General features: G+C 49.9%; 1 protein-coding gene across 1 annotated transcript; it reads left to right on the top strand.

Moving 5' to 3' along the window:
- The first annotated feature begins 26671 nt into the window (after positions 1-26671).
- Positions 26672-53708, top strand: otud7a (OTU deubiquitinase 7A). The gene is made up of 11 exons (XM_056282171.1): positions 26672-26759; positions 34030-34215; positions 34319-34537; positions 37000-37101; positions 38100-38227; positions 38726-38838; positions 41619-41746; positions 41854-42003; positions 50827-50941; positions 51707-51791; positions 52152-53708. The coding sequence occupies exons 1-11, from the start codon at positions 26675-26677 to the stop codon at positions 53685-53687; spliced, it is 2847 nt and encodes a 948-aa protein (XP_056138146.1). The 5' UTR covers positions 26672-26674; the 3' UTR covers positions 53688-53708.
- Positions 53709-53992: the final 284 nt, after the last annotated feature.

Below are 53992 nucleotides of genomic sequence, written 5' to 3'. Positions count from 1 at the left end.
ATTTGGACAGAATTTATCATTCAAGGAATGATTAGGGTGATTTATAGAGGGAAATACCGAGTAAGTTGTCCAAGAGTAGTCATGGAAAAAAAAAAAAGCAGACCTTGCTTGATTTTGTTTTCTAGTGGAGCGTGGAGAGTTTCAGCCCGACACGACTGACGGACCCAGTTTGTCCTCCCTATGCATCGCATCCTCTGCAAGGTGGCCACTGCGCCGTGTTTATATCGCAGATATCGATTATATCGTTCGTAATGGTAGCTACGCCTTGATTGGGTTAAGGAGAAAAGAGAAAAACACTTCCCACGTCACGCCTCGGGTACGACCCGACGCTATGTCTAACCGACCAACAAAAGCAAATCGACTTTATAGACCGGAAAAGGCACCTGTAAAAAGCAGGGGAGGGGGGACCCCCCCCCCCAGTACCGGTGCTTTTTCAAAAGAACTCCATTCCGCCGTGCTTGATTTCCCCCAAAGTTTAGTCCTTGAAAGGAGATGAAATGAGTCAAGTGCCCCATGGCAATCATGACTCAATCGCTGCACAGCTTTGAAGTGGGCCCCGCACTTCAGACAGCTCCGCAGGTGGGGGGAGGCAATGTCAAGGGTTCCCCCCTTCAGGGGAGGGGAGGGGAGGGGGGGAGGTCAGCCAGAGGCCGGGGGAGGCCGGGGAGAGGGCCTCCGTTCACGCGTGTCACCAAAGGGGAAGGTCAAATGACGTACACGCCACTTCCCTTTCTTAATCCCGTTCCACCTTTGGCCCTCTTGAAGTGTGCGGGAGACCGTGGCAGACGGATGGACACAGGGAGCTTTTTTGTCGCATCACAAGTCGGTTGTGTGTCGGCGCTAAACGTGATGTTGTCGAACCGAAAGAATCAAACGGCCCTTAAAGGGGAAATCTGCCCATTTTCAACCTTGTCTCTGTCTATCTACCGACAGGGGTTAGCACATGGAAAGCACCTGCAGTTGTTCTCCCCCCCCCTTTTCTCTTCAATTGTATTTGGCCAATTGGGCCACTCCGGGTCTCCGGGGAGGGCCGGAGACCACCACACGTCTCCCCCGAGACATGGGGAGTCGCCAGCCGCTTCTTTTCACCCGACGGTGAGGAGTTTCACCAGGGGGGACGTCGCGCGTGGGAGGATCACGTTATCCCCCCCCCCCGAACAGGCGCCCTGACCGACCAGAGGAGGCGCTAGTGCAGCGACCGGGACACATACCCACACCCGGCTTCCCACCCGCAGACACGGCCAGTTGTGTCTGCGGGGACGTCCGACCAAGCCGGAGGCAACACGGGGATTCGAACCGGCGAGCCCCGTGTTGGCAGGCAACGGAACAGACCGCTACGCTACCTGAGCATTCTGGTTGTTTCTGGTTGTTTCTGCTTCTCTGGGGGGAAGCGATGAAACCAACCCCCCCCCCCCCCCGGGGGGGTGTTCTGGTGATTTTATGCTGCTTTGTTGAAAAATGCTACTGGTAGCGCGGCTCGATAGCAGAGTCTAACCCTGAGCTTTTGACGGAAATACAAACCCGTGTTCAGACATGACGCTAGATATGAAGGAGGAGGAGCTCTTCGTAGCTTCATATCTAGACCTCGTTTTAGCGTCTTGGGTTTGTCGCTTTGTGTCGATGCCTAATATGATAAGCAGGTGACGTCTCGCACAGGGCTTGTGGCAAGCGAGGCCCGAACCGCCAATATCACAAATAAGATCATGATCTGACACTTGGGAGGCAAGCTTGTTAATTAAGATGCTGCAACCCAAAACTGCGTCTGGCACAAGGCCTTACTAGGCTGCAGCAGAGTAGATTGGTTTTGCCCGTCTGCCACGAACAAGAGATTTACATTTCGGCGATATGCAAAGGAATAGCCAAAACGATGACGGATAGCATGGCTGTCAGTTTGGCAGGAAACCGGTTCGGTGTGATCGGGTGTATTCACGAAAGCGTATTGTTCACCATTTTTGTGCGTTACAGTCCGCTTAAGAGGTGAAAACTCAATTTTAAGTTGCATTTTTTTGGTAACGATGCGTGGACCCGTGTTGCCAAACTCAAGAGACGCACCGGGGTGGTTGAGTGGGTCAGCAAGGGATACAAACACCAGTGACGGACGCTGCCGTGACCAGCGGTCCGGCTAGCCTTATAGTTTCTAGATGCTGTTTTCTTTGTAGAAACCCCGGGTTTGTAATGATAAACCACGGCCCGCTTGTTTGTCTCCGTGCGGCTTTGTAATTCTCGGACTGGGGAGTGCGGTGGGTCTTAGGTTTCATTTTGAATTTTTGTCGGTGTAAAAGAAAAAAAAAGAGAAGAAGCGGCGAACAAGAACGCTTTTTCGTTGGGTGTACTACGCCGCCTCGATGCTGTCACACGATGTCCCCGGATGAACTGTGAGGTTGAAAGAAACTTCATGCTCAAAGTGTGTGTGTGTGTGTGTGCGTGCACGTGTGTGCACGTGTGAGCGAGAGAGAGAAAGAGAAAGGGAAAGTGAGAGAGAGAGACGGAGAATGTACTTATATTGAGTGTATAATGCATTAACGTTGTCTCGGTTGTCTGGAGTCTGGCAGGCCTTCTTCTGGAGACATCTTCTATCATTGCATTCCTTCCACAGAACCCACCGGGCAGAACCATTCCCTTTTGTGTCGTGAAGAACACAGCTCCTCAATCAAGTGGAGCGCTAGCACACAGGACACTCCCAGTGACTCACTTCGGATTCATGCCGGCCCACAGAATGGGTCATTCTCATTCAATTAAAAAGAGGTCAGACTCTCCTCTCGAAACAATGTTGGTACAGAAATGGTACTTTCCAGTGGCGTGGCTGTGGGAAACCGCTTCATTTTCATACGAGGCCCGCTCTTAATTCGCGTCGGAGGGGATGTAGTAAGAGGGCGGCGTAAGGGTGGACTCCGTTCCGAGGAGGACGGTTGCCCGCGTTTCTGCAAGGCTCTTGCGCTTCGCTTGTTTTGTCAAACGGTGAAAAATGCTCTGCCGTGTCGGCGGCCTTTGTCTCGGCTCGGCTCCATCAGCGCAGCGCCTCAAGTGTTGAATTAAACCCATTCACCGGGGCCGGCGGGGAGATCATTCAGAGTCCCTAGCAGCACGGGTCACGTCGAGGCCCGTCTTCTCAAGGTCTGGTGACTTTTTACAGATAAAGGTGAGCTGCCCCCGAGAGGCCGTGATTACATCTCTGCCCAGGAGAGGACGAAGGTGAAGGGCCCCTTCTGGGGACAGTAGTTATTGATCATTCACTTTTTTTGTCGCCCGGATATTTTAATTGAGCCCAGGCCTAAACCGTCAACTTTCCAATCATTAGCTAAACACAATAGAGGTGGACCACGCTCCACCGAGAGAAGACGGCTCACCGCAGGCCACAGCTTTCCTGTCACGCAGCCAGGGAACCTTGGCTTCTTTTATGAAAACCCAAAGAATTTTGTGAATGCCGCCGATACCAAATGAAAAATTAGGTCATTATCCATTCGCCCACCTACTTGGATGTGCAGCCGTGCAATACACAGTTTGTGCAGAAGCAGTGTGCCGCTCTGCACAATTGTTCATGTATAATCTGAGCCATGATGTCACCCCAATAGGTAGTCTGTTGCTTTTTTGACCTTTTCCAATGATTTTTCTTAGGTCAGCACTGCACGAATGATTAAGAATGTCACTATGAGTGAGACAAACAGCATTTTTAGTCATTCATAACCACTAAATATTATGTTTCTGTCCATCCTGTGCTGTACTTCCCCGTTAAACAAAGGGGGATTTGCTCAGTCGTGAACGCTACACACCCCCTGCACCGACGAGTCCTCTTGTGCGCTGTGTTGCATTGCATGCTCGTCTTTCCATCCTATATAATAGCACCAAAATGAAATAATCAGGTTGACAAGGGAACATGAATAAATGCATAGCTATATAAAGCTGTGTAGTTGCGCGCATTGTAGGGTCGTCTACCCGTGGTACTCCCTCTTGTAATTGAGGTTTGTTGTAGACGTCGTATTGTGCATTACCGGTAGATAAGCAGCATAATCTGTTTAATGCTCCGACATGGAAACACCCCCCTACCCATACAGGAGCTAGCCATATTGCAACCCACTCTATATACGTCCTCTAGTCTCGAATGTGAAGAGCAATAATGTGTACCTTGTTATTGCTCTGTAGGAGTAAAAGCCGGTAAATCCTCGGGCATTTACTTGTGGAGTCCTTCCGGGGTCAGGCTACATGGGGGGGGGGGGGATTTTAGGCGGTGAGGAAAGTGTGAGTAAGACTAAGGATTGGTATCTCGGATGACCTGATGCATTCAGGAGTGAATCTCAGCTGAGCCTCTGGTAGTTGAACCCTGGACAGGACGCCCTCCCTCAGCACAAACAGGAAGAGGCCGTGCCAGCTGGCTTCAGTTGGAGTCTCTGATTGCCACTCATGGGATCTGTTTCCCCTGCGATTAGGAAAAGATCAAAAACATTCAAATAAGGGGTGCCCCAGTGGTTCGCCTGGTGGAGCGCGTGCCGCATAAGGCTGAGTCCTTACAGCAGCGGCCTGGGTTCGAATCCGGCCCGGGCCCTTTGCTGCATGTCGTCATCTCTTTCGACTATCTCTATCTAATAAAGGCAGGAAACAAACCATTCAAATGGCACATATTTGTCTACATCCCCTCTGCGTGTTAAAGCTGCTATGAGGCGTTTGGGATTTCTGTTGACTTTGCGCACCCTTGTGGACAGAAGCGGTAGTGTTGCATGGAAAAATGACTTAATTTTGCAAAAGCGTTGCCTCCCGTCGCAGAGATTGACCCTCTCTCAGCTTGGGGCGTTTATTCTGAAGAGACGAGTGAGAGATGTAGTGGTGCTTTGGAAAAACGGGTGTTTTCAAGCTATACAGCGGATGGTAATATATCTCTACCTTCGGCTATGTATCCCGTCTGCGCGCCATAAATTGTTTCGGGGGGGGGGGGGGGGAATCCAAGGTAGAGACGAGCATTTGGATGCGTTTCAAAGCAATATCTAATCTTCTCCCCGATGGTCTCATCTGCTTATTTCTGTCATAGCGAGGCATTAAAATAACTGATAAATAATCTCGTGGCAGCTTTAACGTCTTTGCGTACACCCTTGAAACACACCTTTCACCGTGCAGTTAAACGTAACACAGGTTGATAAATGTGTAATTCATATTCACCGCATACTTTTTGTTGGGGGACGGTTTGTCTTTTTTTTTAAAGCTTCTCATTTCTTTATCTCATAACCAGCACCAACCAACCGACCGTCTGGCTTGGAATGGCTGTGGCCTGAAGTCACAGCTGGGTGCTTGTGGCGCTCTTTTGGAAATAGCTCGGACAGGAAGAGAGTCCTTGGCTGCCACGGAGGAACTGACATTTTAAGGGGTTAGGCTGTTCCTTTGTGCCCCACAGCTACCCCGTTTAGGATGGGTGCATTCACAGCTGAGCCGCATTTGGAGAGGCTGACCTGGCCATAAGTCAATCTAAGCATTTGGCATTTGCTTGATCAGCTCATTGTTTATTTATTGTGTAAATCTTGATGATTCCTATATATATATATATATATATATATATATATATATATATTGAAGAGAGAGAGAGAGAGAGAGAGAGAGAGAGAGAGAGAGATATGGAGAGTATACTATATATATATATATATATATATATATTAAAGAGAGAGAGAGAGCGTTTTATGAACACTAAAAATGTCCACAAAACGCCAACAGCAACTCTCTCCATCCCACCCGTGTTTTCCTAGCTGAATGCAATATAGTACTACTACTTGCGGCTGCTCCCCATTAGGGAGTAATGAGAATTAAAGTGACGTTATTGCTTCCACCGGCATATTTCTCCCATTATCTAAAGGAGCAACATATGGCGGGCCTGTCTTCGGAGAAAGTAGAAGGAAAAAGTTAGGGAGGAGAGGTAGAAACCGTTAATCAGTCCCGACCCACCAACGCATTAAAAGCCGTGCAGCACTGGATGGTTATTTGTTTAGCGTGCCGCAGAAGGCCCGCCTTTGTCTGCCCGTCTGTCTTCTTTACCGACTCCTCATCCATCCCGAGCTCATAAAAAAGGTGTCGCCCAAACGTCAGTGTCGGCAGTGACTGATAGGCGGTTTGGCGGGCTTGGCTGCGCTTGGCAGCTGTTCGGGGAGCGGGATGGGGGAACGATGTGCCCCGGCATTGCTCGGTAGTGACAAAAGATGGAGAGAAATGGAAACGAGAGTGGCTTAACTTGATGAGCTGCTGGCCGGTCAAGGGCCCTCTTTTGGAAAATGTTGCTTTCGGTGGCCGATTTAGACAAGAGTCCCACATTCTTCAAAAAGAACTGGCTGTGTTGAGGATACCCCCTTAGATCATGCACGCACACACAAACTTGGATGCAGCTGCACAAATTGCACACAGTTATTCCTACTGTCTTGCTTTGTCTCTTCCTCACTTTCCCTCTCTGGGGCTTGCACTCCCTCGCTCTCCTTCTTGCACTCCCCTCGCTCTCCTTCTTGCACTCCCTCGCTCTCCTTCTTGCACTCCCTCGCTCTCCTTCTTGCACTCCCCTCGCTCTCCTTCTTGCACTCCCCTCGCTCTCCTTCTTGCACTCCCCTCGCTCTCCTTCTTGCACTCCCCTCGCTCTCCTTCTTGCACTCCCCTCGCTCTCCTTCTTGCACTCCCCTCGCTCTCCTTCTTGCACTCCCTCGCTCTCCTTCTTGCACTCCCTCGCTCTCCTTCTTGCACTCCCCTCGCTCTCCTTCTTGCACTCCCCTCGCTCTCCTTCTTGCACTCCCTCGCTCTCCTTCTTGCACTCCCTCGCTCTCCTTCTTGCACTCCCCTCGCTCTCCTTCTTGCACTCCCTCGCTCTCCTTCTTGCACTCCCCTCGCTCTCCTTCTTGCACTCCCCTCGCTCTCCTTCTTGCACTCCCCTCGCTCTCCTTCTTGCACTCCCCTCGCTCTCCTTCTTGCACTCCCTCGCTCTCCTTCTTGCACTCCCCTCGCTCTCCTTCTTGCACTCCCCTCGCTCTCCTTCTTGCACTCCCTCGCTCTCCTTCTTGCACTCCCCTCGCTCTCCTTCTTGCACTCCCCTCGCTCTCCTTCTTGCACTCCCCTCGCTCTCCTTCTTGCACTCCCTCGCTCTCCTTCTTGCACTCCCCTCGCTCTCCTTCTTGCACTCCCTCGCTCTCCTTCTTGCACTCCCCTCGCTCTCCTTCTTGCACTCCCCTCGCTCTCCTTCTTGCACTCCCCTCGCTCTCCTTCTTGCACTCCCTCACTCTCCTTCTTGCACTCCCCTCGCTCTCCTTCTTGCACTCCCCTCGCTCTCCTTCTTGCACTCCCCTCGCTCTCCTTCTTGCACTCCCTCGCTCTCCTTCTTGCACTCCCTCGCTCTCCTTCTTGCACTCCCCTCGCTCTCCTTCTTGCACTCCCTCGCTCTCCTTCTTGCACTCCCCTCGCTCTCCTTCTTGCACTCCCCTCGCTCTCCTTCTTGCACTCCCCTCGCTCTCCTTCTTGCACTCCCCTCGCTCTCCTTCTTGCACTCCCTCGCTCTCCTTCTTGCACTCCCCTCGCTCTCCTTCTTGCACTCCCCTCGCTCTCCTTCTTGCACTCCCTCGCTCTCCTTCTTGCACTCCCCTCGCTCTCCTTCTTGCACTCCCCTCGCTCTCCTTCTTGCACTCCCCTCGCTCTCCTTCTTGCACTCCCTCACTCTCCTTCTTGCACTCCCCTCGCTCTCCTTCTTGCACTCCCTCGCTCTCCTTCTTGCACTCCCCTCGCTCTCCTTCTTGCACTCCCCTCGCTCTCCTTCTTGCACTCCCTCGCTCTCCTTCTTGCACTCCCCTCGCTCTCCTTCTTGCACTCCCCTCGCTCTCCTTCTCTCTCTCACTCACTAACTCACTCGCACACAGACACACATGTACAAGCATGTCGTTGTGCCGGCGGCGAGAAAGAGATCGGAACGGACTGATTGATATTAAGCCCGAATGGCGCTGGGGTCTTTTCACTTTGCATAGAAATTCTCTCTCATAACATCTTGTGCTCTTAAGCGCAGACCTTGAAATAGTGGGAGTGCTTCGTTTGTGGTTGGCTGAGACATTATTGTGTCATATTACATTTCTCGTGCCACTTGAGCACGCCGGGGTATGCACATCATTCATCGCCGATGCGGAATGGAAACCGTGTGTTTCCTTTTGTATTCGATTAATTTCCTCTCTCCGTTTTTGAATGGAAAGGGCCGCTATTACTCATTTCCCTGTAGCCGCGTTTGCCTTTGTTTTGATTAACCTTTCTCCTCATCTCAATTTAATTCCACCGACCACAGCAAATACAGCGAGCGGCCGAGGAGCCCCGCTGTCCGTGCTATGGGGTTTTCTATTATTCAGTAAGAGTTTTAAAAGCCACATCCACGTCGTCGTTTGGAGAAAAAAAAAACCAAACAAACCAGTAGGCCAAACTGAAAAGCCTCCCTCACGTTGCCTACTTCGCCCACCCGACACCTACAGTCTCAGAAGAGGAGTCCCTCCTTTAATGCTCCTCCTGGGGGGGGGGCTTCTCCCATTTTTTTTTTTCCTGAACAAATTTTTTAAAATCTTTTTCCTTATCTGAATCACGGGTCCAAGGATAGTGGACGCCATAGCTTACCGTTTAGTCCATGCAATGTTGTAATAATGAAAACGTAATGTGGCTGTAAACCCCTCTGGGATGTAACTGTGATTTAGGGCTCTGGACATAAATGTGACTTGCACTGACTTGGATCATGTCCTCTAACTGTTGCTAAGCACACTTGAACTATAGCAGAGAGAGCGAGAGGGAGAGGGAGTGGACTGGCCAACATGCGAATCAGTGTTTATTGAAAATGTCGTCTTCCGCTCAGTGTTTTTATGCCGCTCTCTGTCGGCTCTAAGACGAGCAGACCTGCTGAAAGCTAGCCCTGAAACACGTGCTGAGTGGTGTGCGAGGGAGTCTAGCTGTGATTATGGCCTACACGGCCTCTCATATGTATGGGTGCACACTTGCGTATTTGCACACTTGCACTCCACCGAGACCCTCCAGAGGCAAGGCTCGCGGCCCGGCTCATCCCGAGTTTAGGAGACCTCTTAGCTGGATGGAGCCGCTTGCTTCAGCCAGAATAGGATTCAATTATCTATGCGAGGGGCTTGAACAATCCAAAACGTCCTATCCGGCGGTGGGGAGATAAGACCTCGACCTTTGCTATAACTTGTGCGCTCGTTGCGTATATTCCACATTGTTTCGCTACAATTTATTTATTCATTTAGCGCCTCGCTGAGTGGGTTTTTTTAAAAAAAAAATCAGTTACTGCTTATCTGCTCCGCCCGTTTCACATGTATTGCATGCCTTTCCATCCCGGGGCTCGCTCTGCGCTTTCTCCCATTTTTTTTTTCCCCCTGTGGAGGTTTTCCTCATCCACAGTGAAGGTCTGAAGATACGGGGGGTGGGGGTGGGGGGGTGTCGTACATTTTCTCCTATTCTAGTTTTATCTGCCGGGGAATGTGTTGTGAATTTCAAGTCCCCTGGAACTGAATTGTGAGTTTAGGCGTGCACGTGTGAAACTTGACTTGACTTTTTGTTTCCCTGATTTGGTCTTTGCCCATTAAGAGTGCGCCCTCCGAGAGAGCCTCGCCACACAGATATCTGTTGTCATTGTTTTGCAGGTTGGTTTTGTTTTTCCTTTCTGTTTGTTTGGTGGCTTCGGGGGGGGGGGTAGGCGGCTTTCCATAAGCAAATAGTCAGGACCGGTGGAATCAGGCGCCGAGGCCGGAGGTGGAGAATGTGAATTTTGGAGATCAGCTGACCTCTTCACGAGCTTTGTTCAATATTGTATTTGCTCATTCGCCACATAGGGCATTGCTCTGGGGGAAAAAAAAGAAAATCCAGACCGCTCCCTTGCTTGATGAACAGACACACTGCACGTTCATTTGCCGCTTAAAGGTACAGAAAAGCAATTAGCCACAGGTGAAACCCGCTTCGACCTGGCCCGCGGTGCACGTTTCTATGACAGGCACGCCGGTATAACACCGGGGAACGGCGTTGGCGACTTTGCCAAGAGCATGACGACATACACCACGGTGGAATAATCAAATGAAGCACTGGTTTGTACTCCCATCTCCTCTGTTTTCTTCACCTCCCCCCCCCCCCCTCCCCAACTCCTCTGTACCATCCCAGTCTGTGTTGCCCAGAGGTGTGAAGGGGCCTGACAGCAGATGGTCTGCCACTGGCAACAGCTCCTGGTGATGCGAGATCCGGCCTTAAGAAAAAAAGAAGCAACGATCCAACCTCCACTTCTTGGAGCTGTTCGACAGTTTCGTCCTCGGTCAGATATAAATAGGGATTGATTTGTCAGTGACATTGACGTTCGGGACGGACGGCTCTGCCTCCATTTGTGTTATTTCCTCTTCCCCGAGGTTCCTCTCCTGAACAGTCAGCCTGGCGTAGTGTACAAAGCATAGGCTGAATAAAAACAGGGAAAGTCTCTCTTTTTTTTGGCTTGGTTTTTGGAGCCACAAGTTTGCCTTTATAGACGCGTTCGTCTCGTCAGATGGTTGGAGCTGGAGCGTCTACATTTGGGCGACAAGGTGGAGCCTGTGTGGAGCAAAGGGTGAGCAACCTGTCAGTAACTCCAGATAGAGAGGCCTGTCAATCAGGGCAGCCAATGTTTTAGCTTTTGCGTCAACTGCGTGGAACAATAATTTCCAAAATTCCCACCAAAGCACGCTTTAGACGAAGTTAAATTGGCTGTTGAGACTCTTAACTTCCTGTGGGAGAAAATGTATTGACCCGTTGACTTCCATACGACCAGAGTCTTCTCTTTGTGGTGTCAAAATCCAGCAGCCGTTAGAAGAACTGCAAATGAGGACACTTCCGCGTTGGCTTTAAAAACCAGCCGTGGTCACTAGGACCCCGTTTACACCTGGTATTAAAATGTGATCCGTATCCGGACACGTTGTCCGGATAAGGAAAAAAATGCACGTTAATGCAAGGTGTAAATGCGCCGTGATCGGATCTGGCTGACCACATCTGGAGGTAGTCTGGCTCGCATTTAGTTCAGATCTCAGGGAGGTGTCAACGCAATCTGTACAATGTGCTGGCATCCATACCCACGCAACGTCACCATTCCCGCTCTGACCACGAATACCACTGAGCATCTTCGCATCAGAAGTTGGCTAACCTGATGGCAATTTAAAGAAAGTGGGCTATACAGTGGCTGGTAGAAATGGAGGAGTCCCTGGAGCCAGCAGGAAACGAGATGCTTATTAGCTTTATGGGGTGACAGCGCTGTCCAAGCAAGACTGGACGGTTCCTACAGAAATAGGTCTGCCATGTTGAGTAGCCTATAGCTGATGTGCCACCACCTCATATTGCTCACATGCGGGTTTTTATTCTGGAGGACACGGATCCGACCTCAATGAGGATAACGAGAACGCATCAGAAATACCAGATGTAAACTCAAAGGCAAGATTGGATCATTTGTTGTGCGGATACAGATCGCATACCAGGTGTACATTTTGTTACATAGTGTTTTTGTGTTAAAGGAGTAAGACCGTTGATTTCTCATATTTTGCTTGAACATTTTTCTTGTTAGTTATCCTCTAAGGAATTCAGTGATTTCATTCAGTTAATTATTCCTCACATTAGTCATTCAGGCTCACAGGTATTGACCCTTGGCTACGTCGTATTGGTTACACTTAACACGCAAGTGTTATTCATAATCGGTCTATTCATAGCCAACGTTCCACAGCTGTCATATTGAGGTTATTTCTGAGTATTATTACGTCTTCAATATTCCATGTCACAGTGCGCATAGCAATATTATCATAGTGCACATCACCATGTGACTGGACTTATCAGTGATACCGTGATTCCTTTGTAGTGTGTGTATGGGCCTGGTGGAAAGTGCTTAAAGGAGTGTTTCTGCAGGAAGGACTCATTCTTTCGGCAGTGATTTGTACAAAATAGACTGCCCTTGGGAGGTAAAGCTCAGTAGTGAAACTCACTAAATCTGTGTGCACCGTTTCACTCAAAGGAAGCGACTCTGCTCAAATTCTATGTAGCACCGATGCTTCATTGAGAATTTATGGCGGATCGGTGCTGTGCGAGAAATCATCGAGTGGGAGAGATTTGTGACGACCAGCTTTGTTTTTTCCTCGTTGCCCCCCAAAATGCGTCTTTTGCAGAAAGTCATCCTTGAAGCATGTTGTTACCATCAGTCTGCCTTCTCACACGTGCAGAAGCTCACGCCGCTTCCCTCAGACACCTACACAGCAGCACAGATGCACCGACCCGCAGGAGTCCGTACTGGCAGTTGCTGGACACAGTACTCATCCCAATTCCTCACCTAGGAGCACAACCCGTTATGATTTCTGTGATGCCCGGGCTAGCCCGGGTTAGCGCTGGAGTCTGAACTATGAACGTCGGCATCGGTCATTAGCTGAACACTCAATTTTCTGCTGTGAATTTGATTTTAGATGAAAACAACAACAACATAATGACTTTATTCATTGCTGTGAGCGTGCTGATTTTGTTGTTTGCTGCACAGCCAGTTTGTGAGTATGTCACGGTGGCAGTAAAAGCGTACATTTCCAGTGGTTCATATAGTTGGGTATACATTTTTGGAGGATATCTGTGCGGCTGCAGTTTGCTGTATCGTATCTGGCCTACGAGCCCTTCTTATCACTGTGCCGACTGTATGAACTGCAGGACGGTTAGCCTACTATCACAGTTTTTCACACATCAGTGAAAAATAGCAATTAACAATAACGCTCAGTTTACTCACATGAAAATCATTATATGTGATTTACAGGGGTGGTCATCAAGAGACGTAGGGATGATAACTGTTCAAGTTTTATCTATCTCTAAACACTTCTTATCACATTGTTTTTTTCTGTGACTCTGAGTGGATGTTTGAGTTGTATGTGGCATTGACATCCGTTTATTCTCGGTACATTACATTAGGCTGGTTTTCTTTTTTTCTCTTTCTCTCATGTGTTTTTAGTGTTTTTAGTGCGTTTACAGTGAGCCTCTCAGAGCCCCACAGCACTCTCGTTAGTCCGGCTGGCACCTGCAGGAGTTTCTGAAGGATGCTGTAACCTGCTTTACTGCCATAGAGGAAATAAATCCATGACGGGTGTAAACGAGCTCTACTGCAGCATTGAACCAGGGTGAAAATCTGTCCAACGGTCAAGAATTGCGCCTGTCGCGGACGATGAAGCTCAAGAAAGACGGTATGAAAAATTGTGAACTGTCAGAGAGAATAATTATGCGGGAGCAACGGGGGCGAGAGAGGACTCGGCTCGCTTGCGGTGGCTCTTATCGGCTGATTAGTGGGGCTGCCGGGGAAGTGAGCTGTCCGCAGACGTCCAGCCGAACAGAGACGCTGGTAGGCAGCCAAATGCCGAGCGACGTCAAATGGCCATGGGAGGAGGAGAAAGTTGCTGTTCAGACCCATCCACCACGAGTCTCGTTTCACCAGTGTTGTGTGGTGCGGCGCACAGCGCAGTGCGATCACTCGCAAAAAATGTGAAGGATTACTTATGGCGCTTAGCTTGGTCAGCGGGCACATTGGTTTCGCGTTTCCTCTCGCCAGTGTCTGGGTGTGCTGCGGAAATCAGCCACGTGTGTTGTGCTTTTGTAAATATTGTGATGACAGTGGTCCAAAATGATGCGAAGATGCATATTTTCACAATGCACAGGGCCCTAACGCCCCCCCACCCCCCCCAAAAAAAGCCACCACAGTGCCTAAGCCCTCCAGAAGCTGGGGCTCTTTCTTTTTTTTTTTTTTGTCTTTTGCTGTGAAGTGTTAAGAGGCTCATTTAAAGCAAAAACACTCCTTTTTTTGGTGTTATAAGATAAATTGAAAACATACGCACTGAATATGATGTGGCGACAGGCACGGGCGCAAGTCCGTGAATACTGGGGTGGCATCCAGCGCTGTACCCGTGCCCCCGTCCGTAGGGGTTAGTGGTTGTGTCAGGGAGGGCATCCGACGTAAAATTTTGCCAGATCATTATGCGGCTTGACAAGACCGCCATCGGTGCTGTGCCCTCACAGGGTACCGATGGAAACTGTCGAATCTGCTGCGGCGACCCCTGGGAAACGGGGAACAAGCCGAAAGAAGAAGAAGATGCACTGAATATGATGTCCTGAATCCATGCTGATCAGGATGGCTGATAGAAACCATAGTAAGGGACCAATATGGGATCTTTGTTTTAATTATATAAAATTGACGATCCTGAAATATGATTCCCGTCTTTGTTTGCCTGGGTGGCTTCCTTTTCTTTGGGTTATGACTAGTGTCGTGGCCTCTTTATTTCTATTAGTGTAACGTCTCATTTGATATGTTAACTCGTCATGTACCAGCCTTTTCAAAATCAATATAAAAAAAAATTTTCAACTACAAAAAAAAAGAATCAGTCAGATTTTTTGTTGTTGCTTTAATCCCTGAATAATGTCAAACAAAAAACAACAAAGGAAGTACCTATTTAAAACTTCAGTGGAGCTTAAGGTTTTTTTAGTTTTGGTTTGGATGAATGAATGAATGAATGAATGAATGAACGAATGAGTGAATGAATGAGTGAATGAATGTTTTGACCGTCCAGTTTATCTAGTGCTGCGAATTTCAACACAAAGACACTGAGGTGGGTTAACGTCTTGGTGGTAACGTTAGGTTTATTTTATTTTATTTAGGAGTTGTACTAAGCCAACTAGTAAGGCGGCGGTGTGATATTATGTAGGCTATATTTTATAGGCCATAAACACACCTGAGCTTTTCACCAGATAATGATGATAAAATCTTGTGAAATAAGTTTGACTCATATGACAAAATTCAGTATAATCTGATGGCTAAAAAGGGCTAAAATGTCAACAGTTTTCATTGACTAAAACTGTAGTTATGCTTTTCTTTGACAAAGATAAGACTAAAATGCCCTGACTTTTAGTCGACTAAAACCTGACTTAACAAAAATGGGATGAAGTTGACTAAATATTATTAAAAACTAGCAAGGACATTTGACACAGGACTAAGACTAAATTAAAAAAAAAAAGTTGCACTAAAAAAATAAGACTTGTTCAAACAAAGGGCATGTTAGACATTTCTTTACTTCTACCACCCAGTTCAATAAAACACATTTATAACCGTCACCAGCCTTCATTTTGGCTGCATCGAATCGCAGGTGGCGGCATGGTGGCGCAGTGGTTAGCGCGGTCACCTCACAGCTAGAAAGCTCTGGGTTCGAGCCCCGGGGTAGTCCAAACTTGGGGGGTCGTCCTCTGTGTGGAGTTTGCATGTTCTCCCCGTGTCTGCGTGGGTTTCCTCCGGGGGCTCCGGTTTCCTCCCACAGTCCAAAGACATGTAGGTCAGGTGAATCAGCTGTACTAAATTGTCCCTAGGTGTGAATGTGTGTGTGTGTGGGCCCTGTGTGATGGCCTGGCGGCCTGTCCAGGGTGTCTCCTTCCCCGCCTGCCGCCCAATGACTGCTGGGATAGGCTCCAGCATCCCCGCGACCCTGAGAGCAGGATAAGCGGTTCAGGTAATGAATGGATGAGTGACTTGCAGGTCACTCTGTTAGCTAGCGGTTAGCTTGTGGTTAGCTAGCAGTTAGCTTACGCTTGCTAGCTAGCCACAGTAACATCAACCAGTGTTTGAATCCGAGTCAGTGAGAGAAGCTGGCCTGGCAGCGTAGTGTCCCTCAGCTGGCAGGGTGACAGAGTGTTCGTAAGCTGAGTTACAGCGCTACTTTGGGTGTCCCCCCTCAGGAATTGCTCTTGAGCAAATTTCACGTAATTGTCGCCTCCAAAGTTGATATCAGATTTTCTCCCCTGCTTGGAACCTCTAAGTGTTGTTGTTTTCAGAAAACCAGAAATGGTTGCAATCGCAATAAAAAGATCTTGATTTTATTTTGCACTTTACAAATCGCAGTTAAAAATGCCCTACGGGGATTGAATGGAGAGAAAAATTGGAAAGCGGTGAAGAATGAGACATGCTCGTCACTTTAAAATGTCTAAAGAAAAAGAATAAACTTGTTCATTGGCATCCAAAAACAACAACAACAACAATGGTCTTTGCCTGCAGTAAATCTCTGAAGTGAGCTGTGGCGAGGAGCAAGACCAGCTTAACCTCAGCAGCCACAGATATAAATGACTAATGAAAAGACAACATGGCGCTAGACAAAGTGTACTAGACCTTTACTCAGGTGGGGAGTCACAGATGATGGCAAGTTTACTTTACAGAAGGAGGTCCTTTATTGTCACTGTACGTACAAAGAGGTTCATTCTCGGCATCTAACCCATCCTCTATACTCACGCTAGAAACAGGCCAGCCGCAACACGGCGCCCGAGGAAGGAAGGACCTGGGACGGCCTGGGGTTCGAACCCTTCTTGCTGTGAGGCAACGGGTGCTAACCGGCCGGGCCACCGTGCCGCCCAAGTTGCATGGCGAGGTTCATTCTCGGCATCTAACCCATCCTCTATACTCACGCTAGAAACAGGCCAGCCGCAACACGGCGCCCGAGGAAGGAAGGACCTGGGACGGCCTGGGGTTCGAACCCTTCTTGCTGCGAGGCAGCGGGTGCTAACCGGCTGGGCCACCGTGCCGCCCAAGTTGCATTGCGAGGTTCATTCTCGGCATCTAACCCATCCTCTATACTCACGCTAGAAACAGGCCAGCCGCAACACGGCGCCCGAGGAAGGAAGGACCCGGGACGGGCTGGGGTTCGAACCCTTCTTGCTGTGAGGCAACGGGTGCTAACCGGCTGGGCCACCGTGCCGCCCAAGTTGCATGGCGATGCCTTTGGAAAAGCTTCTGTGACCACATTGTACACTCGGCCTCGGTCCACTTTTGCAAGGAGCCAATTGCATGTATTACGAGGCCAACGGGTGGGTTTTACGTCGTGGGGTTTTTAATGTTATTTTGTGGAAAAGGAATGTAGTGACTGGAGACCGGGGTTAGGGGAGCTGCTTCCTTGATACCAGACCTTCTGACAGCATTTGACAGCGCTGTTGTTGCTCACACCTCTTAGTCACAAGTGATATTTGCAGGATTTGTTGAAGCCCCGCAGCAAGCATTCACGGAGGCATCGCTGCGTCTCTGCGCATTCTTCACCGTGACCTCCCTTTTCTGCACGCGCGTCATACAAAGCTGACGTCACGAGTTGCAGGACTCAGCTCGCTGTCCTCGTCCCTCATTGTGCGTCGAGACCGAGACTGACGTTACTCTCACACGCGTTCCACATGCGGTCCCATGGTAAACGGCTCCCCCGGAGCGGTCCCCCCCCCCTAAAATGTGTGTGGCCCTATAAGTGATATGCTGCACTCAGCTTTGAGGGCGAAGCCGCTCCGCTGAGGACTTGAACGTTTTTCGAGCGTGCCGCAGATGTCGCGCGTGCGTCCAAAAGCTGGGGCTCGAGCTTGCGATTTATGACCGAGGAGATAAATCTCGACGCCCCCGAACCCCGGGGTTTATGTCAACAAAACCGCCATGTACATTTGCGGTGCCGGGAGGACAATGGGGGTTTGTGTGGTGCGACGCTGGAGGAGAGGCCGGCGGAGCTCGGCTCTTTGTTTGTGCAGTCGGGTGATTGAGAGGCAGGGGGCCTCCGTCCGAAAACACGCAGAGGGGCTGCAGGCGCAGAGCCCGGAGGGCTGCGGTGCACGGGCCGCACGCAGGGTGTGTTCACGTGTGTGTGTGTGTGTGTGTGTGTGTGTGTGTGTGTGTGTGTGTGTGTGTGTGTGTGTGTGTGTGTGTGTGTGTGTGTGTGTGTGCATGAATACAACCACAACAATACGCCACTATACCGTGTTGTGTTATAAATGCTAGGTAGAGGTGGCCTCCTCTTCCAGCAGTCCTGCACAAAAGGAAAAAAAGAAGCAGCATAAGAGAGAGAAAGGGGGGATGGTGCAAAAGCGGCGCCCTTTTGCTATGATGCGCTATTACATTTTCATGTGCGTCTTGAGAAGCATGGGGACAGAGAGTACTTTTTTGTGTGTTATGAAGGGTTGTCCCCCCCCCCCTACGCGGAGAGGGGATCTCATTTACCCGTCTCTGATTCAGTGAAATACACGTTGCCCCAAGGAGATCTGCAGTCGTCGGCCGAGCTATTCGTACCAACTGGAAGGTGTCCGTTGAGCAAGGAAATGTGAGAAACTCAATATATATATATATATATATATATACACACACACACACATATATATATACACACACACACATATATATATACACACACAAACACATATATATATGTATATAACCGATTATTTTCTTGCCCGGTGCGGGATTCGATACGAGGTGTACTGCACCACAACGCGACGTCACTAACCGCTCGGCTAAAGGGTCAGACCCGTTAGCTAGGGGCTAACGTGCCTTCTTAGTAGTTTACATATGTTTATTTTTTATTATTCATTGTATGGGAATGATAAAACGGAGCAGTTGTCTATACACATCTACAGCCGCTCTTTTCAAACCCGGAAGTTTATCGAAGCAAACGAAAACAACCTTCCGTTGGGGTCACCAGTTGTAGAGGAGCTCAAGCAGGAGTCGTGACAGCTTTCTCTTTCGGCTACACAACGTGCACCATTTATTCCTTCCACCATTACAACGACAAAAAAAAACCCCGCGCAGCGGAAGTGTGTCGCTGTAAACCCGAACCGAGGAAACGGCAGCTTTAAACTAACGTCCCTACTAGCTCAATAAGGGGAATTATGTAGCCCCATAACCACTACACTTCCTCATTATCGCTCAAAGTGGTTCAGCCACAGGAGAGTCCCATCCTCTGTTCAGGGGAGAATCAACCCACTGTCTGTCTGTATATACACACACACACACACACACACACACACACACACACACACACACACACACACACACACACACACACACACATATATATATATATATATATATATATATATATATATATATTAGTAACGTGCATGGATAAGAAGACACGCTGACCGCGACCCTTTAGTCGAGCGGTTAGCGACGTGTCCTGCGGCACGGGCGATGCGGGTTCGCTTCCCGGCCGCGGCAGTTCCTGTGGTTGCGTTGTCCCTCGGGGGGCAGTCCGAGATACCGTCGCCACAACCGGGACGCGAACCCGTATCTCCTGCACCGCAAGCGACAACGTTAACCAGTCGACTAAAGGGTCCGACCCGTTAGTCAAGGACCAACGTGTCTACTTATCCATGCACACAATATATATATATATACAGTGTTGTGTTGAAAACACTTGAACCCGACAGTAAATAGAGTCCACTCATGTCAAGTGATTATCAAGTGATTTATCTGCTTACCAACAAGGGCAACAGTAAACAAGAGTTTACCACCTGAACCCAGTGACCTGGCCCGTGGCTGAGGGTTGTTGTATTATACGGATAAAAAGAGGAAATGTATGTGGACCTTTCGGGCGTTCGTGTCAATTATGCATGAAACGGCGAGTTATTTCGGTCTTCGCTTCCAGTTGGAGGCCGTTGACACAAACTCCACAGCGTTGTGCTTGAAGGACGGGGAAAGGGGCTCGGCCCGCTGGGAGGGACGGCCGCGTCATTTCCGGTTCCCGCTTTGCCTGCTTATTTACTGTTTCCGCGTATACGTGACACGCGGAAAGAGTTGAGATTTTCCGACCTCCCACCAGAAAAAGCAGAGCGGAACGCCGGGGCTCCTACTTGTAAACTCGGGGCAAATCCGCCTTCACGGAGAAGCAGCTGTCTGACGTCACACAACAATGGCGGCGCCCATGCAGGCACATGGTGTACTTAGTAAACCATCAGCTAAAAGGCAATGTAAAATACAATACATATTATTGTAAACTACTACTAAGACACGTCAGCCCCTAGCCAACGGGTCTGACCCTTTAGCCCAGCGGTTAGTGATGTCGCCTTGTGTGCAGTATACTCCGTATCGAATCCCGCACCGGGCAAGAAACCAACCGGTTACATTATCATATAGTAAAACCTCTTCTGCATGTCAATTGATGTCAGAATATGTTACCGACGTTATTAGGTAGCTGGTTATGGTGAACAGTATCTGAAGGTTATCCTCTCTGCACAAAAGTTATTCCTCTGGTTCATATATGCAGGGAGGCTGCACTGCTGACGGGTCAGTTGTCTATGCATTTTCCAAAAAAAACGCCACAAATTTGTCCCAGTCGGCCATGTTTTTGTGTTTACGTTTGGCGTCGTGTAACTGGAACGCTTGGAGGTCAAGAAATGGGGAAATTTCAACTTGGGAAATTCCGACCTCGGACTTTGAATGGGAAGCGGCACAATTTACCGCGAGACGGTGACGGACATTTACTTAGCTCGCAAGCAGTGATTGGTCCACTAGAGGGTAAAAGGCGGAACTTCCTCTCTGGTGGACCAACAAGATGGAAGCATCAGAGACGGTCAGGTAGGAAAAGATCGAGTCTATCGGACAGGGAAGATCTTCGAGTTTGCCACTTTTTATTGTCTTTCCCGTTGAATGCCGAGTCAGTGACTATTTGAATTGTTTAAAGGGGTTTAAAAAAATGCAAGTAAATCTGTGTTGCGACGTCGGCTGTTATTGTCCAGCGTATTACTGTAAACTGCTAATAAGACACATTAGCCCCTAGCTAACGGGTCTGACCCTTCAGCCGAGCGGTTAGCGATGTCGCCTTGTGGCGCAGTACACCACGTTCGAATCCCGCACCGAGCAAGAAAGTAACCGGCTACATTACTTTGGTTTTTAGGACTGGGAGTTTGATTTTTTATTATATTTTTATGCAGTGAAGTATGTGTTTGTCTGTGTTTCAGGGTTCTCTGCATCCGAAGTGTTTTCCTTCCCTCTGCTGTCTCCGGGGCATGGATTAGGGTGGCGTCTGGTCCAGACAGTCCCATGGCCATCCGATGGCTGCTCGACAACCTGCACTAAAACTACAGAAAGTATGTGTCTCTCCAAAAAAGAAGTTTTTTGTTATTATACAATGTTAATTATCATATAATTATATCATTATATTGTATATTATTATTATATCATTATATTCCATCCAGCCATTATCCAAACTGCTTATCCCAGCCGGGGTCGCGGGGATGCTGGAGCCGATTATATTATTATTCTTTTTCTTATTACAGTGGAAACCCCTCAGTATACAGTGAAATTGGTCCCCCATTTAATTTGGGGACCTTTTGAATGAATTTGCCCCTGAGAGCCAAATTGCTCCCTCACGTGCTGCACAAATGAGCACAAGCTTTGTACATAGGGTGATTTGGGCTCGTCTTTCTTTATAAGAGCTTTCTTATTATGTTATTTCATGCTTGGAAAAAAAAACCAAACAAGAATGCAGGAAAGAGAGTCTCAGAATTTTTTTTCTTTTTTTTTTCGTGGGGGAAGGCAACTAAACCCCCGCTCCCCTTTTGGTGATAAATGTCCTCGTTTCTGGTTTGTCATGACTCACGCTGATAATATCACAATCTTACATGAGCTTTTTTTTTTTTAACCGTCAAGCCACATTTATTTGTACAGCCCTAAATTATATCTGTTTCCCTGTGAAGTCAACAAAAGGTCTAGGCATGAGGTAGGAGGGGGTAGCCACCCCAAAAAAAAGGGTGAAAAACACTGGTCTGACACACGAGATGATTCAAACAGAAACCTTCCTCAACCTCAAGCCTCCTTATAAGTCTTCTTTGGTCGGTCTTCTATTACGGTGCAACACTATTTGCTTGTGTCTTAACAATGATAAGTTTGGGGGAAAAAAAACGGACTTTTTTGCGATGAACCAATTGCAAGCATCAGGAGAGCCCCCCATGGTGTTTTGCATCAGAGGGAGGACGAGTCTGAGTCATAACATCCTCCCACAGGAAAACCTCTCAATATGGTGGTTCTCAAGGGGAAAGATAAGGCTGTGACTTGTGATATTTTGCAACTTTCATGTCCAGACATGTTACTTTTGACTCTGCGAAGTGATTGTATCTTTTTCCCCTTAATTCGGCTCGTCGAAATCCCCTGTTCTCCTGGCGTCTCACCACTGCATGACCCCAGCTGTGGTTAGGGAGGGCGTAGACTTCCACGTGTGCCCTCCGATGCACTTGGAGCCGGCTGGCTGCTCCTTTTCATCTGCCAGCTGCAGATTTCCCCCGGTGAACTGTGAACATGAAGGGCGAGGGGGCTCGAACCGTTTCCCTCAGATCCACGCGCAGCTGTACAGGTGGGCGCTCCCACCCACCACCTGTAGTCGTGGGGGGTCGCTAGTTGCGATGGCGTGATGTACGGGTCACCCCTATCGGCTGCCAACACAGAGCAGCCCCCTGCAGCGCCTGGCCACCGGAGGCGACGCTGGAGCTCGAACCTTTAGTTTCATTCAGGGCTGGGGCTCGGCCCTTACAGAGAACATGATGAGGCACAAGTACATCGTCTCTCTGGTCATTCTGCAACTGTGGCCGGCTTGCTGTACTGATTTATTTATTTCTCCCTTTATACTCTCCATTTAACTCCTAACATCCCATTTTTATTTTTCTATTGCATTATTTTTTAACCTGGGCAACTAGAATTAAAAAAAGAAAGAATCATAATTTATAGAGCGTTTATTTGGTTTACACAGTGTGCAAGATGAAAGCAAGACTAAGAAAAGACAAGATGGCAAAATTGAGAATAAAATTGAACTTCAAGTACAGAGAAATGATAATGAGATAATGGAAAGAAAATGCCTGATAGGAATGTAGGGGGGGGATTCCCAAAGTTTAAACCTACAAGATAATCCTGCCCTCAGATAAGTTATATAATATAATATATATATATATATAATTATGATATGTAATATATATAATAGTGCCACCCTTGATCTGATATTAAGATATGTACCCCTGTAGTCCTGCGGTCACATGCAAAAGGCCCTGGGTCATTTGGTGCACTTTACTCAGGTAAAGTGTGCTGCTCATTGTTTTCTCCAGCGAGGACACGCTGAGGCTCCCCGCTCCTTAATGCCCGTGCAACACAATGCAAATGGCTGACGGTAAACTAGGTCAGCTAAACTATAGCTTAAGTGCAGCTTTAACTAATAAATAATGCAAATGATAAAGACAAAAATAAGTTCTTTTTAAGACGGCAAATCTAACAATGCCCTACATTCATTGCTCTGCTACATTGATCTACTAAATGGCTTAATGTGATTTTTTATTTTTTTTATTTTAGCCAACGGGGACTTGGCACACGGCAGACATGGTGTGCTGGCTGAGTAGCTATTTCAGACGAGACAATGACGCAGATTCTGCTGTTTTAGTGTATTAAAATGTATCCCGTCCTCTTTTGTCTCCGATATCAGTGGGGCCGTTTGAAAAACCCGTAAAACACGACGGAGGGACCCGCTGACATCGTGCGGCCTCGGAAGTGAGAACACGTGTTTTCACGTCGAGACTACTTCCAGAGCGGGGCAGGTGTCCATTTGCCCCGGTGAGCCAGAACCTGATGGCCGCTCATTTTCTGTGGCACGTCCACAGCAGTGGAAGTCCGTCGGCCGCTTGGAGCTGTGCTGTGGGCACTGGGCAGGGCATCTGGCCCACCTCCGGCATTGCTCTCATTCCTCGGTGGAAACGAGGGAAGAGGACGGCGGTCAGTCCTCCCAGTCCGCACGCGCGGGCTCTGGCGTCGACGCGGCGGGCCCGTGGGTGTCTGTTTCGTCACAGAGGTCTGAGCGCCGCTCCTCCGACACCCACGCAGTCTGAAGCGGAATGTGAGCTATGCGTACGCTGTCGAGCTCCCTCGGCTCGGGGAGGTGAAGTACGCGGTGCAAGGAGGGTTATTCATGACCTTGTGGCAAGGCAGTGCACGCTGATCATCAGGGCCCGGCTGCCGCGGAGCCGTGGGGCAAGGCAAGCACGCTCTCGGTCTAGGACGTCGTAGCGGCGAGAGAAGGTCTCGGCCTCCTGACCGGCGCTTCACACAGCAGTGAGTCATCCTCCCTCGCGTACACCTGGGTCGGCTCGCGGTGCTGACGAGGGAGCTGGATCACTCCCAAAGGCCCCAGGTTGACCTTTGGTGGAAGGAAGAGATGAGTGTTGTTATAAGTGTGGGCGGGGCGCCAGAGGCTGTCGGCTTTAACAGGTGTTTGCCTAGATAAGACGCGAGGCCGCGTTGTTGATGTTGGACCAGTGTGGCTGGGTGTGAAGTCACGGCCGCTGCTGAGAGCCGGGCTGAGAGCCGAACTGAGAGCCGAGCTGAGAACCGGGCTGAGAGCCGGGCTGAGAGCCGAACTGAGAGCCGGGCTGAGAACCGGGCTGAGAGCCGAACTGAGAGCCGAACTGAGAGCAGGGCTGAGAGCCGAACTGAGAGCCGGGCTGAGAGCCGAACTGAGAGCCGAGCTGAGAGCCGAACTGAGAGCAGGGCTGAGAGCCGAACTGAGAGCCGAGCTGAGAGCCGAACTGAGAGCCGAACTGAGAGCCGAACTGAGAGCCGGGCTGAGAGCCGAACTGAGAGCCGGGCTGAGAGCCGAACTGAGAGCCGGGCTGAGAGCCGAACTGAGAGCCGGGCTGAGAGCCGAACTGAGAGCCGGGCTGAGAGCCGAACTGAGAGCCGAACTGAGAGCCGGGCTGAGAGCCAGGCTGAGAGCCGAACTGAGAGCCGGGCTGAGAGCCGAACTGAGAGCCGAACTGAGAGCCGGGCTGAGAGCCGAACTGAGAGCCGAGCTGAGAACCGGGCTGAGAGCCGAACTGAGAGCCGGGCTGAGAGCCGAACTGAGAGCCGAACTGAGAGCCGAGCTGAGAGCCGGGCTGAGAACCGAACTGAGAGCCGAACTGAGAGCCGGGCTGAGAGCCGAACTGAGAGCCGAGCTGAGAGCCGAACTGAGAGCCGGGCTGAGAGCCGGGCTGAGAGCCGGGCTGAGAGCCGAACTGAGAGCCGGGCTGAGAGCCGGGCTGAGAGCAGGGCTGAGAGCCGAGCTGAGAGCCGGGCTGAGAGCCGAACTGAGAGCAGGGCTGAGAGCCGAACTGAGAGCCGGGCTGAGAGCCGAACTGAGAGCCGAACTGAGAGCCGAACTGAGAGCCGGGCTGAGAGCCGGGCTGAGAGCCGAACTGAGAGCCGGGCTGAGAGCCGAACTGAGAGCCGGGCTGAGAGCCGGGCTGAGAGCCGGGCTGAGAGCCGGGCTGAGAGCCGAACTGAGAGCCGGGCTGAGAGCAGGGCTGAGAGCCGAACTGAGAGCCGGGCTGAGAACCGGGCTGAGAACCGGGCTGAGAGCTGGGTGAAGCGGGTGGAGCGGACAGTGAGTCCATAGACACTGCACTGTCACATGGAAGCTGCATATTAGGCAGAGGAGGACCGAGTTTACCGGTAATCCTTGAAAAGTAAGTGAGATGTCATCCGCTTATTTTCTCACAGGACTGTGCCGTGCGTTGTTTACTGTATTTAAGTCAAGTCGGTTTTATTTGTGTAGCCCAATGTCACAGATTACACCTTCGCCTCAAGGGGCTGTGCAGCAACACAGCATCCTGTCCCTAGACCCTCGCATCGGATTCTGCACATTGTGTCTTATAGTTATCATGTGTTTTTTCACATTTTTAGTTTCATTTTTATATTTTCTGTTTCATGCTGCTCGGGCGCTGTTTGTTTTATGTTGTACTGTTGCACAGCATTGCGGTGATTTGTTCCCCGTGACCCTGAGAGCAGGATAAACAGTTTGGATAATGGATGGATGGATGGGTGGATGGATGGATGGATGGATGTGGTGATTTGTGCCAGGCTGCTTTTGATGATGCAAAAGAAAAAGGGAATGAAATGGTTCCTCCTCTGGGGGGGGGGGGGCAATGCAGTTTCCCTGCCATGGATATTAAAGTCCCTACCTACTAGGGTTGTAGTACTCAAGCGTGGACTCAGTCTCAAGTCCACATTTTGAAGGTCTCATTCTCGTCCCGGACTTCGGACTTCACAGCATAATGACTCGGACTTGTCTCGGCCGCATACTTGCATTTTTCAGGTGTCAGTCTTTTTTTGGGGGGGGTCCCCCCCCCCATTTTCTCCCCGGTTGTACTTGGCCAATTACCCCACTCTTCCAAGTCATCCTGGTCGCTGCTCCACCCCCTCTGCCAACCCGGGGAGGGCTGCAGACTACCACATGCCTCCTCCGATACATGTGGAGTCACCAGCCACTTCTTTTCACCTGGCAGTGAGGAGTTTCACCAGGGGGGATGTAGCACGTGGGAGGATCACGCTATCCCCCCCCCCGAACAGGTGCCCTGACCGACCAGAGGAGGCGCTAGGGCAGCAACCAGAACACATACCCACATCCGGCTTCCCACCCGCAGACACGGCCAATGGTGTCTATAGGGATGCCCGACCAAGCCGGAGGTTAAACGGGGATTCGAACCGGCGATCCCAGTGTTTGTAGGCAACGGAATAGACCACTACGCCACCCGGAAGCCCTATGGTGTCAGTCTTTACACAAGACTAACAGACCCAGCTGACTAACGGGGGGGCTTTGTAGTCAAGACCATCCAAGGTGGTCTTGACTACAAAGCCACTACCTTCCTACGTCCCTGTTTCTGCAGACTGGGTCATGAATGTAAATGTGCAGCCCTGTGAGAGCGTAACTGTGATTTAGGGCTGTACAAATAAACTTGGCTTGGTAAGCGGCGGGGACTCCTGACACTGCACGGGAAATGTAGATGGTTAAGAGTTTCTGTTTTTGTCTGTGTCCAGATGAGAACGTGAAGGCTGGCGTCCACCAAGGCCACCGCTGCACCCTGGGCAGCGCACCCACATGATCACATGACTCTGGACATGGATGCGGTCCTGTCAGACTTTGTTCGGTCCACGGGGGCAGAACCGGGTCTGGCTAGAGACCTGCTGGAAGGTAAGACATTTTTACTACCCGTGCATCTTGGACCAGAGATTACACATGGAAAGACTCCTACGGGAGTATTTGGGCATTAATTTATGTTTTTGACTCGTTCCATGGTGTGTTTGGGCTTGCGCTGCAGCCGACGGAAGAGGGAGGAAAAGAAGGTATAGAGGATTGGGGAGGTGAAGAGGCGTGGGGCCAGAAGTGCAGAACCGGGCAGCTGATTTAGAGGCCATTGCGACGGTTTAATGAGTGTGCTCCCGGGGAAGGCTTTGTGTCCATTCACTGGAACCCATTGAGAAGCGAAGTGCTGCTGGCGCTGGTACAGCTTACACACAGAAGCCTATTTGCTCAGGAAAAGACAGGAGAGCAAAATTACATACTGCAAAAAACAAAAAACAAAACAAACGACCGCATGGTCTGTGGAAATGGCTTCAATATCAGCTATCAAAAGGTTGGGTTTTTTTAAGCGGTTACGGGGAGTTTTGGACTTCTGTTGACTTTGCACACCCCTGTGAGGAAACATGACAGTATTTTGCATGAACAAGCTCGTGCTTTTGTTTTAGAGAAAAGGGAGAGAGGGAGAGGTGCAATGGTGGTTTGGAAAAACAGCTGTTTGCAAGCTATGCAATGATGAGGTAATCGATTGCTAATTGTGGCTATGCCGTGAACCGTTTCGTCAGATTTCGTGATGAATCCGACCCTTACACAAGCATGTGGACTCCATCCATCGGTCCATAAACTGTACTGCTTATCCTGCTGTCGGGGTCGCGGGGATGCTGGAGCCTAGTCCAGCAGACATTGGGCGGCAGGCGGGGAGACACCCTGGACAGGCCGCCAGGCCTTCACAGGGCCCACACACACACACACACATTCATACCTAGGGACAATTTAGTACGGCAGATTCACCTGACCTACATGTCTCTGGACCGTGGGGGGAAACCGGATCACCCGGAGGAAACCCACACAGACACGGGGAGAACATGCAAACTCCACACAGAGGACGACCCGGGACGACCCACGAAGGGGCTCGAACCCTGGACCTCCTTGCTGTGAGGCGACCGCACTACCCACTGCGCCACCGTGCCGCCGCATGTGGAATCATTATAGAGCAATATTTAATGTCACGGATGGTCTCATACGCTTATAATCGCTCACACAGAGGCATCAAAATTAAATTGCGCCTTATTAATAATTTTGTGAAAGGGCCGTCGTTGGTTTATCTTTTACCTGTGTCGAGATCATGAATTTAGCCGCATTTGTTCACCGAGCAAATCCCTCGCTGACCAAAAGCAAATGGTTCCCTCTGAATTTCCTTCATTTGTTGCTGTTGCAAATGAAGTGAAAATATTTCGGGCTCTCTTCGTGTTATTTGAATGTGAAATGTTTCCTTCGACAGCTTGACTCCTCGCTCAAATGAAAAAGGGCGCACCTCCGAAGTCTCTCCGAATGAATCAGCTTTTCACAAGTGTGTTGTTACATCAAAGTTCAGGCGTGGGTGGGGGTGGTGTTGAACCATGTGTGTGTTAGTCCTGCTACCTCCTCTGTGTCTTTGTGCAGTAGACGCCCTGCGTCTGACCCGGTGGATCTGTTTGTTCAGTGTTGCCTCTTTCCGGTGCTGGTCTGCCAGGCCAGTGTCAGCCAGTCGCCCCGTGTCTGCTGCGGGTGGCGGTGTGGAAAGACGAGCCTTGAAGGGAAAAATCACCTATTTTCAACCTCGTCTCGTGTCTATCTGCTGAATATGGAGCTGCCAGGGGGGAGGAAAAGAGGAAGGCCAAAGAGGAGGTTTATGGATGTCGGCGAGGGAGGACGTGCAGGTGGCTGGTGTGACAGAGGAAGATGCAGAAGACGGGGAAGAAATGGAAACGGATGACCCGCTGTGGCGCCCCCTAACGGGAGCAGCTGAAAGTGGTGGTAGTAGTAGTAGTCCCTGCCTATCTGCTATAGGGATAGCACATGAAAAGCAGCTTTTTTGTTTAACAGGTTTTTTTTAAACAGTTTTTTTTCCGGCCGCCAAGTCACATATCATGATGTCATTTGGCGGCTGGAAAAACTACAGCCTAGCAGGGTTTCTAGTACTCTAGTCTACTCTAAAGACGCTGTTAAAAAAACCCCAAAAAACTCGTTCTCTCGACTAAGCTACATTTGCGACGGTGGAAATAACGCCCCATAACACTAGCACAGAGGATTAAATGGACGACGATACAGAAGCCAGTGTGCAGCAGTGCATGCTGGGAGGTAGGTGCTATGGGAAAGACTGTAGGAGTCAAGTCAAGTCAATTTTATTTGTGTAGCCCAATATCACAGATTTGCCTCACGGGGCTTTACAGCAACACAACATCCCGTCCTTAGACCCTCTCATCGGATAAGGAACAACTCCCTAAAAAAAAAAACTCCTCTAACAGAGAGAAAGAAGAACAGGAGGAATCAGTTCATCCCGAGACGACGTTTAGTGACACACGTTGCGTCACTCAACTACGTGATAGCGTCTTCAGTCTAAACTGACTGCAGGTGTCCCCACCCTCATGAACAATACAGTTTGCATAACAACCGAAATCAACGACCAGTTTCATATGCAAATATATGGGTGCGACCATTAACCAGAGTTTCGGTGGCCATGTGTACTATTAGGAAATGTTTGCAGTTTCAGCATTGTAAGATGGCGACAGATGTACTCTTAGTGCCCCCCCCCCCCGTTCAAGGATGGTCGTTCCCTCTGCACATAGATGGCCTCCTTGACTCCCCGTTCAAACCAGCGTTCCCCCCCTGTCAAGGATGTGCACATCCTCATCCTTGAAAGAGTGGCCACTGGCCTGTAGATGGGTGTCGACTGCGGAGTCCCGGCCCGACGTGTAGGACAGTGCCGAGTTCTCCCTCACAGGGAGGACTTACTTGCTTCAGTCGCCTCCATTACTCATCAGTACTAATGGCATCCAGCACCTGTGCCCCCCGTCCATAGGGTTAGTGGTTGTGCCAGGAAAGGCATCCGATGTAAAATTTTGCCAAATCATTATGCGGATTGAAAAGACCATACCGGATCAGTCAAGGCCCGGGTTAACGACGACCGCCGTTGGTGCTGTGCCCTCACATGGTACCGATGGAACTGTACAGTCCGCAGGGGCGACCCCTGAGAAACAGGGCACACGCTGGAAGAAGAAGACTGATTGCACATACACAAAACCATCTGTGAAATTCCCCTTTTAAGATGTGAAAAACAGCACATTTGGTACTGCCCCCCCCCGTAGGCTTGCTTGTTTACCAAATCTAAGCCTTAGATTGGTCTCGACCAGAGCTGCCCAGCGTGGCCCGTGTGGCCTTTGTTTTGACCTGCCATGGCTTTTGACAAGCTCGTGCTTATTTTCCTCTTATTTTGAAAATGCTGTGAAATCCCAACTGTAGTGGCTTATGAAATGTACATTTTGTGCAGCTAAAAAGTACATAATCAGAGTTTTGTGTACAGAACAGTGCTGTTAAGCTTCCCTGTACAATTGCATACATCTTATCTACGAGGAATTACGGTGTTCTCGCTCCCGCTCTCTCCCCTGTTTTTCCATTTTTAATATTTTGTTTCAATATAATTTTTACATGACAACAGAAGGGAGCGATGATCGTGAAATATTGCTCATCTGAAGTAGAGAGGGTATTTTAATGTTATTATTTTTAAAGAAATGCAGGTGGCTGGTGTGACAGAGGAAGATGCAGAGGACCGGAAGAGCAGGAAACGGATGATCCGCTGTGGCGCCCCCTAATGGGAGCAGCTGAAAGTAGTAGTAGATTTTTAAGGAAATGCTCACACGCTATGTGTGTATCTTACATCACTGCCTTTGAGTCAGCCAGTCAAGATGGAGCGATCAAGGCCGTGGAGCACTTCTTCTGTAAGCTGCCCCAGTTAGGGGTCGCCCCAGCGGATCATCCGTTTCCATCTCTTCCTGTCCTCTGCGTCTTCCTCTGTCACACCAGCCACCTGCATGCCCTCCCTCCCCACATACATAAGCCTCCTCTCCGGCCTGCCTCTTTTCCGCTCTCCTGGCAGCTCCATACTCAGCATCCTTCTTTCAATATACCCAGCATCTCTCCTCCACACATGTCCAAACCATCTCAATCTTGCCTCTCTTACTTTGTCTCCAAACCGTCTAACCTGAGCTGTCCCTCTAATATACTCGTTCCTAATCCTGTCCTTCTTCATCACTCCCAGTGAAAATGTTAGCATCTTCAACTCTGCCACCTCCAGCTCCACCTCCTGTCTTTTTATCAGTGCCACCATCTCCAAACCACACAATATAGCTGGTCTCACTTCCATTTTCAGGCTTCACTACCACCCAGTGCCTGTCTTAACTCCTCCCTGGACTCCACACAACAGCCTTCCTTCGTCAACTTCCACCATCCCTGGCTCTGCCTTCACTTTCTTCCTGATCTCCAAAGTCACCATACAGACCACCATCCGATGCTACCTAGCTACGTTCTCCCCTGTCACCACCTTGCAGTCTCCCCTTCAGATCGCGCCTCCTGCACCTTCCTCCACTCTTATGTCACCCTGTGTTCTTCCCTCTTCTTAAAATATGTATTCACCACAGCCATTTCCATCCTTTTTGCAGAATCCACCGCCATCTGTCCTTCCACATTCCTCTCCTTGACACCATACTTACCCATCACCTCCTCATCACCTCTGCTCCCTTCACCAGCATGCCTGTTGAAGTCCGCTCCAATCGCCTCTCTCTCCTCCTTGGGGACCCTCTCCACCACTTCATCCACCTCACCTCAGAATCATTCTTTCTCTTCCATCTCACACCCAGCTTGTGGGGCATATGCGCTGATAACATTCATCATCACAACTTCGATTTCCGGCTTCATACTCATCGCTCGGTCTGACACCCTCTTCACCTCCAGCACACTCTTCACATAAGCTTCCTCCAGAATTACCCCTACCCCATTTCTCCTCCCATTCACACCATGGTAGAAAAGTTTTAAGTCACCTCCGATGCTCCTGGCCTTACTTCTCTTCCACCTGGTCTCTTGCACACACAGTATACCTACCGTCCTTCTCTCCATCATATCAGCCGGCTCGCTCCCTTTACCAGTCATAGTGCCAACATTCAAAGTTCTGACTCTCGCCTCCAACACTTCTACCCGGTGGGACACCGATAAAAGAACATTTTAGAAAAAACTGGCAAGATGACTATTTTTTTTTTACAGAAATAAATTCAGCAGCAGTTTGTCTCATTTGCAGACAGAGTGGCTGTTTTGAAAGAATATAATATCCATGGTCACTACGAAAAGAAATGTTCTCTCATTTTTTTCAAAGTGCAGGAGTGAGGACCGGAAGGAGTAGGCAAGTGACCTGCTAGCTACACTTGATTCTCAGCAACATGCTTTGTTGCAGCACAAGAGAACGCAACCCGTGCAAGTTATCAGATGTCATCTTAATGTAATGCAGTTACACATAGCATCATTTATTCTTGACCCGTGGTCCTCCATCCAGGTTATATTTTAGCCCTTCATAGGAAAGATTTTGTGCACCTCTGGTCTAGATAATGACCTCTATTGTCAGTTTCTGTTAGCCACCAGTGAAAATACAGTTCTTCCAAGGCACCGCTTTAGAATTGAGGATGATGGTTTTTACTTAACACAGAAATTACATTTGGCATTATTGAGGCACACATAGGGTGGATATTATATATAAATATCTATTTATTGGTAGCAGCATGGCGGCGCAGTGGTTTGCGCGGTCGCCTCACAGCAAGAAGGTCCAGGGTTCGAGCCCCGGTGTAGTCCAACCTTGGGGGGTTGTCCCGGTTTGTCCTCTGTGTGGAGTTTGCATGTTCTCCCCGTGTCTGCGTGGGTTTCCTCCGGGGGCTCCGGTTTCCTCCCACAGTCCAAAGACATGTAGGTCAGGTGAATCGGCCGTACTAAATTGTCCCTGTGTGTGGGTGTGTGTGTCGGCCCTGTGTGATAGTCTGGCGGCCTGTCCAGGGTGTCTCCCCGCCTGCCGCCCAGTGACCGCTGGGATAGGCTCCAGCATCCCCGCGACCCTGAGAGCAGGATAAGCGGTTCGGATAATGGATGGATGGATCTATTCATTGGTGCTGAAGGGAACTGAGGAAGTAATATGGTTTCTTGTGGGTCTTACAATGCCGTTTCTCTTGAATGAATTTTATGTCAAGGTAAATTGTCACAATTATTATTTCGACAAATTCGGGGGGGGGGGGTTTCTGTATAAAATTGACTCAGTCATTGTAATTAAAAGAATTTATTGAGGAAATCGTCTTGCTGGCATGGGGAATTTGTTCAACCCAAATCCCTAATCCTTAAAATCCCTGAGAAAACCAGGATCAGCTTGGTGTTCGGTGGAGTTTCTTGTGTTTTAAATGGAGGACTTAATGGATGTACATATTGTGCAGAGCACACGAACACATCAGTGTTGCTTTTGCTGACACCAGCCATTTCAGATGAAGAGGCAAGATGGGCTTTAACAAGACTGAAAGGATGCTTCAGCGCCGCACTGAATGAGTGCTAATACGTAGCGGCCCGTGAAAGGTGCATTAGAGTGCTGAGTGGCCGTGATGCCGGACCCTAACTCATGTTCTCGTGTTTGAGGAACTGAAGAGAACCGTGAGGAGGAATCGGGTTTCTGTTGACTGATATGAGTGACGCCGATGTGTGCTGCAGTGTCTTGTCTTCAGACTGCAGAGACTGTCTGGGAGGTTGGAGGAGAGAAAACGACTATTTCTAGGTCTGTTAAACAGGAAGTCGGTTAATATACAGACGTGCAGGTAGCACAAAAAAAAAATCCATCTACCCTCTAGATGTTTTTTTGTTGTTGTGTTGTCCTAGTAGTGAATGTCTTTATAAAGTCGGTGCTGCATCTTGTGGCGTGCATCCCACAGAGTTATAATAAGACTGAGACTTCTCTTGTGTCTGCTAAACCTGGGAGGGATTTCTGACAGGGGGAGACGGCACCCTTAGGAGAGACGTGTGTGCGGCGTCTGTGTGTGCGTGCATGATTTTAGTGTCTCCTGATGTAGCTGTCACTCCGCTTTGGGATCTGTGTCTCCCCACAACCTTCATCTTTATTTATTTATTTATTTATTATTATTATTTTGGTCAATATCCAAACACTAGTTAGCATATTTCAGTTCAACTGAGGGACTAAATTAGTATATTATATTAACTGTATGGATTCCTGTTAAGCATCACCATTGTGTTTATCCCGGATACCAAAATTCACTGTCCATCTGTGTATTTGTTGTAACCCCCGCTTGTTGCTTGTTTCTATATTTTGAAGGTAAAAACTGGGACCTCGGCGCTGCTCTAAGTGACTATGAGCAGCTCAGGCAGGTCCACACTGCCAACCTGCCGCAGGTCTTCAACGAAGGCCGCTACTACAAGAAGCCAGAGACTCAAGAGACTCCCACTTGTGTCAGTAAGCTCGAAAGGCCGTGCACGCAAAAGCAGGAGGACAATGCACAAGGTAGCAAAGAGACCGCCCGAATCTATACTTATTCATTACTCTCGCTTTACCTGTTTGCCACTAATTCCCCCCCCCTCCCGACTCTCGTTTTCAACCTCAACAGAGAAGCGCTTGTCTCGAGGAATCTCTCATGCCAGCTCTGCCATCATGTCCCTGGCACGGCTCCATGTGGCCAATGAGTGTACCAGCGAGCAGTTCCCTCTCGAGATGCCAATTTACACATTCCAGCTACCGGACCTCAGTGTCTATAGTGAGGATTTCAGGAGCTTCATAGAGAGGGACCTGATAGAGCAGTCCACCATGATGGCTCTGGAACAGGCCGGTGAGGACTGGAGATTCCCCTTCTACTGATTTACTGCAAGATGACGGCCAACGGTGTCCTAACCATGTCGCCTGCATCTCTGTTGAGCAGTGGCGGTTCTAGACAATTTCAAATGGGGGGGGCAGGTTTGGGCCACATGCGATTTTAGGGGTACCAAATATATTAAGCACAGCTGTTACATACCACCACCACCCCCATAGGTTTGGTTCTCCAAAAGACAAACGATAGACATATACCAATAAACACATGAATACTCATTCAGTGTTAATGTACATTTTATTTATCACTGCCCATGAATTACAGTTTCCCCTCTCTGGGAATGAGTGTGGGATGAAAATGTAAAAAAAAAAAAAATTCTGATTCACTGATTCACAGTTAAGTAGATCTGCGAAAATATTCGCCACAGTTAGGGGGGCCGGGGTGTGTGTGTCCAGGCTTAATATTATGGGGGCACTGGTGCCCCTGGCCCCCCCTTAGAACCGCCACTGCTGTTGAGAGGACATTGGCTATGCGGTGGCAAAAATAACAAATGACAATAGAAATACTAGCAAGAGTCGAAATAGGGGAACTGGAGAGCGAGAAGAAGGGTGAACTCCAGAGAGAGAGAGATTCACATGGGGACTTTTGACTTTTTTTATCCTATTTCATAAAACATCTCATAGGAGAAAAATGGCTATAAATACCTTGAAACCTCAACATCGAGAAGGTACCAAACTACAGAAATAAATCTGCAGTGCCAGTGGCCCACATGAATACTATTGACATTTAAATGCATACGGTCAGACCCGCTTTCTCAACAGCACATGTACTAGCTAGCCTACAGCATCCAAACGTTCACTAATATGACACTGTCAACCTTTACAAAAATATACTCGGAGAGAGAGAGAGAGTGAGAGAGGGAAGAAGGGAGATACAGAGCGTAAAGAGAGAGAGAGATACCACAAGACAGATCCAGTCAGAGAGAAAGAGAAAGCAAGGAGAGCGGGAGAGAGAGAGAGAGAGAGAGAGAGAGAGAGAGAGAGAGAGAAGGGGGAGGCAGGCAGAGCAGAGCACCATCTTCTACAACTAATTCAAAGCATCCTCAATTCCCAAGGGATTCATCTTCTCTAAGCTGAAGCTTTGAACTCGGTTTGAGAAACTCGTTCGGGAAGTTTCGAATCATTCTGCGGGTTTTTTCCAAGCAGAGTGCAGAGATCTTAAAAAAAGACCAAAAAAACCCACTATGATCTAATTCTTTTGCAGAATTTGTCATAGTTAAGAAAGCAGTATTTTGGGCGCATGAACTATACCGACCTTTACATTACTGTTAAAATGCTGCACACGGGTGTAAATGCACGAGTTAGAGAGAGGCTGCCCCTAAGATGGCGTTATAAATGAAGGTTTCCCGCTGTCTGAGCTTTAACAGGGACAGCGATGACTCCCTGCAGCCATGCAGTACTGTGAGAGGTGATAACCGAGGGATTTGCATCATGGAAAATGGTATCTGCATTTAACTTCTTGCCAGTTTCATGTAAAGGCACAGAACTGTAAAACGTTGCCGCGGTCCAAGTAAAAGGTAAAACTACACAACAAAGTTCATTTTGCATCAGTTCGCTGACACGGGCTGAGAGCAGGCGGGCCAGTCCAGGGTCACCTCTTGTATCTGGACTGTGGCAGCGCAGGTGCCTTGCAGATGTTCCCCAAGTTATGTGGGCGGCTCACAGGCTGCAGTATTTCTCATCCGACCTTTAAAACGTCCCGCTGTGAGGAGAGCCGATTTCCTCTCGTCGACTTACTGTTAATGAATAACGTCAAGGAAAACAAGAGTAAAGAAACGAGCATCTCGAGCACATCTGCACCGAGGGGCAAATCGTCGAGCGCCCCGGCTGTTTGAATAAATGATGCACTGGCATCACCTCCAGCCCCGGAGCAGCAAGGCTGTGTGTAGTACAGCACCACTGAGTGCTTATGGCTGTGAGGCAGCCCTCTTTCCCCTAGGGACACAGTTGCAGGAGGGTAGAGACGGAGGCAGGCACAGGAGAGGAGAGAATAGAGACTCCGTAGGAGGTTTATGGGGGAGGGAGGCGTTTGCGGTTTTTTGACTCGTTTGGGAAGATTTGCAATGTATGTAAAGGTGGGTGTGAGCGTGCGGGTCACTGCTCACGGTATCAGGTTATTCGAGTTGAGAGGCTGGCTAATTGCTGTCGATGGACTTTTTGATGGCACGTGCTGTGATGGCGGTAGATGGAGACGTTTGGGCACATTCATCGTCAGTCGGCGAAAATTCATCCCATAGGCTTCTGTATTGAAGTCGTTGTGTTTACCCCTTACCTTTACTTGTTCAGGAGCCAATCTTTTTTTTTTTTTGACATTGACCCCCCGGTAGCTGACACTGGGAGTGCATTTTCAGGTTGCACACATGTTTTTGATCACCTCGGCATTGTCCCTTCAAGATTTCCTCACGTCCGTTTTTCTGTCTGTAGGTCGTCTGAACTGGTGGTCCACCATGTGTGCCAGCTGTAAGAAGTTGCTCCCCCTGGCCACCACCGGGGACGGGAACTGCCTGTTGCATGCTGCTTCTCTGGGTGACTGACTCACTTTTATACAGCACATATTACAGCTATAGTCGGTGTATGCTAACGACTCTTGAGAGGACACAAAAGACAGCTAAATAAGAGTCAGCTTGACCTGTAACCGCTCTGCGATGTCAGTTGCACAGCTGTGATGAACAATGCCACAGCTGCTGAATGGGGAGGGAAGAGGGAGATTGATGGTGTGAGAGACCGTTGGAAGGGAGGGTGGGAGCGGGGAGATAAATGCCCTCGAAAGGACAGGAGGCTGTCAGCTGCAGGGCTCCAGGCTGATGGTCTATCCCATGGTGAGGAAGATGGTCGACTGGCTGGGCGAGAAGTGCTGTGGCAGCCCCCCACGTTACCGCCGGCTTGGTCGGGCGTCCCTACAGACACAATTGGCCGTGTCTACGGGTGGGGAGCCGGATGTGGGTACGTGTCCCGGTCGCTGCACTAACGCCTCCTCTGGTCGGTTGGGGCGCCTGTTTAGGGGGGAGGGGGAACTGGGGAGGGGGGGTAGCGTGATCCTCCCACATGCTACGTCCCCCTGGCGAAACTCCTCACTTTCAGGTGAACAGAAGCGGCTGGCGACTCCACATGTATGGGAGGAGGCATGTGGTAGTCTGCAGCCCTCTCCGGATCAGCAGAGGGGGGTGGAGCAGTGACCGGGATGGCTCGGAAGAGTGGGGTAATTGGCCAAGTAAATTGGGAGAAAAAAAGGGGGGGGGGTGCTGTATCAGGGGATGTGCTTTTGGGTATATACCATATTTGGCATAATAAATGTAAAATCTGTATTGGCAGAGTAATGAAGGTCTTGTCACGGAGTGACGCAAAGCTTTTTGAGATGTGTCCAGAATGATAAATCACCACTCGCTTTCACCTTTTGCTTGCTTCTGGCCGGTGTGTTAACGCCTCCGGCATGTCCGCGAGTGCCATGTCGCCATCAAGCCACTTCGGTGCCGTCCGCCTTCGGTCGCAATGTAAAGTAATGCTTGCGTGTCCATGTTGAACAGGCATGTGGGGCTTCCACGACAGAGACCTGATGCTGAGGAAGTCGCTCTACATCATGATGAAGAGCGGCACCGAGAGAGCGGCTCTAAAGAGGAGGTGGAGATGGCAGCAGACCCAGCAGAACAAGGAGGTAAGGAGAGCACCCATCCATGCTTTCCCTTTCACCCATTCGTTAATGGCACATCGTGTTGGGTGGCGTCGCCGTCCTCTCCTAACTGCATGGTAGCGAGCGTTGATTTCTTTTTTAGCTCCCCAGGATCTTCGCTTCTTCACCCCCCCCCCATTTCTTTGCCTGCTATATTAAAGGTGGAGGTACTACTGTCGAATCCTTGACATCGTCTCGCTCTCCATAGATTAAGGTATCTTGCAGTCTGTTAAAACATGTTCCTGCTAACCGTAGGTCAGGCAGAGAAGCAGCCCGGCGGCTCATGTTTACAAAGGGCCTACACTTGTGGGCGTGCAGAGCTGCAGGAAAAACAGCCTTGTAGATATGGAGGAAAGTGTGCAAGTGGAATAATAGCAGGCATTATGTGGGTGAGCTTGAGCACGTGCTCGACAGAGTTCATCAGAGTTTCCATTTCTGTGTGTGTGTGTGTGTGTGTGTGCGTGTGTGTGTGTGTGTGTGTAGTCGGGGCTGGTGTACACTGAGGAGGAGTGGGAGAAGGAATGGAGTGAATTGCTCAAGTTGGCCTCCAGTGAACCACGCACTCACCTCAGCAAGAACGGCAACACCAGCGGAGGGTAAGGCGTTCAAATCCCACACTCCGATGGCCGCGTTAAAGCCACCGAGGCTGCCGGCTTTACCCTCTCTCGTCCGACTCCTCTTCAGGGGAGCGGCTCTCGCTACCCCACCCCAAGCAGAACCAAGCGGGGTTTACTTGGTAGTGAAAGTTGCAAGTGGTAAAGCAAGGCGAAACAGACCCGGCACGGGGCGAAATCCACAGCACCCTCCAAGCGGTTATCGTAAAGATGGAGAGAGCCTAGAGAGGGTTGCTGATGCACTTTTCTCTGGCGAATGAGGGGGCGAGAGGATGGTCCCCCCCGAGTGTCGCCGTGAGATCCATGCCCTCAAAACTGGATGCCTGGTCACCCTCTCACCCCACAGCATCAGCCTGTTTCACTGCCTGCATTAGCGTTCATTATAGGCCAGTGTGTGTTAACCCCACAGAGGGCAATTAAAATAATGAAGAAAAACTTTTCCACTGAGTTGGATTTGTGCAAAAAAACAAAAAAAAAACCTTTGATTTATTTTCCCCCCCTTAATTCCTCCAAAATTCCTCCTTAATTCCTCCAAAAAAAAATAAATAATAAAAAAGTGATTTTAAGTTCAGGTGGGATACTCTGCCATCTACTGGTGATCAGTAGCGTTGCTTGTAGCCGGGGGGGGGGGGGGGAAGTAAGGGCCACTTATCACTGGGCCTGCCTGGGCCGTTACACGCAGTTTCGTTTGTTCGCTGCTCCGCTGCATGCGAGTGGGTTTATCTGAGGCCAGAGATGCAGCTTGGTTGATGGCTAGCTCCGGTTTCCTCCTCCCACACAAAAACCGTTTTGGTTTTTACGGTTTCCTTTTTCCACTAAGACAGACGTGCTGCACCGATGCACACTCTCCCTCTCTCTCTCACTCACACACACACACACACACACACACACACCAAGACACGGTGACGACCGACTCGTCTGATGGTGAAATAATGAACCGAGAAGCACCCGTGTCTCATTAAATGTCATGCACATTTCTACGTCACATGTGGCGGTGGTACCCGAGTAACCGCGTCCCAGCCGTGTGGAGGCCTATATATGAAATGTGTATCTGGGTATGCATGGAAGTGACAGGATGAACTCGTGTTTTGACATTCGGTTGAGGCTGCGGCAGCATCAACTCTCTCAAGTGAGACGGTGAAGAATCTTGGTCTGTCTGAGCTGACCGGGCGCTGAGGAAAACGGATTAAAGCAGTGCCTCCAACGGGCCTGAAGCCTGATTTGAACACCAGATGGTTCTTGTTTCTGACTGGGTATCGCCGCTCCTCTGGGTCTTCTAACCGTCGACCGCCAAAGCTCACCAGTGCATTTCTCGCCGCCCCGTCCTAATTCCACACGCCCAAGTAAAGCGATGTCGAAGCGACGCGAGGCGTTTCTTCAAAGAGCGTCTGCCGTCTCCATCACGGACGCCATCTCATTAAAGGGTATAATTTGCTCGTTTAGCCGGGTGGATTTAACCTCTCGCCGGGTTCGGCTGTAATGCAGTAATCAGGTTAGGGATGTTTAATGGTCCTAGTGTGAGATGAGCCTATAAACAGGATGAGTGGGATTCTCCTATTAAGAGGCTCTTCATTAGAGGCAATTTGGCAGCGTGACTGTTTGTGTAGCTGACAACTTAATTGTCTCACATCCCCTGCTCCCCAGATGGTTGCTTGCCCGGGACTTTTCTCTCGCTCTTTCTCCTCCGCTGCGTGTCGGTCGGTCGGTCGGTCTTGTCTTCATGTCAGTCCACGCGCATATGCGAACAGTAAGGGCGAGGCCCGTCGCAGCCTTCATCGTTAAAACGGCCCGAGAGGAAGTGCTCGGAGCAGATCCGAGTTGGTCAGATTACATAACACCAGCTTGACTGATACGGGAGTATCAGTCAAGCTGAAGATGATGAAGTTTGGGGTCTCACCCGTCACCGCCGGCCTTCACGTTTAATCCCTCCTCTGTGTCAGTATGATGGTTATTTTACTCAGTGTTTTAGTCATACTTATTTTTGTACATATTTCTGTTGTACTTTTGTATATGTATGTTTGTACTTTGTGTATATATGAATAAATAATGCATATATCTGGACGGGTGTCAAATTGAAGAGAAAACCTGAATGCTTGACCCCTACAGTGAGGGGGGTCCGGGGACTCCGTTATGCTGTGGGGGTATTTTCCTGGCCTGGTTTGGGTCCGCTTGTTCCCCTTAGAGGGAAGGATCACAGCAAATCACTACAAACTTATTCTGAGGGATCCCCTTTAACTTATGATGAGACATGTCTACCCTGATGGGAGCGGTCTCCTCCAGGATGACAATGCCCCCCATCCACAGGGCACGAGGGGCCACTGGACGGTTTGATGAGTATGACGGTGAGGTAAATTATGTGCGATGGCCTTCACAGTCACCAGATCTCAACCCAGTCTAACACCTATGGGAGATTTTGGACCGATGTGGTAGACGGCGCCCTCCACCGCCATCGTCATAACACCAAATGAGGGACTATCTTGAAAGAATGGTGTCCATCCCTCCAGCAGAGGTCAGAGACTTGTAGACTCTATGACAAGGAGCACTGAAGCTGTTCTGGATGCTCGTGGTGGCCCAACGCCTTACTAAGACACTTTTGCTTTTTTTCTTTCAATGTCTGACGGAGAGCATGGACCTCAATGCGTACCTATTATGAGATTAAAAAACATCATTAATGGAAGCTAATAACAGTGTATGGACTCAGTCTTTGTACTACTGGTGTGTGTCCTAGCCTTACAGCGGTGTTGTGTGTCTTCGCTCTGCAGGGTGGATAACTCGGAGGACCCCGTCTATGAGAGTCTGGAGGAGTTCCACGTGTTCGTGCTGGCTCATGTGCTGCGCAGGCCGATTGTAGTGGTGGCTGACACGATGCTGAGAGACTCGGGAGGAGAAGGTAGTCTGCAACCCCCCCCACCCCCCCCAACTCATCTGTGTGAACTCAACACGGGGTACCATTTACAGATGTGATATTATGGTAAACATGTTCTGCCCACATTTCAGCGTTTGCTCCTATACCGTTTGGAGGACTGTATCTGCCTCTGGAGGTGCCCCCCAGCCGCTGCCACTGCTCCCCCCTGGTGTTGGCTTATGACCAGGCTCACTTCTCTGCCCTGGTTTCCATGGAGCAGAGAGACCAGCAGCGCGAGCAAGGTAATCCAACTGCCCTTCGTAGCAAGACAGAGTTCACACCAGTCTCACACACACACAGACTTGGTGGGGAAAGTCGGTGGAGAGCCTCACCAAACTCCCGGGAAACGATTTCCCATTTCCCCGGTGGCTTCTCTCTTGAGTGTCCAAAATGTCATTTGCGATGGGCAATTAACAGGCAGTTCTGCCCTGTGCTTTCAGTTAGTTCGTTATCACAGGGAGAATCAACATTACACTTAACGCACATCATCACACAACAATGATAGACGGTAATAATGCATGAAGTACAACACAACAGCGGCAGGCACAACAACATGAAAACAAGACTCGTAGTTCCCTCAACGAGTCACCCCGTTTATGGCTGTGGGTACCAGGCTTTTGCCAAAGTGAGCCCTTCTGCACCTCGGAGACCTGTACCTGCACCCAGAGGGCAGTATAGTGAAGTGCCTCGTACCTGCACCTAGAGGCCTGTACCTGCACCCAGAGGGCAGTACAGTGAAGTGCCTGTACCTGCACCCAGGCGGCAGTACCTGCACCCAAATGTCAATATAGTGACGTGCCCCGTACCTGCACCCAGAGGCCTATACCTGCACCTAGGGGGCAGTATCCGCACCCAAAGGGCAGTACAGTGAAGTGCCCGTACCTGCACCCAGGGGGCAGTCCCTGCACCCAGAGGGCAGTACAGTGAAGTGCCTGTACCTGCACCCAGGCGGCAGTACCTGCACCCAAGGGGCAGTATAGTGACGTGCCCCGTACCTGCACCCAGAGGCCTGTACCTGCACCCAGGGGGCAGTATCCGCACCCAAACGGCAGTACAGTGAAGTGCCCGTACCTGCACCCAAAGGGCAGTACAGTGAAGTGCCCGTACCTGCACCCAGGGGGCAGTACCTGCACCCAAACGGCAGTACAGTGAAGTGCCCGTACTTGCACCCAGAGGCCTGTACCTGCACCCAGAGGGCAGCCTAGTGAAGTGCCCTGTACCTGCACCCAGAGGCCTGTACCTGCACCCAGAGGGCAGTACAGTGAAGTGCCCGTACCTGCACCCAGAGGCCTGTACCTGCACCCAGGGGGCAGTACCTGCAGCCAAAGGGCAGTACAGTGAAGTGCCCGTACCTGCACCCAGAGGGCAATACCTGCACCCAGAGGGCAGTCTAGTGAAGTGCCCTGTACCTGCACCCAGAGGCCTGTACCTGCACCCAGGGGGCAGTACCTGCACCCAAAGGGGAGTACAGTGAAGTGCCCGTACCTGCACCCAGAGGCCTGTACCTGCACCTAGAGGGCAGTACAGTGAAGTGCCCGTACCTGCACCCAGAGGCCTGTACCTGCACCCAGGGGGCAGTACCTGCAGCCAAAGGGCAGTACAGTGAAGTGCCCGTACCTGCACCCAGAGGGCAATACCTGCACCCAGAGGGCAGTACAGTGAAGTAGCGATTTCAGCTTACTGGGCTGATCACAAGTGAGAGGGAGACCAGTCTGTCTGTCCTGCCCAGAGTGAATAATGCATGAGATAGCAGTCTAATTATCTGTGATCCATTATTAAAGCAGGCAAGAAGACAGCAGGGATCAGGGAGTCACCCACAGTGAAAGAGAGAGAGAGAGAGTGGATGGACCTTCCCTCTGTACATTTACTAACTAGCACAAGATTGGATGTGTTAATACCATCACTCCGTCTGAAATTTTGAGGCAAATCTGGCACGCTGTAGTAGGCATCTAGTTGTTTTTAATGCGGTCACCATTTACTTCAAATGTCCGTTCCAGTGTAAAATACCATTTCCCAGCTATCTATAGTTAAAGGACCATAGCGTTGTTTTTGCACGCGTAAGCCCATTTACTACACATCATAAAGGCCAATGCATTACTTCACTCCTGACCATTTTACAAAGTGTGCTGTAGTGTTTTAGATTTTTTTTGAATGTGCTTTTCTACCTTCCATGCAGCCACTGGTCTCCATTCATTTCAATGTGGTACCAAAATTAACTCGCAGAGACTTGGTACTTGCTTGAGAGACGTAATCCATCACAGTGAACATTTAGTCAGCTTTATTTTCTGTTGAAGTTATCGGTGCAGGATGATATGGTGGAAAGCGTGGACTGATGTGAGATGTTTTCCAGGGTTGTGTTTACGTCTCTCTTAAGCTCTCAAATTTTGCAGTTAGCTTCAGCGCTTGTCGCTTGGCATACTTGTAGCAAGTTGTTTATAATATGCAATTTAGTCAAACACAAGCCAGTTTGTTCAACCAAAAAAAAAAAGTGCAGCAAACTCGTGCATGGCTGTTGTCAATTGTTGTCACCCTGCCCTCCGAAGTGAGTTTGCACAAATCACCATCCTACCACCAAACACTACTACACATCACCAAGCAGATACTGCGTTCCTATGCATTACATTAGCTGTGCGCCATTTCCAGAGCATAGCGAATGCCGTCTTTATTTTTCTACCCAGAATTTGCCAAGTATGTGAAGCTGAAACGTGATGCAATTTTATTTTATTTTTATTTTTTTCAGTGAGCTGTCATGATAATGAGCAACATATCATAAGAAACCTACACTCACTTTGCAGCAAGCTAGCTTTGACTAGCAAAATGGCAACCAATGCTCTTTTCATTTACGGGGCAAGCATCGGCACAGAACCACCGACACCTAAAAGGTTGTGTAGTTAATATAAGGTTAGATGACGTGGGCCGCCAGCCCGTATCAGCTGCATATTTCTTCCTCTCTCCCCTCACTTTTATTACCACAATAAAACCTCCCCACAAGTTTATGCATTGGGAAGTTAGCGCTTGCTTCCCGTGATCAGGTTGTGCATCCATATCCGCATTTTTACAAATTTAACCGTTGCCATATATTATGTGTAAATACGCCGTGTTTACATGACACCCGTGTTCCTCTCCAGGACTCGCCATCAGCTCGTCCGGCAGGTCAAAAGTGTGGTGACCCACATCTATATAACGAAAGACATTCACCTAAGAGAACGGTGTACCTTTAAGGGAAGAGGCGAGGGGTCAGATAAAGTAAAAATAAAATAGACACACCCGTACAGTCTGGCTAGGTGTGGTGAAACCATCGTTGCGTGAAATCAGTTCATTCAGTTGAAATGCCGGTAGAAGTGCATCTTATTGTTTTATTGTACATCTTGACCCGTTGAATCCCATCCGCTGCAGAGCATCTTTTGAGATACTCGATAAGTCGCCTCGGAGGACGTGTCGGTTTCCCCCCAGCGCCGCGTGAGCTTCGTCGAGGGTTTTGCCTCCTCTTAACGTTTTCATCGGGGACGCCTTGCTCACACTCCAGGTTGGGGTAATCATCACAAAGACTTCCTTTGACCAACAAACGGCGTGGATCTCCTTGACAACCCGTCTCGGTAGTCACAGCGCTCCTCTCTATCCGCCTCCGTGGGTGGAACAGACTCGTCATTTGGGTGGGCAGCTGGCCATTTATATTTCTCTTTGTCTCTCCATTGCTCTCTCTCTTTCCCCCCTCCTCTCCCCTCCCTCCTCATCTCTCTTTCCTTTGCTTTCTTTCCTTGGTGTGTTTGTCTGTGTAAGGCCCTATTCCTGGCCCATAGACAGCCAACCTAGTCATTAGGGCATGGCGTAACCACAAGAAGAGCCGCTCTCAGGAGCGCAGCAGACTAGCAGGCAGACACGATTACCAACCTACCATTTACTCCCCGGAGTCATTCTCCATAAAACCAGCAGCACATCAAAGCGAAGGTCCTCCTGAACCCAGAGCTGTGGAGAGCGCCCTCCTTTATTACACTTTTCATACAGGGGAGGGGAGGGGAGGGGAGGGGGGGTTCAGGAAATCCCGCCAGTGTCCAGCAGATGGTGCCTATGCCCAAAAAAAACCCCACCCCGCAATAGCTCATGTTATAAGCACTGACTAGATAACAGCACTCAGCCTTTTCATGCCAACGGGTGAGAGCTTTCCTGTGCTCAGATTTTTTTTTCTCCTTATTAATAAGTTGTCTGACGTCAGCCTCCAGGGTGTGACGTATGCTTCGGTCAGTGCGGGTTTCTATGCAATACGGTGACCGTTCTCACACAGCCAACATGTGCCGTTGCTAACCTGCAGGTCAGAGGTGCAGGTTTCTGCCTGGTGCGCTCGGCGTGTTACTTCTGTGTTTTGGACGGCGTGCGGCCTTTTCATAATAACCTGGGTGCTGTTTGGTTCGCCGGGCTCCGAGGATGAAGGTTTGCCGTGCCCTGTGAACAGGTGCGAGACAGACAGACAGACAGACAGACAGACAGACAGACAGACAGACAGACAGACAGACAGACAGACAGACAGACAGACAGACAGACAGACAGACAGACAGAATAACAGAGGGTCAGACAGACAGACAGACAGACAAGCTTGAACTGCCACTGCCAATTAGGGCAGAGTAGCCCCAGCCGCCCCCTAAGCCCTCGCCACATCGCCACATATGGGCAAGGCCCAGGGATGCGGGGGCCCCAAACCAAGCCAACCCTTTCTTCCTCTGTGCACAAGAGAAGACAGAGCTCTTTCACAGCCTGTCCACTGTGTGGGTATCTCAGGTGGTGGTGGTGGTGGGGGGTGGGGGGTGGTGGGGGGTTCTCTCAATTTCCCCAAGCCAGCAAATTGAGCATTGGAGTAGTTGTTGCCGGTGTGTGTGTGTGTGTGTGTGTGTGTGTGTGTGTGTGTGTGTGTGTGTGTGTGTGTGTGTGTGTTCAGGTGCCAGGGACCGGGGCTAGAATACTGCCTCTTTCTTCAGCTCTGTCAAAGGAAGATTACAGTAGAGTCCCTCCCAGTAACCTGAGTCTAAATCACCCTGACACATCACGCCACTGCCCCTTTTTTGGCCCGCTTGCACAACTGCTGAGGCTGCTTTGATGATGGTGGTTAGCTGGTGGTAGAACTAGTGAGGGAGAGAGAGGGGGGGGGGGTGTCGTGCAAGCGCTAAATCCTTCTTCTTTTTTTTTAAGTCAAATTTTGTTTTGTTTTTCTTTTAACTTCTGCACGCCGTTTTTCCCCCCAAAGAGCAGTTGGGTATATTGTGTGTGAGTCACGTCGTCAGGTGAGCGAGAAAGCACCGTACTCGGGCGTGTTTTCAGTCAGCGAGCTTCCGCTCACCAACTTCCTGATAGAGACCAGCTCCTCAGCAGACACCCCCCCACCCCCCCACCCCCCTTGCCTTATATCGGCTTGTTTTTACTCTTGCGGTTGAGCGACGTGTGAGTGGGGCGGCCTTGGAAAACTCCAGAGCTATTTCGATCTCGCCTCCTAGTATCAAAAGACACCCAGGTTTTCTTTGGCATCCCCTCGTCGAGCCTCCCAACTAGGGTGAATGGCCGTCTTTTACACAAAGACCACCTACGCAACAGTGCGGTATAGCCGTCTTCGCTCCGGACCGGGAGTTGCCACTATTAAAGACCTCCAGTTCCTCGCTTCGCCACCCTGTCAACATAATGACATCAAGATATCGGGTATTAAAACGTTATTTTTTGGTTGTTTTATTTGTTAATCAAACCGAGATGCTCTTGTAATGGCAACCATGCCTCCGCAGTGAAAATATTTGCGGCAAATACTCAGCCTTGTTTATATGCGTGACTGCTGTTTACTGTGGTGAGTTGGATCCTTTACATTTTGCAGCTGTGCAGAGCGGTCAAAGTCAGGAATTCAAATTTGTCTATTTTCCAAGGAGCACAAATTGTTCTTGCGTAGCGACGCACAGGAAATACTGCCTCGGTGTTGTTTTTGAGCATAAAGGCTGCAATAGGTGTCTTTCCCCCCCTCCCCCTCCAAAGAAAGGCAACTTAGCAGAGCCCGTGCTTGGTTTTTCACCAGCTTGCATGAAATAAGGCACCGGCGGACCGAAAGATCGGGTCGGGGTACCGTCAGCGGAGAAACAAAATGGCGAAGAACTTGACCCTTTTAACCTTCTGTCAGGCCATTATGAGTCAATACTCAGCAGCAGAAGTGTTAACCACCTTATTTTCCACAGCTGTTTCCTGAGTGGCCAGGCTACACCCAAGCCCCCCCCCCTCCGCCGCCCGCCGCCCGTGTCTGCATCCCTCTAAATCAAAGATGCATGCTGGTCAGGGCTCGAAGCGGCTAACGGCTATTTCGCTGAGTGCACGGCTCACATTCCACGGAGGGCCATGATGTCATCGGCGCAAAACCTCGATGTGAAAATGGTCATTCGAGGACAACTGATCCCGCCTGCCAAAAAAGGATAGTAAATAGATCACCGCACAGTTCACTTCTTTAAAGCTCAACTGGCAGTGCTCGGCTCTGAACGTGGACCGGGTCCAAATGGGAACAACAGCATACACAGCGCTTTGGAAACGGTTGCACGAGAGGGGGGGAGGGAGGGGGAGGGGGGGGGACAGCTGCATCGTGGGAGCTAGAACATGACCCCGGTGACCCCCGCTGCCCGCGGCATGACCTGAGTGGGAACGGAGTCGGGGCTGGTTCAGTGCATTGTGTGTGTCTGTCCGTGTGCTCGTGCAAACCGTTCTGAGCAACGTTTCTTTAGAGAGACTTCGGCCCTTTTTTCTTTTTTCCCTTCCTTCGCCTTGCCAGCGGAGGCCGATGTCTCCGTGTCTCTTTTGGCAGCCCCGGGCCGATTCGCTGGAACGGCCGCGGCGAAGTAGTGCCAGCGAGAGCTTTTTTATACCGTTGGTGTAAAGTGCATTTTAATTTGCAAGCATGACCCCCCCCCCCAAAGGCAGCGGCGAGATCCAGTTACAGATTTCTAGACAGTGATGCAATTAGAGATATATTTGCTCTGCTGAAGGCAGGGAATGTGTTTACCCGGTGTCTCGTGGAGTCAAACAGAGCCAGGTGATTGTATCAAGCGGGGAGGGCAAACTAGTCGGGGTGTGGCTGGACCTGTTCGGTTAGGCGTCACTGCGCTGTGTCATCAAACTCATTTGCACTTGCACTCGTATCCATGTAATGCACACGTCGCACGCGAAGACGGAGGAAAAATAGCGGGAGGGGTTTGCCTTGCAGTTGCGTCAGCTGGTTGTAGGGGGCGCGTTAGTGTCGGCGTGTCTCTCTCTCTGAAGCCTGCAGAGCGGGCTATTGGCAGTCAAAGGATTGATGAGGCAGGGCGGAGATAGTATGTTCCATCTGGGACTGACAGTGAGGGCTGGAATGTCCCGGGCCTGAACAGCCTGTATCTCTCTCTGCTGTCATGAGGACAGCAGCCCCCACGCCAGGCAGCCTGAGGAGAGCTGTCAGGTGGGCCAGAGGGAGCCAGCAGTCCTCCTCTCTCTCTCTCTCTCTCTCTCTCCCTCTCTCTCTCTCTCTCTCTCTCTCTCTCTCTCTCTCTCTCTCTCTCTCTCTCTCACTCTCTCTCACACACACACACACACACTCACTTCCCACAAGAGGAAGCCCAGGTGGGTGTCTGTTTTTATGTTCAGTGTTTAGCGTTTGGTGTTGAAACGCTCTTCCTGCTTGTGAGAAGCAGATCCTATCTGTGGAAGACGAAGAAGAAATACTGCACCGCCCCTGCTAATACGCTGCACCGCTGTTGCTGTGCACAGCGTTACTGGCACAGAATGTCACGTATGGCCCGGATCAGTAGCGAGAGCGAGAGCCAAAAGGTTCCCCGGTGAATCACAGAGAAGCGTATTGTCACGCCAAGCAACCACTTGTGCTTCTAGAAACGCTCCGTCCGCACCGTAGCTGGCTGAGCCCTTACTGGGCCCTTGTATGTACGGTGCGTTACAACGCCCTCTCATTTTGTACAGAGGGCATGCATTTAAAACAAGAAAAAAGATTGGAAGGGCTCACGCTAATACAGTAGCGCCGGTGAACCAGAAGAGGGTCCGGGTCTGTAATGAAACCAAATTATAGGATTTAGCAGCCGAGGGCTGAATGAAGCCCCTCCCGAAACTAAACTCTGTGGAACACCGGTGTCCCGAGAGCGAGCAGCGGCGACGCTCTCATCATGGCGGAAAAATGAAGATGAATAGAAAGCATCCATATCGAAGGCTGATTTTAATTAGCATATAGACGTCGGGGAAGTGCAGTATATTGCATTTTCTTTCTGGTGGGTCTTTAAAGTTCGACTTGCGCTGCCAAATCGTTGAAGTCCTGCAAAGAATGGGCCAGGGTGCTGCATTCTCCAGCGGTTAAAAATGCTGCACGTTTAATGCTGGGTGATATGGAAATCATCAGTCATAGGGCATTTTACACAATATACATCACAATATCTCCTTACATTATATTCAAACATACCATATTTAAGAATCCAGCTGAGGTTCATCACATGGGACTGTTCGGTGAAGCGTGTGACGTCACACCAAGGTTAGTTTTCAAGTGATACTCCGAATTATTTCAGGCATTTCAAATATTTCAGACCTTATTTTGTGAGGAATTTTAGGTAATCAGAATCATGTTTATTGGCCATGTAGGTTTGCACTACATGGAATTGGACTCCGGTTTCGTGGCTCTCTCGGTGTACTTAACATGGAATAACAACACGGCAACACAACAATCTGCAGATATATACACAAGGACTGACTTGTACAGCTGAAATAAGAGGTGATAAGGTGCAGAGAATATATCAGAGATGCTGAGATAGATGTTAGCAGGTCACTTAAAAACATGCCTGAGGTAGATGGACAGGCCAGAGCGTACCAGTATATGTATAGTATATACAAAATGGCTGGATTTATTTGACAGTGTTAAGCGTTCATTTGAATGACAGCCCGCGGAAAGAAACCGATAAACTGATAATAGATTCTTGCCATCATTCATTTAGACCTCAAAATTGGGTCTCACGGTAGGACAATATCCCAATTTCATCCTGAGACAATACCGTTAAGAAAAATGCTTATCTTTTCTTCTCCAGCTGTTATCCCTCTGACTGACTCCGAGCACAAGCTGCTGGCCCTCCATTTTGCAGTGGACCCTGGGAGGGACTGGGAATGGGGAAGGGACGACAATGACAACGCCAAGCTGGCAGAGTAAGTCGTGCACAGATGGGAACAGATGCTTTTCAACGCAGAGATGGAGGCTGCATCTTCCGAAGCAGCCCCAGAAAGTGTCGGAGTGTTAGGCTGCGGGGCTCCCAGGGGCGGCCCGGTGTGTAGAAGTTCTTACCTACCGTGTGAAGGATTCTCTATGATCTCGGGCCTCAGGGGCCAGGTCACTTCACAGAGGTAGCAGAGAACAAATTGCGAGACGTGTCAGTCATCTGTAGGGTTTTCCAGGAATGGGTTCTGTGAAGCACAGTGCCTCCCGTCGGACCGGTCTCTTTTATGAATTTATGTGGAGGTTTTCTGTTTCACATTCCAGCCAGTCAGGTGGTAAGCTTATCCTGAACCAGGGTGGGTTGTGACCGTTTCAGATATGTCACATTTTGAACAAAAACTGTACATAGACGTGTGTATATATAATTATTGTAGTTACAAATAAACGCTTACCTCGTCACTTTACCCCGAATAAATTACACGGATGGTTTTGAGAGGTTCTGTGCGATAGAACTCACAAAACCCATTCAAATGAATGCAGCCATGTATTGCAGATTATGCAGTAGATTATTCTGGAATAATGCTTATTTGCCTTTATACTCCCAATGAATGAGTGCACTAAACAACCGAACAGTGCTGTACAGAGGGCCAGCGTCCAGTATACCGCAAAGATTTGTTTAAAACATTTGTACGAGTGTACTCTGTAGGAGGGTGATAACATCGCCGGGTTTTAACCTGTGATGCATATCTGCTCCGCAGTCTCAGTTTCTCTCTGGAGGCCAAGCTGAATCTGCTGCACAGCTATATGAATGTGACATGGATCCGAATTCCATCAGAGACCAGGGTAAGGCTTCGTTGCCACATATGGGTCACGTTTTTGATGGTTTACCTCGGTTTGGACACTCGATACCGGGTGGTGTTGAGTTTTTGAAGGGCTATCGGCCAAGTTTTGTCGCTGATGTCAGAATGCTGTTATGCTCCCAGTAAATCGCCTGTCATCCACAAGTGAAAACAACAGGAGGCTGTTTAATCCGTGGCTGTTTTGAATCAGTCACAACTGTATTGGGAATCTGATGGGTTACTCGCACTTTTGATTATCTCAAAGCAATTTTCTATGTTGTACTGCTACTACAATAGTGTGAATAATTCATTAAGAAATATTTGATGTGTGTGTGTGTGTGCGTATGTGTGGATGCTCCTTTAGGCTCCCTTGGCTCAGCCGGAGTCTCCCACAGCCTCTGCAGGTGAGGATGTCCAGTCCCTAACCGAGTCCATGGACTCGGACCGCGAATCTGTCAGCAGCAACTCCAACGTCAACACCGGAAAAGCCGGCAAGGACAAGGACAAGCAGCACAAGGACAAAGACAAGAACCGAGCTGACTCCGTGGCCAACAAGTTGGGTAGCTTCAGCAAAACCCTGGGAATCAAACTAAAGAAGAATATGGGAGGCCTGGGTGGCCTTGTGCACGGCAAAATGAGCAAATCCAACTCGGGTTCAGGTCGCACCGGGGAGAACGGAGGGGAGAAGGTGAAAAAGAAGGAGTCTAAGGTCGCCAAGGGAGGCAAGGAGGAGTCGGGCCAGTCAGTCAGCTCGACGTCTTCTGAGAAGGCCACTAGCCCATCTCCTATAGATGGAGACAAACCCTCCGGCTCCTCCCCCACCACGGGGAAAGCCTCCGGAGACAAGACCTTGGACAACTGGAAATACAGCACGGACGTTAAGCTAAGCCTCAACATCCTGCGTGCCGCCATGCAGGGGGAACGCAAGTTCATTTTTGCAGGCCTCCTCCTCACCAGCAACCGACACCAGTTCCACGAGGAGATGATCAGCTACTACCTGACTAGTGCCCAGGAGCGCTTCAACCAGGAGCAAGAGCAGAGAAGGAAGGAGTGGGAGAGGAAGCCCCCCGCTGCCAACGGGACAGCTGCCGTGAAGCCTGAGCATGAGAGTGTCTTCCAGGGAGAGAGGTCGGACTGCTCTCCTCCAGAGAGCTGCTCGCCGGTCCTGCTCCACCAGACCCGCAGCCACAGCCCACAAGCCCCGGCGGGCCTCAAGACACAGGGCCGGAGCAGTCCCACTCCCGCGGCCCCCCGTGTCCCTGTCTCCGACCCACCTCTCACCCCGCCCCCAGTTTCCAACCATTCCCCCCACCCAGCTCCCGCCCCCCCTTACTCCTCCCTCAGTTTTGGTGCTAAAAGACCCACCCCTGTGTCCGCCCACTACAGCCATACACCACCCATCCAGAAGCACAGTGTGGTCCACTTACAAAATGTCAACGTTCAGTCCTCTGGCTTCCAAGATGACCCCTACAAGCCAACGGTGGGCACCCTAAAGACATGCGCCACTTATCCCCAGCAGAATCGCACGCTGTCATCGCAGAGTTACAGCCCCGCGCGGCTGTCGGGGGGGGTCCGCACCGTAAACGCCGTGGAGAGCCTGTCCTACAACATGGCCAGCGAGCGTAAGTCTCACACCTACACCAACGGCTTCGATGCGGGAGACATTCGCGACCGCCCGGAGTTTGCCGACGAGGACCCCCCAGCTCACAGCCGGCTCAGCCAAGAAAAAACCAAAGGGCGGAGTTACGGGGCGCCCGTATACTCCTTCCAGCAGCGCCGCTGCACGAGGGAGAACTGCTCCTTCTACGGCAGGCCGGAGACGGACAACTACTGCTCCTACTGTTACAGAGAGGAGCTCAAACGCAGGGAGAGAGAGAACAAGGTGCACAGGCCCGAGTAGCCACCACTGTCCTCTCCACCACTGTCAGCCGGTCCAGTCTGAGGCCAAAAGAGGCTACGGGGGAAAAAACAGCACCATCTGCACTTTGCATTTAGCATAGCATCATGGAATCCGTTTTCCTACTCTGTGTAGGAGCACCGTTCTGGTATCCCTTCTCCTGTCAGTGAAGAATACTTCTTTATGACGGGGGGAGCAGAACTGGAGACACTGAGCAGCTTTGGCCAGATTTTGTGCTTTTTATTTTTTTATTTTTTGTGCCTGTTTTCTGTCTCACTGAATTGTCTTTTACTTGTTTTAGAGTAAAA

The sequence above is a fragment of the Lampris incognitus genome, chromosome 6 (assembly GCF_029633865.1).
Source record: "Lampris incognitus isolate fLamInc1 chromosome 6, fLamInc1.hap2, whole genome shotgun sequence".
Taxonomy (NCBI): domain Eukaryota; kingdom Metazoa; phylum Chordata; class Actinopteri; order Lampriformes; family Lampridae; genus Lampris; species Lampris incognitus.
This window is presented reverse-complemented; position numbering and strand designations above follow the sequence as displayed.

Excerpts from the sequence above, each read along its gene's own strand:
- otud7a (XM_056282171.1), top strand. The coding sequence starts at position 26,675 with ATGACTCTGGACATGGATGCGGTCCTGTCAGACTTTGTTCGGTCCACG. Across the intron at positions 37,102-38,099 it reads GTTGCATGCTGCTTCTCTGG|GCATGTGGGGCTTCCACGAC; the intron begins GTGACTGACTCA and ends CATGTTGAACAG. Across the intron at positions 38,839-41,618 it reads AACGGCAACACCAGCGGAGG|GGTGGATAACTCGGAGGACC; the intron begins GTAAGGCGTTCA and ends TTCGCTCTGCAG.